The sequence below is a fragment of the Dreissena polymorpha genome, chromosome 11 (assembly GCF_020536995.1).
Source record: "Dreissena polymorpha isolate Duluth1 chromosome 11, UMN_Dpol_1.0, whole genome shotgun sequence".
Classification (NCBI taxonomy): Eukaryota; Metazoa; Mollusca; class Bivalvia; order Myida; family Dreissenidae; genus Dreissena; species Dreissena polymorpha.
Window position 1 is genome coordinate 27,044,485 of NC_068365.1, and position 72,089 is coordinate 27,116,573.

General features: G+C 37.6%; 1 long non-coding RNA gene across 1 annotated transcript; it reads left to right on the forward strand.

Annotated features, from left to right (window-relative positions):
* The first annotated feature begins 11,572 nt into the window (after positions 1 to 11,572).
* Positions 11,573 to 33,711, forward strand: LOC127849620 (uncharacterized). Its single transcript, XR_008034954.1, has 2 exons — positions 11,573 to 14,910; positions 32,235 to 33,711. It is a non-coding gene; the product is annotated as an uncharacterized LOC127849620 (long non-coding RNA).
* Positions 33,712 to 72,089: the final 38,378 nt, after the last annotated feature.

Genomic DNA, 72,089 nt, shown 5'->3' on the forward strand with positions numbered 1-72,089 from the left:
CGGAGGAATATTGTTTGGTGTTGTCTGTCCGTCCGTCTTTCCGTGCGTCCGGAGGCATATCTTGGAAGCGCTTTGGCGGATTTCATTGAAACTTGGTATGAGTATTTTATATGGATAAGAGGATGATGCATACCAAATGTTATTGTACACCATCTGTTGATAACGGAGTTATGGCCCTTTGTATCTTGAAAAATGCTTTTTTGAGTGTCAAATATAACACTTTTGTGTCCAGAAGCATATTGGCGGGGGATATCCTTTCAAAGAATTTGCTTGTTTTCACAGGAATAACAAAAGAGTTGCTGCTGTCTTCATTGAGTGTAGGAACGATAACATCAAGTGGAAATTGAGACATCAATGTCACTTAGCATGCTGAAATTACCCTTACGATCCTGTCAAGTGGTACATGTGTAGAAATCATTGGTTTCTCTATAGAAAGCCTTTTTTTCTCTACATGACATCTGAATTTGCATCTCCTGTAGTCCCCAATAAGGCCTCTGCCTCTTCCTCTTGCAGGTGACATGGTATCCACCATACATATTCAAATTTACTGGTGGGCAACATGGTTTGTGGGTACCCACATTCCTTGTGAAGAAACGGTTGCCAACACCTACATTCAAATCGCAGGCCAGAGTGCATTTCCTGAAAGTGTCTCTCCACTATAAATTTTTGGTTGGCCCATTTGGCGTTGGGACATAAGGCACAACAATAGCCCCAACCCATCAAGTTTCAAACAAGTACAAACAAGTTCATTTAAATGCATGAAAGCAGTTCCACAATATGCTTACGTCAATTTCCAAAGAAAAGTACAAGTACAATGCACCATAATTGTAAGATTTAACACTCTTTAAAGTCACTAACTCTTCTCTCAATTCTTCAATAATTCAACAAAAACAAATCTTGTTATATTCGTACATTCAACAGTATTATAGAAATCTGAAATGCAATTTTATAATTAGCCATTGTTCACAACTCCATCCCCCATATTTAATGTCCCTCAAGGACACCGGTTAGTTAGTACGGTAACGTAACAAGCAGTTGTAGTGTAAAACCAATAACTGTGTTCTCCTCATTTTAAGGACATCCCATTGTTTACCCATCCTTTGGTGTTATCATTCATCCCTAAACTCTTCTCGAGTGGTCAAGGCTTAAGGCTTTTCTTAGTTCTTAGAACACTAATAAACAAACAATACCATTCAAATTTCTATTATCTTGCATTACATTTAACCCTTTAACCAAACATCTTCAGAAACTTCGATCTCAAAGTATCCAGGAATACCCTTTCCCCTTCCTTTTGCTCAGCGTGAACCCCGTCACCTACCCAATGGCCCTCCTCTTTTCACATGACACCTGTAGGCACAGGTGCGGAATTTCTTTGCAACATATATTTATCTCATATACGCTTGCCATGTTGGCAAATGGGGCAGCGTCCAGAGTTGCATCTCTAAATTGCCACCACCTGCAAATGCCTACTACCACAACGTGAGGCATGCCCCGATCTCTTATTGTAAGACATAACTGGACAATGTTCCAGGCTATTTTATTCGGTCTCTCGGTTGTTGAAATGTCGTTCTCCCCCAAAACCACAACCACTATCTCCGGTGCCATATCTTCCAGTACTATGTTATGTGACCCGCAAGACCCGCATCCCTCCCTTCCCGAAAAATGATAACACCCGGGCACCTACAATCAGATTAAAGTTAAAATAAGTGGGCCAGCTGCCTCACTAGAATTTTTAAAACAGGATTCCTAGGAGTCCCATCGAAATTGCACAGGGCTTTAAATTCAGCAAACAAATTTCATTAAGAACGAATATAAAATATTACATAATATTATTGTTGGTTTCATAATTAAAATCCATATCAGACTATTCCTTATTTGAAAGTCCAGTTTTTATCTGTGGTCATGATTCAGTTGAACAAATTTGCATTGTAACTTTGATTAAACAGTTATGACAGGGTCAAAAACAAAAACCTGTGTTTAAAGTAGGATCAAGGGGTCACAAGGTTACAAGAAGTTGTAGTAAACAATAATAATAATAATTTATCGTAAAGAATACCAATACTCTGTAAAAATAACACATCCTTTTCATTTCAAAACTAAAGATCAGAGCTCACAGCCATGCAAAGCAAAATGTTATTTTTCAAAAATTTAAGTGAATTTCAAATGAAGTTATTTATATTTTAACATTTTAAACATAAGGTTTAATACTCATCAACACTTGTATGTTCAAATTCAGAATGTTTGAAAAAAAAGAAAAAATTGAGTTCAATACCTTTGCAATTTTCCACAGTTGGAAAATGTTTTCTCCAGATGTCATGGAACATGGATCTGCTCACTAATGGAAGTCCAGCACTGTGACCAACCTAGGGAGAAAGAATATTTTTACATCCAATATAAGCCGCAAATACCTTGTTCTGTGGCACTTTTAATTTCTTATTTACTTTATTGTGAAGAGTATTAAAATAATAAAATAATTACTTGCACATGTAAGCATATGTGGGGCAGTTAATCATTTCATAGGGTTCACTTTTTAAAGCCAGTATTATCCATTAATCACAGGGCTTTCATAAGCAGAAGTTTGGCAGTAAATACTTGCTAGTTGACATCCAAAAATTCAACCAAAGGAGTATCTTAACTTCCAAAATTTCATACTTAAAAATGTCCTAATGCAAGTTAAAAGACAAGTTTAATCTACTTTTCTAAATGTTTACTTATTTCAATGTAATCAATTATAATATAAAACCAGAATGAACAAGAACAGAATTCAATGGAACAATGCTTTATTTCAATTCTGCAATGCTCATGGCTAGTGTTGCCTACACTGTCTAACCTTCCAAATTTTACTACAACACTTCCAAAATCTGAAACCAGGAAGAACTTCCAGATTTTAAAACTTACGAAAGCCCTGTACCTCGGCCTCATACGGCTAAAGATTGTTTTTCTTGGTAAAGCAGGAGGGGAGGCTGTATTCTTGCCAGTCTGGAAGTCTATCCCTATAGAGGTTGAAATAGCTTCCCAAGCAATTTTGAGCACATACTGATGAATCCTTTGGTTTGCGACACCTCTGGATTGGTGAGCGAATACTACCCTTCTTGGTGTCCCAGAATCTGAAATAAAAAATGTTTTTGTCATCATTTGACATCTGAACTTTATCGTATCATGATTCTCTTAAATAAAGTAAACTGACAACATGATTAAAAGACAGTCTGTAGGCCCTGTAAATGGGTTAGAGCTTCCCCACAAAATGTCTATAACATCTCTGCTTTATTTACCACAGGATTAATGCAGGACCAAATACGGCATCCTTGATCCCCACCTCATTAACCTGTGTGCTAATTTAGTAAAAACTACATTGATCAATAGTGAAATTATAACCACTAAGATAAACACACTTGTTTAATAACTGTTGTTGAACAATCCTTTAAAATCCATTGTGATATTACAGTTTTCACAAACTCAATTTCATCATTATTGGCCTTTGACCTCTACTTTAACACAACTCTGAAATTAAGAGCTACAACCATGGTTGTTTTGACACAATTTGCTTATACTTTGGCTGGCCAGATTTAAAAATCTATCATTGTAACATGAAAATAGTTGCTGCCTGACTTTAAGAATGGACCAATTTTATACATAACTATCTAATAGTAAAAAATAGTAAAAAAAAAACAAAACCCTATGCCATCAAAATGACCTCCTGCGCCCAACCTTTAGAAGCATCAAAAATGCCTCTTCACAGGCACCAGTCCATGCAGACTATATGAACCTCTTGCATCCCTGATGGCATTTTTCAAGTATTTTCTCTGGTCTGCTTGATTAAGAGTCCAGTATTCTGCATGCATCTCCTCCACTTGATAGTGAAGAAGGTTGTGCACAACAAAGCACAACACTTGTGTGCTATAACACTGTATGTCAGTACACAACAAAGCACAACACTTGTGTGCTATAACACTGTATGTCAGTACACAACAAAGCACATCACTTGTGTGCTATAACACTGTATGTCAGTACCACTCTCGGCCTCCCTTGCTCTTTTTTCCACCTGAAAAAAATAATGTTACCTGCTTCAAGTAAGTATTGACAATTGTTAAAATCAAGTAAAAAAAGGAACAAATTATAGGATGCAATACATAATCATACTTAATTTACTAGTTTTATTAAATAATAAAGAAACTGTCTATTTATGGAAAAACTGTTAATATTGAAAATATAGTGGTATTTAAAAAAAAACATATAGCACTTTTTGAAGTACATAAAATCTATTCAAAATCAATTAAAGCACTACCTGAGTCGGGTTGCAGGAATCGGGTATTGTCCAGTGCTTCTTCCAAAGTTTTCTGTTACTTTCTTTTTCAACCACGAGGTATTTCTTAATGTGGTTCGGTATACATCGAAAAAGTTTTGAGCCTGCAATTACAGCAACTACTAACAACGACACTTGACTAATACACTCACATGAGCATTGACTGTAAACCTTGTCAGGATGGCACTGTCATCCTCGGCAGTACACTCTTCGAGGGAATCGCTTTTCCGCTATCGTCGTCGGCTGCAGACAACCGATCCTCCTGGGATTACCTACCCCACGCACAGGCTAAACCTCCAGGGCAAGACACTAAGTCACAGGCTCATACTTACGTCACAGGCTTACACTTTTATATCCTCCTGGAAATACTTACCTCAGGGCATCTATCTTCCTGGCAATACTTACCTCGGGGAACACGTCTGCACACGTCCGTGGACCGGGTAGCAAGAGAGCATGGTCATCCCATCAGGCATCTGCCTCGACAAGCGAACGGTCGGAAGGGACTAACCTAAGTGCTACTGCCGCATCCTCAGTCAAATCGTCCACATTGTGTGTATATCCCACGTAAGTATTGGGAAAAGAATTCAAGAAGCTACGTAAAACCTCCATGTCTCCTTGGAAACAATGTAAGTGGATACGCTGCTCTGGACTCACTACGCCGAGCATGATGGACAAGAGGGACATGTGTACCTCTTTTCCATGTATGTCCCCATCTGCCCCCCTACAGTGTATTACCAGAACATGGCATTCTTTAAGGAGACTGAGGACTCTTTAAGTAAGAGTGCTTGCCCCAGCCACTCTGCATAAGGCACTGAGTGGTCTAGCCCGACTTCCCCGAAACCAACTCCCTCTGGCCTTTCCAGTAACATACAGAATTTCTTAATGTCGCAGTCCGTATACTTCGAGGCTCCCTAAGGGTGCAAACCAATCGTTGAGAAACAACGGACGCCATATAGGGCCTCAAGTAGGGAGTTATCAGGATAAGACGAAGGGTCACAGAAATAAGTGACAACGGCTCTCAAATTAATCTCAATATCCACCAAGAGGGACATACAGGTCATACTGTTCCAGATGTTAATGTCCAGATTGACGTTAACCCTCCGTGACCACCTATCTTGGTGACAATGGCTGTCTACAGCCTCGGGCCACCTAGACTGCCTTTCTTCATGGGAAAGTGCATAAGTTGACCTAAAAAATTCTTGCTCACTAACTGGAAGAAGGGCCCACAAAAGGAGGAAATGACTTTATTGTTGCATGCAGCTAGGCTGGTCTGTCTTCTTGTTAGGATTGTTTCAATAATAATTATTCTGATGCTTATTTAGTAAAATGGGTAAAGTCAGTTTTCTAAGCAAGTTTTCAATAAAAACACTAAAGATGTCAGGTTATAATGTTTTATGTTTTTCCGAATGATTTACAGTATTTGAGAACGACATACAGTGATGGAACAGTTTAAAGAAAAATAGAACATTACGAAAGTCTAACTTCACATTCGTTATATGTACTGGTTTTGATCTCTAAAAACGTCTTACAGTTCTGTTGGATTCGACCATCCTTTTAATGCCTCGCCTGGTAGGTATGCGAGCATGTTGTCTGAAGAAAAATAGAAAATTACGAAAGTCTAACTTCACATTGGTTATATGTACTGATTTTGATCTCTGAAAACATGTGACAGTTCCGTTAGATTAGACCATCCATTAAATGCATCGCCGGGTAGGTAGATTCGGCCATCGTTTAAATGCATCGCCGGGTAGGTAGATTCGGCCATCGTTTAAATGCATCGCCGGGTAGGTATATTCGGCCATCGTTTAAATGCATCACCGGGTAGGTTGGTTCGGCATTCCTTGAAATGCATCGCAGGGTAGGTTGGTTCAGCAATCCTTAAAATGCATCACCGGGTAGGTAGATTCGGCCATCGTTTAAAAGCATCGCCGGGTAGGTATTTCTACCATCCTTTAAATGCATCGCCGGGTAGGTATATTCGGCCATCGTTTAAATGCATCACCGGGTAGGTTGGTTCGGCATTCCTTGAAATGCATCGCAGGGTAGGTAGATTCGGCCATCCTTTAAATGCATCGCCGGGTAGTTATGCGAGCTTGTTGTCTGAAGAAAAATAGAAAATTTACTTTTGGTAGTCTCCCTTCCTTTCAGAACCATGGCAGTCGTTTTAAAGTTATCATGGCTATCTAGAAAAGTATGAAGAGCCTCTCCTTGTTGGATTAACATATTTTTCATGTGTTGCCAGTGAAGTTGTTTTGAATTTTGCAGAATGACGTCCGCTTTACTACATATGGCTTACGACATCTGACTCTCGCAATTTATTAATTTAGATTTTTAGCTCGGCTGTTTTTGCTTGTCGTCTGCCGTCTGCCATCGGCGTCGTGCTAAAACCCTAACATTTTGTTAAGGTTTTGAACATTTGCTCTTAAATCAAAGTGCTTCAACCTAAAACTTTGAAACTTCATATTTAACTGCACCTAGATGAGTTCTACATCCCACACCCATTTTTGGGTCACTAGGTAAAAGGTCAAGGTCACTGTGACCTCTAAAAAAAAAAAATTTGACAAGCTTTCATATATTCAAAACTGCACCCGCAGCCGAGCGTGGCACCCGTTATGCGGTGCTCTTGTTTTAGACGTTATAAGCTCTACTTTTGTTTTTGTAGTATTTTTTAGCTCACCTGATTGCTCAGGTGAGCTTTTGTGACCGGTCTTTGTTTGTCTTCCGTCCGTCCATCCGTCGTCCACATTTGGCTTGTAAACACTCTAGAGGCCACATTTCATGTCCGATCTTCATGAAACTTGGTCAGAAGATTTGTCCCAATGATATCTCGATCAAGTTCGAAACTGGGTCATGCTGGGTCAAAAACTAGGTCACTAGGTAAAAAAAAAGAAAAACCTTGTAAACACTGTAGAAGTCACATTTCATGCCCAATCTTCATGTAACTTTGTCAAAATGTTTGCCTTAATGATATGTTGGTCGAGATCAAAGTGGTTCCGGTCCGTTGAAAAACATGGCCGCCAGTGGGCGGGGCAGTTTTCCTTATTTAGATTGAAAAACCTTATAAACACTCTAGAAGTCACAATCATCATGAAAGTTGGTTAAAACATTGGTTTTATTGATATCTCGGACGAATTCGAAAATGGTCCAGATCTGTGAAAAAAATGGCCGCCAGTGGGTGGGGCATTTTTCTCTATATGTATATAGTGAAAACATGTGAACACTCTAGAAGTCACATTTTTGGTCCAATTTTCATGAAATTTGGTCAGAACATTTGTTTCCTTGATATGAGAGTTGAGTTTGAAAATTGTTCCGGTCAGTTTAATAACATGGCTGCCAGGGGGGTGGGGCAGTTTTCCTTATTTGGCTATAGAGAAACCTTGTAAACACTCTAGAAGTCTTAATTTTTGCCCAATCATCATGAAAGTTGGTCAAAACATTGGTTTTATTGATATCGCGGACGAGTTCGAAAATGGTCCAGATAGGTGAAAAAACATGGCCGCCAGTGGGCGGGGCATTTTCCTCTATATGTACATAGTGAAAACATGTGAACACTCTAGAAGTCACATTTTTTGCCCAATTTTCATGAAATTTGGTCAGAACATTTGTTTCCTTGATATGAGAGTTGAGTTCGAAAATGGTTCCGGTCAGATGAATAACATGGCAGCCGGGGGGGGGGGGGGGGGGGGGGGGGGGGGGGGGCAGTTTTTAACCAGGTTTTCCGACCGAAGGAAAAAAAACTGGTTATTAGATTGGCGAATGCGGGAGGGCTGGCTGGCTGGCGGGCTGGCGGAATAAGCTTGTCCGGGCCATAACTATGTCGTCATTGTCAGATTTTAAAATCATTTGGCACATTTGTTCACCATCATTGGACGGTGTGTCGCGCGAAATAATTACGTCGATATCTCCAAGGTCAAGGTCACACTTTGAGTTCAAAGGTCAAAAATGGCCATAAATGAGCTTGTCCGAGCCATAACTATGTCGTTCATCGTCAGATTTTAAAATCATTTTGCACATTTGTTCACCATCATTGGACGGTGTGTCGCGCGAAATAATTACGTCGATATCTCCAAGGTCAAGGTCACACGAGTTCAAAGGTCAAAAATGGCCATAAATGAGCTTGTCCTGGCCATAACTATGTCATTCATTGTGAGATTTTAAAATCATTTGGCACATTTGTTCACCATCATGGGACGGTGTGTCCCACGAAAGAATCACGTCAATATCTCCAATGTCAAGGTCGCCACGACTAAAAATAGATTTAAAAAAAAAAAAAAAACTTACAAAGGGGGTTAATTTTTTTTGGTCATTTCAAAAGTTCAGTTTGAGTTTTCTCCCTTTATCAGATTTTTTTTTCACAATAAAAACCTGGTTTTGTGACAATTTTGTCCCTTGTCTTATATTCATATAGTAAAAAAAGCTTGTGAACACTCTAGAAGTCACAATTTTTGCCAAATCATCATGAAACTTGGTACAAATATTGGTTTTATATATATCACATAATTAATGCCATAATTATTGCCCTTAGATTGTCCAAATTTTCATTTTATTATACAAAATCCTTGTAAACACTCTAGAGGTCACAATTTTTATGTCCCCCACTATAGTAGTGGGGGACATATTGTTTTTGCCCTGTCCGTTGGTTGGTCTGTTGGTCTGTTGGTTGGTCTGTTTGCGCCAACTTTAACATTTTGCAATAACTTTTGCTATATTGAAGATAGCAACTTCATATTTGGCATGCATGTGTATCTCATGAAGCTGCACATTTTGAGTTGTGAAAGGTCAAGGTCATCCTTCAAGGTCAGAGGTCAAATATATGTGGCCAAAATCGCTCATTTTATGAATACTTTTGCAATATTGAAGAAAGCAACTTGATATTTGGCATGCATTTGTATCTCATGGAGCTGCACATTATGAGTGGTGAAAGGTCAAGGTCATCCTTCAAGGTCAGAGGTCAAATATATGTGGCCCAAATCACTTATTTTATAAATACTTTTGCAATATTGAAGATAGCAACTTGATATTTGGCATGCATGTGCATCTCATGGAGTTGCACATTTTGAGTGGTGCAAGGTCAAGGTCATCCTTCAAGGTCAGAGGTCAAATATATGTGGCCCAAATCGCTTATTTTATGAATACTTTTGCAATATTGAAGATAGCAACTTGATATTTGGCATGCATGTGTATCTCATGGAGCTGCACATTTTGAGTGGTGAAAGGTCAAGGTCATCCTTCACAAGGTCAAGGCCATCCTTCAAGGTCAAACGTCATATAGGGGGACATTGTGTTTCACAAACGCATCTTGTTTGTTTCAGATTTTATGAATCTTGGTAATAATATTTATTTTTGTAAGCAAAGTTTGATGTTTGGTAAGGGGGGGGGGGGTCAAATCAAAATATAGGTCACCAGGTCAAATCTTACAAAAACAAAAAGACTCCATATGCCAGAGTTTTGGTTCAATAATGACAAAAATTGACCAGGATGTTTGTCTGGACAATATCTAGGTCAAGTTTGACGTTTGGTAAAGATTGAATGAACCGACTCTTCTCAGGTGAGCGAACTAGGGCCATCTTGGCCCTCTTGTACACAAATTTCCTTGCATAAGATCGACCAAATCATGTATTTTTTGTTCAAAAAGTAAATTTGTTGCGGAGGGTGACTTTATGCTGATTTTGAGGGTGACTAGAATCTGCTTGAAGTCACACCCGAGTGATAATAATTGGCTTCATGTCATCCCTGAGTGACTACAATTGGCTTCATGTTACCAGTACAATACCTCATTATAACCATCTGTATCTAAAAGGCTAGTTTTGTTTTGTTTTTAGCTGACCTGAGCACAACGTGCTCATGGTGAGCTTTTGTGATCGCTTTTTTGTCCGTCGTCCGTTGTGCGGCGTTAACATTTGCCTTGTTAACTCTCTAGAGGCCACACTTATTGTCCAATCTTCATGAAATTAGGTCACAAGATTGGTTTCAATGATATCTTGGATGAGTCAAAAATGGTTATGTTTGCTTGAAAAACATGGCTGCCAAGGGGCGGCGCATTTTCCTTATATGGCTTTATATGGCTATAGTTAAATCTTGTTAACACTCTAGAGGCCACATTTATTGTCTGATCTTCATAAAACTTGGTCAGAAGATTCATCCTAATAATATCTTGGATGAGTTCAAAAATGGTTGCCAGGGGGCGGGGCATTTTTCCTTATATGGCTATAGTTAAACCTTGTTAACACTCTAGAGGCCACATTTATTTTCGAATTTTCATGAAACTTGCTCAGAAGATTTGTCCCACTGATATCTTGGATGACTTCAAAAGTGGTAAACTTTGCTTGAAAAACATGGCTGCCAAGGGGCGGGGAAGTTTTCCTTATATGGCTATAGTTAATTCTTGTTTACACTCTAGAGGCTACATTTATTGTCCAATCTTAATGAAACTTGGTCAGAAGATTCATCCCAATAATATCTTGGACGAGTTCGAAAATGATGCTGGTTGGTTTAAAAACATGGCCGCCGGGGGGCGAGGCATTTTTCCTTATATGGCTATATAGAGTAAAACCTTGTTAACACTCTAGAGGCCACATTTATTGTCCAATCTTGATGAAATAGTCAGATTTGTCTTAATGATATCTTTGATGAGTTCGAAAATGGTTACGTTTGCTTGAAAAACATGGCCGCCAAGGGGCGGGGCATTTTTCCTTATATGGCTATATAAGGCTATAGTAAAATCTTGTTTACACTCTAGAGGCCACATTTATAGTCCGATCTTCATGAAACTCGGTCAAAAGATTCATCCCAATAATATATTGGAGGAGTTAAAAAATGATGCCGGTTGGTTGAAAAACATGGCCACCACGAGGGCGGGGCTATTTTCCTTATATGGCTATAGTTAAACCTTGTTAACACTCTAGAGGTCACATTTATTTTCTGATCATCATGAAACTTGGTCAGAAGATATGTCCCCATGATATCTTGGATGAGTTTGAAAATGGATTTGGTTGCTTTAAAAACATGGCCACCAGGGGCAGGGTATTTTTTCTTATATGGCTATAGTAAAACCTTGTTAACACTCTAGAAGCCACATTTATTGTCCAATCTTCATGAAATTTGGTCAGAAGATTGGTCTCAATGATATCTTGGATGAGTTAAAAAAAAATATGTTTGCTAAAAAAAAAAGGCTTCCAAGGGGCGGGGCATTTTTCCTTATACATGTATGGCTATAGTAAAATCTTGTTAACACTCTAGAGGCCACATTTACTTCTGATCTTCTTTATCCCGATAATATCTTGGACGAGTTCAAAATTATGCCAGTTGGTTGAAAAACATGGCTGCCAGGGGGTGGGGCATATTTCCTGACATGGCAGTAGTAAAACCTTGTTAACACTCTAGAGGCCACATTTATTTTCCGATTTTCGTGAAACTTTGTTAGAATATTTGTCCCAATAATATCTTGTTATCTCAGATGAGCGACTTTGGACCTTTCAGGCACTCTTGTTTTTTCAGTGGCAACTTGGTGTACATGGGTTGGCTGGCATACAAAATGTATTGTTAAGTCAAGTGCAAAGGCATCATTATATCCCAGATTAAACTTGCGCTTGTTCCCTTTGTTTCCGTCTGTTTTAAGATATTGTTGTCCTGTTTCTCTCCTTGTATTACTTCTGTTGCCAGTTTCAGCACTGACACTGCTAATCAGGTTAACGATGTTGTCCCTTGTGTCATTGTGTTCCTTGCGAGTTATACCAACGATGTTGTCCCGTGTGTCATTGTGTTTCTTGTGAGTTATACCAACTTTTCCAATTTAAGATGTGATTGGGTGCTCAAGTCTTCATGGTAAGTTGTTTGCACCGTGATCGAATGGAATCTCTTCTCCTAGATGTAAATTTTGTGTTGCAAAAAGGCACTAGTTAGGTTTGTGGTGGAGAATAACATCACGGACCTCTGCATTTTTTGTACTCCCAATCCCATTGTTTACAAAACTACCCAACTGTTTTGAGAAAGTTGCATCAACACACAGCACTTTGGTTCTGCTCTTGAAAAAGAACAGATATGATCCTAGATGTCTTGGGTATTTCTTTTCGCGATGGAGAGCGTCTGCTTTGGAAATAAGTTCACCAGCCTACTCAAATAAAAACGGTCCTTTTGGTTTTTTATCGATCATATACACACCATTGCCAGTGTAATCATTTACTTCCTTAACCGTAAAGCCAGGTGGATCGTTTCCTTCCTACTGTAGTTCTTCCAGTCATTGTTATCATATGTTTGTGAAATAATTCTGGTTGGAGTAAACTTTATTCTCCTCATTTCCATCAACTCCCTCGTTCTGTTTAAAAACCAATTCGGTCGAGTCTCGCTTCTCTTCAGAACCAAAACTGGTGTCATCAAATGCTCGGCGTGTGCTACTATTTCCAGATATAGTCCACTATATCTACCGCCACTTAGCACCAAATCCTTTGACACGATTTCAAATACGTTTTTATTACTTATTTACAGATAGGTCTGCTGGGATTCGTTGATGTGTATTCTAAACATGCTGTTTAAAGTATGCCACAATGCACATTGTTCTCTTGTTTTAAATCGTGCGTAAAATGTAGGCTAGACACACTGATTTAAACGCTTTAAATCTGACCGTTTAAAAATGACATTGTTCTTATTAAGCAAAAGCCAAATTTAATCCCTGGAATACTACTAAACACAATAATTTAGTAGTATAACTCAATTTTAAGTTACATCCGATAGCAGTTCGTGCTCTCAACTTCATCCTTACTTGTTTTCATCGTTACCAACACCAGAAGTATTGTATGATATTAAACGTTTTAATATTGATTTCATTATCAACATCACTAATAGCTGACTTATTAATGGTTAAACTGTGAAACTATTATATCTAAATTGAGTAGAGAAATACCCAACAGAAAAATTAAACATGTTACTGAATAGCTAGCAACGAGGTGATTCTCCTTACTATAGGGATGTGTGCCTCATTGTCAACAGTGATGCTGGTGCTGCGGCTCACACACACTTGCCCAAACCTGTTTGCACGGCGACATCTTGATGTAATAATCTTCCTGGGAGTGAAGAGCGTCAGTTTATGCGTTCATTTATGTCTACCCAGATTATTGCTTGTTGGGAAAGCTGCCCTTAAATATTAAATTTTCCTCTTTATATTGTTTCATACATGAGTCCCTGTACACGTCGTTTCTGCCCAGGTGCAATACCAATTCCTTCAGAGGTGTGGAAAGCAACACATTTGCTTTGATTGACTTCTGGAATGTTGATCATGTCAGGCCGCCAATAACCCACCACACTTGTGGGAAGCCGCAGGTTCTCTATCCCCTATTATTTAGCTCTTGCTCCTGCCCGCTCTCTGACTGTTTAGGTGGTTAAGGTTATGATTTATGGCGAGTTTTATGGTTTACTGCTTAGCTCGGTCACAGTTAGCAATTGATAAACTTTGGATTTTCAAACATTCGTAATAAACGTAAATTTGTCTGAATTTGCACATTGATGAGATGACAAAGTAGGAAGTGTAAAACACATCTGAAAGTTCATCTAACTACCCAAATGTAACGAAACTGCCAAAAGCTGCCAATTTGAATGATGAGGAAAAGCATACGGGGGTAATATTACCATCCTTAAGTACTTGGATTCCTCCATACTTTCAACCGTCTGGCCTTCAAGAGTGAAATTTTTCAGTATTGGTGAACACTTTCTGCAGACTAAACATATGGTGCACTTTTCTGGATTTGAAGACAATCCCTAGAGCTTCTCCCATTCTCACAGTCTGGAGCAATTTGCGGTCCCAATCTGAACACATTTCTGTAGACTTGTCCACAATTTATTGAAATGAAATCTACAGTGTAATCTTTGCCAACCTTGTAATTTTTTAGCGAGGCTGTTTTCGGAGAAAGCCCGAGGTATTGTCATAGCCTGCTCGCCGTACGCCGGCGTCGTGCTAAAACCTTTACAATCGCTCTAAAATCAAAGTGCTTCCACCTACAACTTTGAAACTTCATATGTATATGCACCTTGATGAGTTCTACACACCACACCCATTTTGGGTCACTAGGTCAAAGGTCAAGGTCACTGTGACCTTCTAAAAAATCAAAAAAAAATCTGACAAGCTTTCACAGCCAAGCGTGGCACCCGTTATGCGGTGCTCTTGTCTTATTAACCTTTATCTTCTTAAAAAAACACATCAAAAAATTAATCAACTTATATTATTAAGATAGGAAAAGATTCTTGTTATGTAGCATAGTCAATGTTTTACATTATTAAAACACAAATATAAAGTATAATGCTAATTAATTAGTTTATCATACATGTATTTATTGTAGGCACCATAGTGTTGTAAACAAGAATGAACTATACTGGTTATGGGTTATCTCTTCCCTGGCTTGGCTGCTTCATCAAGAATGTAAGCTGTTGTACATCTTGTTACATAAAAAAGGTTTCTTTAAATACCAAATTATGTGTTTTATTTATTAAAATATTCTCATACTTTTAAAGGGAGACTATGAGACTATACGCGCAATTAAAGTTACTGTCTTAAGTGAAACAATTTCAAAGATAGTTCTGAAAGAGGGTATAAGCCTTTCAAAAACATCTTGGTCAAGGTGGAGAACAATGAAACACACCCTTCGTATACCTCTTAATCAAGAAACATTCTGTACACCATTATTTTATTCCCAGGAAGTGTCTGTAACAACATTGACTTATATGAACTGATAACTGAATATGATTTCTTGTGTACACGCAAACTGTCCAAAAATTGAATAACTATACTTTCAGTTGTAATAAAGGGATTTCTTTCCCAGACAATGTACAAAGAATACCATTTTCTCCATGAAGAGTCATATTGTTTAAGTGTTCCAAGTTTCCATGAGTTGATGATGATGTCAGACACTTGTCTTGGAATTCCTTGCTTCTGAGGCTTGTCCGGAGACAGCTGCAGCCCATTGTGGGATAAAGTCAGCAGGTCCTTGTGTGGTGGCAATCTAATTGGGAAATCAATTAAAATCTCCATTAATAAAGGAAACCAAACTTGTGTTTTCCAAAGAGGAAATACAAAAATTGCCTTTTGCACTCCATCATCTTTTAATTTATTTATCACTCGACAGATCAAAGAGAATGGTGGAAATATATAGGGATAATATGAGCTCCATGATATACTAAAAGCATTAACACTTGTAGCGCCTGGTTCTGGGAGTAGAGAATCTTGTAGTAAAATTAGAAGAAAACATGTAGAAGTCAATTTTTTGGTCCAATCATCATGAAGCAGCTCATACTTTTTTCCAAATAGTCCGGTTTTGATTGGCTCTCAGCTGAACGACCAAGGGCCTATGGCCCTGTTGCTTTTTTTTCGTGTTCCAGAATGTTTGAAGATTTTGCAAGAAGATGGCATATTTGTCCCCTACTGGTGAAACCGGAGGGGACTTATGGTTTGCACTCTGTGCGTCTGTCACACTTTTCTGGATCCTGGATAACTTTGAAAGTTCTTCATATATTTTTTCATGAAACTTAAAACATGGACAGATAGCCATATGGAGGTTATGCATGTCAATTCATTATGTTCCTACGTCAAGAATTCTGGTTGCTATGGCAACACACAAATAATAAAAACAATGGTGGAGTTTCACCGGTAGGGGACCATATTGCTTGGCAATCTCTTGTTAACAGATTGTACATTTTATGTCCATGCAATTTGTTGCAACTCAGCCAGAAACCATCAATAGGTATGTTAGAAGCCCTAGGTAAATCAAATTATAAATTGTCAACTATCTTCAATTAATCTAGCAATTTCTTGATTATACATAATATTTATAATTTATTAACAATTTAAAATGTCCATTTACTTACATCTACTTACAATAATCTAAAGAACACTGCTCCAATTATGCGCAAATATATCCCATTGAAGATCAAACCAATTTAAATGACTTGCCCTATTTTGTGCATAAACATTTATCAACCCTTAATGACTGATAACCTAGTTGTAGAATCACCTTTATACACTCTGTGTTTTATTCTGCTGTATAAACATAGATTCAGATGTTTATGAAAAATAAAAGAAGTACATGTCAAGTTAAAGTATTATGTCTTTGTTTTTACTGCATGAAATTATTCCAGCATTATGCATCTTTTCATACCCTGCATATAATCATGTCATGGAACATAATTATAAGCAGTTCAGCCAGTTTTAGTCAAGCTGTCACCCAGTATTTATGACCTTTTATGTCACTGTACAGATACCATCAGAAGCCGTAAAACTAACAGTCAAGCTATGTCTGAAGATTGTTATTGCAAAATGGCCGCAACTTGATGAAAATTATGGGACTGAAATCACTTGACAAATCAAATAGCCATGATTCAGACTGGAACAAAAACTAACAAAACTAATGTAAAGATTAGGGGCTGAAATTTTCTTGTATATTTGGGCCGTGCTCTGTGAAAAAGGGGTTTAATACATGTATGTAAAGTGTTGTCCCAGATCAGGGACAACACTTTCCTCTTTAATTGTATTTTTATGTCCCCCACTATAGTAGTGGGGGACATATTGTTTTTGCCCTGTCTGTTGGTTGGTTGGTCTGTTGGTTGGTTGGTTGGTTGGTTTGCGCCAACTTTAACATTTGCAATAACTTTTGCAATATTGAAGATAGCAACTTGATATTTGGCATGCATATGTATCTCATGGAGCTGCACATTTTGAGTGGTGAAAGGTCAAGGTCATCCTTCAAGGTCAAAGGTCAAATATATGGGTCAAAATCGCTCATTTAATGTACACTTTTGCAGTATTTCAATATTCAAGATAGCAACTTGATATTTGGCATGTATGTGTATCTCATGGAGCTGCACATTTTGAGTGGTGAAAGGTCAAGGTCATCCTTCAAGGTCAGATTTCAAATATATGTGGCCAAAATCGCTCATTTTATGAGTACTTTTGCAATATTGAAGATAGCAACTTGATATTTGGCATGCATGTGTATCTCATGGAGCTGCACATTTTGAGTGGTGAAAGGTCAAGGTCATCCTTCAAGGTCAGAGGTCAAATATATGTGGCCCAAATTGCTAATTTTATTAATACTTTTGCAATATTGAAGATAGCAACTTGATATTCGGCATGCATGTATATCTTATGGAGCTTCACATTTTGAGTGGTGAAAGGTCAAGGTCATCCTTCAAGGTCAAATATATGGGTCAAAATTGCTCATGTCACTTCTACAATATTGAAGCTAGCAATTTTATATTTGAAATGCATGTGTATCTCCTGGAGCTGCACATTTTGAGTGGTAAAGGGTCAAGGTCAAGGTCATCCTACAAGGTCAAACGTCATATAGGGGGACATTGTGTTTCACAAACACATCTTGTTTATTTTGTTTTGTAACATTTCTAACATCTTACGTTTCTTACAGTTATTGAAATCTCTGTAGTGGTAATACAGGTTTTCCAAGTTTTGACCAATTGACCTAGTTTTTCGTCTCCTGTGATCCAGACTCAAGCTTAACATAGTTATTGTCAAGATAAACATTCTTCCCTAGTTTCTTCAAGATAGTCATAAATGTGGCTTGTAGAGCGGTTACAAGGTTTTCTTTTATTTGACCTGGTGACCTAGTTATTTGAATTATGTGACCCAGGTTTGGACTTGTATATTGGTAAGAGAAACACATTCTGACCAAACTTTATTAAAATTGAGTCACAATAATTGCCTCTAGAGCAATATTTGTTTCTAACATTTGAGAATGAGACCTAGTTTTTGGACACAAATGACAAAAATTGCAACTCAGCTTACGGTAGATATTGTCAAGATAAAAATTCTGACCACTTCACAACAAGACAGGTTTTCTCAGATTTGAGCTGGTGATATAGTTTTTGGACAAACATGATGAACTAGACCCAGATATAAACTCAGACTAGATAATTTGAAGATAATCATGCTTACATAGTTTTTTCAAGATTTTGTTATACATTTTACCTCTAAGATTTGTAATAAGAGTGTTCTATAAAATATAAAAAAAATATCCTGGTGACACAGTTTTTGGACTCACTTGACCCAGATTTGAAATTGTCCAAGATACTGTCAAGATAAGCATTCTGACTAAGTTTCATCAACATTGTGTCATAAATGTTACCTCTGGAGTGTTGACAATGTTTTCTTGTTAGATTCAACCTTGTGACCTATTTTTTGGAAAACTTTTGTCTGCTGAATTTCTAAAACTCGCATTTTCTTCGTTTTATTTTCAAAGAATACCATCAGAATAGCAAACAGTTTGGATCCTGATGAGACTGTAGCGTCTCATCTGGATCCTAACTGTTTGCAAAGGCCTTCAAAATTCGGTTCCAGCACTGAAATACTTAAAAATGTCCTAATGCAAGTTAAAAGACAAGTTTAATCTACTTTTCTAAATGTTAACTTATTTCAATGTAATCAATTATAATATAAAACTAGAATGAACAAGAACAGAATTCAATGAAACAAATTCTTTTTTTCAATTCTGCAATGCTCATGGCTAGTGTTGCCTACACTGTCTAACCTTCCAAATTTTACTACAACACTTCCAAAATCTGAAACCAGGAAGAACTTCCAGATTTTAAAAATTAACGAAAGCCCTGTACCTCGGCCTCATAGGGCTAAAGATTGTTTTCTTGGTAAAGCAGGAGTGGAGGCTGAATTCTTGCCATTCTGGGAGTCTATCCCTATAGAGGTTGAAATAGCTTCGCAAGCAATTTTGAGCACATACTGATGAATCCTTTGGTTTGCGACACCTCTGGATTGGAGAGCGAATACTACCCTTCTTGGTGTCCCAGAATCTGAAATAAAAAATGTTTTTGTCATCATTTGACATCTGAACTTTATCGTATCATGATTCTGTTAAATAAAGTAACTGACAATATGATTAAAAGACAGTCTGTAGGCCCTGTAAATGGGTTAGAGCTTCCCCACAAAATGTCTATAACATCTCTGCTTTATTTACCACCGGATTAATGCAGGTCCAAATACGGCATCCTTGATCCACACCTCATTAACCTGTGTGCTAATTTAGTAAAAACTCCATTGATCAATAGTGAAATTATTACCACTATCTAAGATAAACACACTTGTTCAATAACTGTTGTTGAACAATCCTTTAAAATCCATTGTGATATAACAGTTTTCACAAACTCAATTTCATCATTATTGGCCTTTGACCTCTACTTTAACACAACTCTGAAATTAAGAGCTACAACCATGGTTGTTTTGACACAATTTGCTTATACTTTGGCCAGATTTCAAAATCTATCATTTCAACATGAAAATAGTTGCTGCCTGACTAAGAATGGACCAATTTTTTACATAACAATCTAATAGTAAAAAATAGTAACAAGAAATATCTTTAAAAAAGATATACGGCGTTGATTGTGGTCGATGTTTATGAACGATCAAAAGTTATCCCTATGAGATAAAAAGTAGCGGATGCCTTTTTTCTGCGCAGTTCTTAGCTACATCATAAGCAAATCAATTACGAGGTGTTGCGCCAGATTTCGTGGCTTACTTTGCTTTATGTGATATTATTACTCAGATATCTATATTTACAGAATAGAAAAACACAAGAAACATGAAAATAAACGAGTGCATATAGGTCAGCCGGCAATACTCGAATCTTATTTAATTGCATAATTATAGTATAGTGAATTATTGTGCTCAAGCTTAATAAACTGGTCTAAATGGATAAATATTTCTAATTAATTTTATCAAAATTGGTCCTTATCATGCAAATGTTGAAACCATATTAAAAATCGATGATTGACATACCACAATAATATCGCCGAATATCTTTATTTAGTATCTTTCTGATCAAAACAGACATCAAGTGCACAAAGTTTACGAGACGGCGTTTATATAAAGATTTCTGCAACTGACCGCAAACTGACCTTGATACCTTGCGGATTGGAATGCAATGCATTACAGTCACTATGTTATTGTCAGTAAGACCGGTGTAACACAATGATCGCAACCCCTTCTGCGAACTCCGGTGATGAACTGTATATAAACTCTGACTTTCACAAATGGCCGCGAATTGACCCGAAACCTCGCGAGTTGAAATGCAATGCAAGTAAGTACTAAATATGACAACATAGCCTTTAGTATAAACGCTTTTGTGATGGTAATTCTCTGAAAATAAAAGGTGAACGCACAAACTGTATTTATGTCGAAAATTGATTGTAAAACTGTTCTATATATTGAGCCTTTTCATTAGAGATAAAATTGTTTCATGCAGTAAAACAGTGTTACAAAGACGCGGATATGTTTCCAATGTTCTGGTGTTATACTCAAATCAGCCAATGGAATAAATGAGGTGTATTCATTCGTACCTAGCCGCGGGAAATTTTATTTGAGTATTATTGGACACTTACAAAGGTCAAGTCAAGGTGAAAAGCTGGCGTAATACAGCTTACGCCGAAAAAATAATAATACCCTATGCCATCAAAATTACCTCCTGCGCCCTACCTTTAGAAGCATCAAAAATGCCTCTTCACAGGCACCAGTCCATGCAGACTATAGGAACCTCTGGCATCCCTGATGGCATTTTTCAAGTATTTTCTCTGGTCTGCTTGATTAAGAGTCCAGTATTCTTCATGCATCTCCTCCACTTTATAGTGAAGAAGGTTGTGCACAACAAAGCACAACACTTGTGTGCTTTAACACTGTATGTCAGTACCACTCTGGGCCTCCCTTGCTCTTTTTTCCACCTGAAAAAAATAATGTTACCTGCTTCAAGTAAGTACTGACAATTGTTAAAATCAAGTAAAAAAAAGGAACAAATTATAGGATGCAATACATAATCATACTTAATTTACTAGTTTTATTAAATAATAAAGAAACTGTCTATTTATGGAAAAACTGTTAATATTGAAAATATAGTGGTATTTAAAAAAAACAACATATAGCACTTTTTGAAGTACATAAAATCTATTCAAAATCAATAAAAGCACTACCTGAGTCGGGTTGCAGGAATCGGGTATTGTCCAGTGCTTCTTCCAAAGTTTTCTGTTACTTTCTTTTTCAAGCACGAGGTATTTCTTTATGTGGCTTGAGGTATAAATCGAAAAAGTTTTGAGCCTGCAATTACAGCAACTACTAACAACGACACTTGACTAATACACTCACATGAGCATTGACTGTAAACCTTGTCAGGATGGCACTGTCATCCTCGGCAGTACACTCTTCGAGGGAAACGCTTGTCCGCTATAGTCGTCGGCTGCAGACGACTGATCCTCCTGGGAATACCTACCCCACGCACAGGCTAAACCTCCAGGGCAAGACACTAAGTCACAGGCTCATACTTACGTCACAGGCTTACACTTTTATATCCTCCTGGAAATACTTACCTCAGGGCATCTATCTTCCTGGCAATACTTACCTCAGGGAACACGTCTGCACACGTCCGCGGACTGGGTAGCAAGAGAGCATGGTCATCCCATCAGGCATCTGCCTCGACAAGCAAACGGTCGGAAGGGACTAACCTAAGTGCTACTGCCGCATCCTCAGTCAAATCGTCCACATTGTGTGTATATCCCACGTAAGTATTGGGAAAAGAATTCAAAATGCTACGTAAAACCTCCATGTCTCCTTGGAAACAATGTAAGTGGATATGCTGCTCTGGACTCACTACTCCGAGCATGATGGACAAGAGGGACATGTGTACCTCTTTTCCATGTATGTCCCCATCTGCCCCCCTACAGTGTAGGACCAGAACATGGCATTCTTTAAGGAGACTGAGGACTCTTTAAGTAAGAGTGCTTGCCCCTGCCACTCTGCATAAGGCACTGAGTGGACTAGCCCGACTTCCCCGAAACCAACTCCCTCTGGTCTTTCCAGTAACATACAGAATTTCTTAATGTCGCAGTCCGTATACTTCAAGGCTCCCTTAGGGTGCAAACCAATCGTTGAGAAACAACAGACGCCATATAGGGTCTCAAGTAGGGAGTTATCAGGATAAGACGAAGGGTGACAGAAATTAGTGACAACGGCTCTCAAATTAATCTCAATATCCACCAAGAGGGACATACAGTTCCAGATGTTTATGTCCAGGTTGACGTTAACCCTCCGTGACCACCTATCTAGGTGACAATGGCTGTCTACAGCCTCCGGCCACCTAGACTGCCTTTCTTCATGGGAAAGTGCATAAGTTGACCTAAAAAATTCTTGCTCACTAACTGGAAGAAGGGCCCACAAAAGGAGGAAATGACTTTATTGTTGCATGCAGCTAGGCTGGTCTGTCTTCTTGTTAGGATTGTTTCAATAATAATTATTCTGATGCTTATTTAGTAAAATGGGTAAAGTCAGTTTTCTAAGCAAGTTTTCAATAAAAACACTAAAGATGTCAGGTTATAATGTTTTATGTTTTTCCGAATGATTTACAGTATTTGAGAACGACATACAGTGATGGAACAGTTTAAAGAAAAATAGAACATTACGAAAGTCTAACTTCACATTCGTTATATGTACTGGTTTTGATCTCTGAAAACGTCTTACAGTTCTGTTGGATTCGACCATCCTTTTAATGCCTCGCCTGGTAGGTATGCGAGCATGTTGTCTGAAGAAAAATAGAAAATTACGAAAGTCTAACTTCACATTGGTTATATGTACTGATTTTGATCTCTGAAAACATGTGACAGTTCCGTTAGATTAGACCATCCTTTAAATGCATTGCCGGGTAGGTAGATTCGGCCATCGTTTAAATGCATCGCCGGGTAGGTAGATTCGGCCATCGTTTAAATGCATCGCCGGGTAGGTATATTCGGCCATCGTTTAAATGCATCACCGGGTAGGTTGGTTCGGCATTCCTTGAAATGCATCGCAGGGTAGGTTGGTTCAGCAATCCTTAAAATGCATCACCGGGTAGGTAGATTCGGCCATCGTTTAAAAGCATCGCCGGGTAGGTATTTCTACCATCCTTTAAATGCATCGCCGGGTAGGTATATTCGGCCATCGTTTAAATGCATCACCGGGTAGGTTGGTTCGGCATTCCTTGAAATGCATCGCAGGGTAGGTAGATTCGGCCATCCTTTAAATGCATCGCCGGGTAGTTATGCGAGCTTGTTGTCTGAAGAAAAATAGAAAATTACTTTTGGTAGTCTCCCTTCCTTTCAGAACCATGGCAGTCGTTTTAAAGTTATCATGGCTATCTAGAAAAGTATGAAGAGCCTCTCCTTGTTGGATTAACATATTTTTCATGTGTTGCCAGTGAAGTTGTTTTGAATTTTGCAGAATGACGTCCGCTTTACTACATATGGCTTACGACATCTGACTCTCGCAATTTATTAATTTAGATTTTTAGCTCGGCTGTTTTTGCTTGTCGTCTGCCGTCTGCCATCCGCGTCGTGCTAAAACCCTAACATTTTGTTAAGGTTTTGAACATTTGCTCTTAAATCAAAGTGCTTCAACCTAAAACTTTGAAACTTCATATTTAACTGCACCTAGATGAGTTCTACATCCCACAACCATTTTTGGGTCACTAGGTAAAAGGTCAAGGTCACTGTGACCTCTAAAAAAAAAAAAATTGACAAGCTTTCATATATTCAAAACTGCACCCGCAGCCGAGCGTGGCACCCGTTATGCGGTGCTCTTGTTTTAGACGTTATAAGCTCTACTTTTGTTTTTGTAGTATTTTTTAGCTCACCTGATTGCTCTTCCGTCCGTCCGTCCGTCCATCCGTCGTCCACATTTGGTTTGTAAACACTCTAGAGGCCACATTTCATGTCCGATCTTCATGAAACTTGGTCAGAAGATTTGTCCGAATGATATCTCGATCAAGTTCGAAACTGGGTCATGCTGGGTCAAAAACTAGGTCACTAGGTAAAAAAAAAGAAAAACCTTGTTAACACTGTAGAAGTCACATTTCATGCCCAATCTTCATGTAACTTTGTCAAAATGTTTGCCTTAATGATATGTTGGTCGAGATCAAAGTGGTTCCGGTCCGTTGAAAAACATGGCCGCCAGTGGGCGGGGCAGTTTTCCTTATTTGGATTGAGAAACCTTGTAAACACTCTAGAAGTCACAATCATCATGAAAGTTGGTCAAAACATAGGTTTTATTGATATCTCGGACGAATTCGAAAATGGTCCAGATCTGTGAAAAAACATGGCCGCCAGTGGGTGGGGCATTTTTCTCTATATGTATGTAGTGAAAACATGTGAACACTCTAGAAGTCACATTTTTGGCCCAATTTTCATGAAATTTGGTCAGAACATTTGTTTCCTTGATATGAGAGTTGAGTTTGAAAATTGTTCCTGTCAGTTTAATAACATGGCTGCCAGGGGGGTGGGGCAGTTTTCCTTATTTGGCTATAGAGAAACCTTGTAAACACTCTAGAAGTCTTAATTTTTGCCCAATCATCATGAAAGTTGGTCAAAACATTGGTTTTATTGATATCGCGGACGAGTTCGAAAATGGTCCAGATAGGTGAAAAAACATGGCCGCCAGTGGGCGGGGCATTTTCCTCTATATGTACATAGTGAAAACATGTGAACACTCTAAAAGTCACATTTTTTGCCCAATTTTCATGAAATTTGGTCAGAACATTTGTTTCCTTGATATGAGAGTTGAGTTCGAAAATTGTTCCGGTCAGATGAATAACATGGCAGCCGGGGGGGGGGGGGGGCAGTTTTCTTATATTCATATAGTAAAAAAAGCTTGTGAACACTCTAGAAGTCACAATTTTTGCCAAATCATCATGAAACTTGGTACAAATATTGGTTTTATATATATCACATAATTAATGCCATAATTATTGCCCTTAGATTGTCCAAATTTTCATTTTATTATACAAAATCCTTGTAAACACTCTAGAGGTCACAATTTTTATGTCCCCCACTATAGTAGTGGGGGACATATTGTTTTTGCCCTGTCCGTTGGTTGGTCTGTTGGTCTGTTGGTTGGTCTGTTTGCGCCAACTTTAACATTTTGCAATAACTTTTGCTATATTGAAGATAGCAACTTCATATTTGGCATGCATGTGTATCTCATGAAGCTGCACATTTTGAGTGGTGAAAGGTCAAGGTCAAGGTCATCCTTCAAGGTCAGAGGTCAAATATATGTGGCCAAAATCGCTCATTTCATGAATACTTTTGCAATATTGAAGAAAGCAACTTGATATTTGGCATGCATTTGTATCTCATGGAGCTGCACATTATGAGTCGTGAAAGGTCAAGGTCATCCTTCAAGGTCAGAGGTCAAATATATGTGGCCCAAATCGCTTATTTTATGAATACTTTTGCAATATTGAAGATAGCAACTTGATATTTGGCATGCATGTGTATCTCATGGAGCTGCACATTTTGAGTGGTGAAAGGTCAAGGTCATCCTTCACAAGGTCAAGGCCATCCTTCAAGGTCAAACGTCATATAGGGGGACATTGTGTTTCACAAACGCATCTTGTTTGTTTCAGATTTTATGAATCTTGGTAATAATATTTATTTTTGTAAGCAAAGTTTGATGTTTGGTAAGGGGGGGGGGTCAAATCAAAAAATAGGTCACCAGGTCAAATCTTACAAAAACAAAAAGACTCCATATGCCAGAGTTTTGGTTCAATAATGACGAAAATTGACCAGGATGTTTGTCTGGACAATATCTAGGTCAAGTTTGACGTTTGGTAAAGATTGAATGAACCGACTCCTCTCAGGTGAGCGAACTAGGGCCATCTTGGCCCTCTTGTACACAAATTTCCTTGCATAAGATCGACCAAATCATGTATTTTTTGTTCAAAAAGTAAATTTGTTGCGGAGGGTGACTTTATGCTGATTTTGAGGGTGACTAGAATCTGCTTGAAGTCACACCCGAGTGATAATAATTGGCTTCATGTCATCCCTGAGTGACTACAATTGGCTTCATGTTACCAGTACAATACCTCATTATAACCATCTGTATCTAAAAGGCTAGTTTTGTTTTGTTTTTAGCTGACCTGAGCACAACGTGCTCATGGTGAGCTTTTGTGATCGCTTTTTTGTCCGTCGTCCGTTGTGCGGCGTTAACATTTGCCTTGTTAACTCTCTAAAGGCCACACTTATTGTCCAATCTTCATGAAATTAGGTCACAAGATTGGTTTCAATGATATCTTGGATGAGTCAAAAATGGTTATGTTTGCTTGAAAAACATGGCTGCCAAGGGGCGGCGCATTTTCCTTATATGGCTTTATATGGCTATAGTTAAATCTTGTTAACACTCTAGAGGCCACATTTATTGTCTGATCTTCATAAAACTTGGTCAGAAGATTCATCCTAATAATATCTTGGATGAGTTCAAAAATGGTTGCCAGGGGGCGGGGCATTTTTCCTTATATGGCTATAGTTAAACCTTGTTAACACTCTAGAGGCCACATTTATTTTCGAATTTTCATGAAACTTGCTCAGAAGATTTGTCCCACTGATATCTTGGATGACTTCAAAAATGGTAAACTTTGCTTGAAAAACATGGCTGCCAAGGGGCGGGGAAGTTTTCCTTATATGGCTATAGTTAATTCTTGTTTACACTCTAGAGGCTACATTTATTGTCCAATCTTAATGAAACTTGGTCAGAAGATTCATCCCAATAATATCTTGGACGAGTTCGAAAATGATGCTGGTTGGTTTAAAAACATGGCCGCCGGGGGGCGAGGCATTTTTCCTTATATGGCTATATAGAGTAAAACCTTGTTAACACTCTAGAGGCCACATTTATTGTCCAATCTTGATGAAATAGTCAGAAGAATTGTCTTAATGATATCTTTGATGAGTTCGAAAATGGTTACGTTTGCTTGAAAAACATGGCCGCCAAGGGGCGGGGCATTTTTCCTTATATGGCTATATAAGGCTATAGTAAAATCTTGTTAACACTCTAGAGGCCACATATATAGTCCGATCTTCATGAAACTCGGTCAAAAGATTCATCCCAATAATATATTGGAGGAGTTAAAAAATGATGCCGGTTGGTTGAAAAACATGGCCACCACGAGGGCGGGGCTATTTTCCTTATATGGCTATAGTTAAACCTTGTTAACACTCTAGAGGTCACATTTATTTTCTGATCATCATGAAACTTGGTCAGAAGATATGTCCCCATGATATCTTGGATGAGTTCGAAAATGGATTTGGTTGCTTTAAAAACATGGCCACCAGGGGCAGGGTATTTTTCCTTATATGGCTATAGTAAAACCTTGTTAACACTCTAGAGGCCACATTTATTGTCCAATCTTCATGAAATTTGGTCAGAAGATTGGTCTCAATGATATCTTGGATGAGTTAAAAAAAATTATGTTTGCTTAAAAAAAAGGCTTCCAAGGGGCGGGGCATTTTTCCTTATACATGTATGGCTATAGTAAAATCTTGTTAACACTCTAGAGGCCACATTTACTTCCGATCTTTTTTAAACTTGTTCAGAAGATTTATCCCGATAATATCTTGGACGAGTTCAAAATTATGCCAGTTGGTTGAAAAACATGGCTGCCAGGGGATGGGGCATATTTCCTGACATGGCAGTAGTAAAACCTTGTTAACACTAGAGGCCACATTTATTTTCCTATTTTCGTGAAACTTTGTTAGAATATTTGTCCCAATAATATCTTGTTATCTCAGATGAGCGACTTTGGACCTTTCAGGCACTCTTGTTTTTTCAGTGGCAACTTGGTGTACATGGGTTGGCTGGCATACAAAATGTATTGTTAAGTCAAGTGCAAAGGCATCATTATATCCCAGATTAAACTTGCGCTTGTTCCCTTTGTTTCCGTCCGTTTTAAGATATTGTTGTCCTGTTTCTCTCCTTGTATTACTTCTGTTGCCAGTTTCAGCACTGACACTGCTAATCAGGTTAACGATGTTGTCCCTTGTGTCATTGTGTTCCTTGCGAGTTAAACCAACGATGTTGTCCCGTGTGTCATTGTGTTTCTTGTGAGTTATACCAACTTTTCCAATTTAAGATGTGATTGGGTGCTCAAGTCTACATGGTAAGTTGTTTGCACCGTGATCGAATGGAATCTCTTCTCCTAGATGTAAATTTTGTGTTGCAAAAATGCACTAGTTAGGTTTGTGGTGGAGAATAACATCACGGACCTCTGCATTTTTTGTACTCCCAATCCCATTGTTTACAAAACTACCCAACTGTTTTGAGAAAGTTGCATCAACACACAGCACTTTGGTTCTGCTCTTGAAAAAGAACAGATATGATCCTAGAAGTCTTGGGTATTTCTTTTCGCGATGGAGAGCGTCTGCCTTGGAAATAAGTTCACCAGCCTACTCAAATAAAAACGATCCTTTTGGTTTTTTATCGATCATATACACACCATTGCCAGTGTAATCATTTACTTCCTTAACCGTAAAGCCAGGTGGATCGTTTCCTTCCTACTGTAGTTCTTCCAGTCATTGTTACCATATGTTTGTGAAATAATTCTGGTTGGAGTAAACTTTATTCTCCTCATTTCCATCTACTCCCTCGTTCTGACTAAAAACCAATTCGGTCGAGTCTCGCTTCTCTTCAGAACCAAAACTGGTGTCATCAAATGCTCGGCGTGTGCTACTATTTCCAGATATAGTCCACTATATCTACCGCCACTTAGCACCAAATCCTTTGACACGATTTCAAATACGTTTTTATTACTTATTTACAGATAGGTCTGCTGGGATTCGTTGATGTTTATTCTAAACATGCTGTTTAAAGTATGCCACAATGCACATTGTTCTCTTGTTTTAAATCACGCGTAAAATGTTGGCTAGACACACTGATATAAACGCTTTAAATCTGACCGTTTAAAAATGACATTGTTCTTATTAAGCAAAAGCCAAATTTAATCCTTGAAATACTACTAAACACAATCATTTAGTAGTGTAACTCAATTTTAAGTAACATCCAATAGCAGTTCGTGCTCTCAACTTCATCCTTACTTGTTTTCATTGTTACCAACACCAGAAGTATTGTATGATATTAAACGTATTAATATTGATTTCATTATCAACATCACTAATAGCTGACTTATTAATGGTGGCTATAGTAAAATCTTGTTAACACTCTAGAGGCCACATTTACTGTCTGATCTTCATGAAACTTGGTCAGAAGATTTATCCCGATAATGTCTTGGACGAGTTCAAAAATGATGCCAGTTGGTTGAAAAACATGGCTGCCAGGGGGTGGGGCATATTTCCTTATATGGCTGTAGTAAAACCTTGTTAACACTCTAGAGGCCACATTTATTTTCCGATCTTCGTGAAACTTGGTCAGAATATTTGTCCCAATAATATCATGTTATCTCAGGTGAGCGACTTTGGACCTTTCAGGCACTCTTGTTTTTTCAGTGGCAACTTGGTGTACATGGGTTGGCTGGCATATTGTTAAGTCAAGCGCAAAGGAATCATTATATCCCAGATTAAACTTGCGCTTGTTCCCTTTATTTCCGTCTGTTTTAAGATATTGTTGTCCTGTTTCTCTCCTTGTATTACTGCTGGTGCCAGTTTCAGCACTGACACTGCTAATCAGGTTAACGATGTTGTCCCTTGTGTCATTGTGTTTTTTGCGAGTTATACCAAGGATGTTGTCCCTTGTGTCATTGTGTTTCTTGCGAGTTATACCAACTTTTCCAATTTAAGATGTGATTGGGTGCTCAAGTCTAAATGGTAAGTTGTTTGCACCGTGATCAAATGGAATCTCTTCTCCTAGATATAAATTTTGTTTTGCAAAAATGCACTAGTTAGGTTTGTGGTGGAGAATAACATCACGGACCTCTGCATTTTTTGTACTCCCAATCCCATTGTTTACAAAACTACCCAACTGTTTTGAGAAAGTTGCATCAACACACAACACTTTGGTTCTGCTCTTGAAAAAGAACAGATATGATCCTAGATGTCTTGGGTATTTCTTTTCGCGATGGAGAGCGTCTGCTTTGGAAATTACTGCACCAGCCTACTCAAATAAAAACGATCCTTTTGGTTTTTTATCGATCATATACACACCATTGCCAGTGTAAATATTTACTTTTTTAACCGTAAAGCCAGGTGGATCGTTTCCTTCCTACTGTAGTTCTTCCAGTCATTGTTATCATATGTTTGTGAAATAATTCTGGTTGGAGTAAACTTTGGAGAGCAGTTCGTGCTCTCAACTTCATCCTTACTTGTTTTCATAGTTAGCAACACCAGAAGTATTGTATGATATTAAACGTATTAATATTGATTTCATAATCAACATCACTAATAGCTTATTAATGGTTAAACTGTGAAACTATTATATCTAAATTGAGTAGAGAAATACTCAACAGAAAAATTAAACATGATACTGAATAGCTAGCAACAAGGTGATTCGCCTTACCATAGGGATGTTTGCATCAATGTGAACAGTGATGCTGGTGCTGCGGCTCACACACACTTGCCCAAACCTGTTTGCACGGCGACATCTTGATGTAATAATCTTCCTGGGAGTGAAGAGCGTCAGTTTATGCGTTCATTTATGTCTACCCAGATTATTGCTTGTTGGGAAAGCTGCCCTTAAATATTAAATTTCCCTCTTTATATTGTTTCATACATGAGTCCCTGTACACGTCATTTCTGCCCAGGTGCAATACCAATTCCTTTAGAGGTGTGGAAAGCAACACATTGGCTTTGATTGACTTCTGGAATGTTGATCATGTCAGGCCGCCAATAACCCACCACACTTGTGGGAAGCAGCAGGTTCTCCATCCCCTATTATTTAGCTCTTGCTCCTGCCCGCTCTCTGACTGTTTAGGTGGTTAAGGTTATGATGTATGGCGAGTTTTATGGTTTACTGCTTAGCTCGGTCACAGTTAGCAATTGATAAACTTTGGATTTTCAAATTAAACGTAAATTTGTCTGAATTTGCACATTGATGAGATGACAAAGGAGGAAGTGTAAAACACATCTGAAAGTTCATCTAACTACCCAAATGTAACGAAACTGCCAAAAGCTGCCTATTTGAATAATGTGGAAAAGCATACATGGTAATATTACCATCCTTAAGTACTTGGATTCCTCCTTACTTTCAACCGTCTGGCCTTCAATAGTGAACTTTTTCAGTATTGGTGAATACTTTCTGCAGACTAAACATATGGTGCACTTTTCTGGATTTGAAGACAATCCCTAGAGCTTCTCCCATTCTCACAGTCTGGAGCAATTTGCGGTCCCAATCTGAACACATTTCTGTAGACTTGTCCACAATTTATTGAAATGAAATCTACTGTGTAATCTTTGCCAACCTTGTAATTTTTTAGCGAGGCTGTTTTCGGAGAAAGCCCGAGGTATTGTAATAGCCTGCTCGCCGTACGCCGGCGTCGTGCTAAAACCTTTACATTTGCTCTAATATCAAAGTGCTTCCACCTACAACTTTGAAACTTCATATGTATATGCACCTTGATGAGTTCTACACACCACACCCATTTTGGGTCACAAGGTCAAAGGTCAAGGTCACTGTGACCTCTAAAAAAAATAATCTGACAAGCTTTCACAGCCAAGCGTGGCACCCGTTATGCGGTGCTCTTGTCTTATTAACCTTTATCTTCTTAAAAAAACACATCAAAAAATTAATCAACTTATATTATTAAGATGAGAAAAGATTCTTGTTATGTAGCATAGTCAAAGTTTTACATTATTAAAACACAAATATAAAGTATAATGCTAATTAATTAGTTTATCATACATGTATTTATTGAAGGCACCATAGTGTTGTAAACAAGGATGAACTATACTGGTTTTGGGTTATCTCTTCCCTGGCTTGGCTGCTTCATTAAGAATGTAAGCTGTTGTACATCTTGTTACATAAAAAAGGTTTCTTTAAATACCAAATTATGTGTTTTATTTATTAAAATATTCTCATACCTTTAAAGGGAGACTATGAGACTATACGCGCAATTAAAGTTACTGTCTTAAGTGAAACAATTTCAAAGATAGTTTTAAAAGAGGGTATAAGCCTTTCAAAAACAACTTGGTCAAGGTGGAGAACAATGAAACACACCCTTCATATACCTCTTAATCAAGACACATTCTGTACACCATTATTTTATTCCCAGGAAGTGTCTGTAACAACATTGACTTATATGAACTGATAACTGAATATGATTTTTTTTGTACACGCAAACTATTCAAAAATTGAATAACTATACTTTCAGTTGTAATAAAGGGATTTCTTTCCCAGACAATGTACAAAGAATACCACTTCCTCCTTGAAGAGTCATATTGTTTAAGTGTTCCAAGTTTCCATGAGTTGATGATGATGTCAGACACTTGTCTTGGAATTCCTTGCTTCTGAGGCTTGTCTGGAGACAGCTGCAGCCCATTGTGGGATAAAGTCAGCAGGTCCTTGTGTGGTGGCAATCTAATTGGGGAATCAATTAAAATCTCCATTAATAAAGGAAACCAAACTTGTGTTTTCCAAAGAGGAAATACAAAAATTGCCTTTTGCACTCCATCATCTTTTAATTTATTTATCACTCGACAGATCAAAGAGAATGGTGGAAATATATAGGGATAATATGAGCTCCATGATATACTAAAAGCATTAACACTTGTAGCGCCTGGTTCTGGGAGTAGAGAATCTTGTAGTAAAATTAGAAGAAAACATGTAGAAGTCAATTTTTTGGTCCAATCATCATGAAGCAGCTCATACTTTTTTCCAAATAGTCCGGTTTTGATTGGCTCTCAGCTGAACGACCAAGGGCCTATGGCCCTGTTGCTTTTTTTTCGTGTTCCAGAATGTTTGAAGATTTTGCAAGAAGATGGCATATTTGTCCCCTACTGGTGAAACCGGAGGGGACTTATGGTTTGCACTCTGTGCGTCTGTCACACTTTTCTGGATCCTGGATAACTTTGAAAGTTCTTCATATATTTTTTCATGAAACTTAAAACATGGACAGATAGCCATATGGAGGTTATGCATGTCAATTCATTATGTTCCTACGTCAAGAATTCTGGTTGCTATGGCAACACACAAATAATAAAAACAATGGTGGAGTTTCACCGGTAGGGGACCATATTGCTTGGCAATCTCTTGTTAACAGATTGTACATTTTATGTCCATGCAATTTGTTGCAACTCAGCCAGAAACCATCAATAGGTATGTTAGAAGCCCTAGGTAAATCAAATTATAAATTGTCAACTATCTTCAATTAATCTAGCAATTTCTTGATTATACATAATATTTATAATTTATTAACAATTTAAAATGTCCATTTACTTACATCTACTTACAATAATCTAAAGAACACTGCTCCAATTATGCGCAAATATATCCCATTGAAGATCAAACCAATTTAAATGACTTGCCCTATTTTGTGCATAAACATTTATCAACCCTTAATGACCGATAACCTAGTTGTAGAATCACCTTTATACACTCTGTGTTTTATTCTGCTGTATAAACATAGATTCAGATGTTTATGAAAAATAAAAGAAGTACATGTCAAGTAAAAGTATTATGTCTTTGTTTTTACTGCATGAATTTATTCCAGCATTATGCATCTTTTCATACCCTGCATATAATCATGTCATGGAACATAATTATAAGCAGTTCAGCCAGTTTTAGTCAAGCTGTCACCCAGTATTTATGACCTTTTATGTCACTGTACAGATACCATCAGAAGCCGTAAAACTAACAGTCAAGCTATGTCTGAAGATTGTTATTGCAAAATGGCCGCAACTTGATGAAAATTATGGGACTGAAATCACTTGACAAATCAAATAGCCATGATTCAGACTGGAACAAAAACTAACAAAACTAATGTAAAGATTAGGGGCTGAAATTTTCTTGTATATTTGGGCCGTGCTCTGTGAAAAAGGGGTTTAATACATGTATGTAAAGTGTTGTCCCAGATCAGGGACAACACTTTCCTCTTTAATTGTATTTTTATGTCCCCCACTATAGTAGTGGGGGACATATTGTTTTTGCCCTGTCTGTTGGTTGGTTGGTCTGTTGGTTGGTTGGTTGGTTGGTTTGCGCCAACTTTAACATTTGCAATAACTTTTGCAATATTGAAGATAGCAACTTGATATTTGGCATGCATATGTATCTCATGGAGCTGCACATTTTGAGTGGTGAAAGGTCAAGGTCATCCTTCAAGGTCAAAGGTCAAATATATGGGTCAAAATCGCTCATTTAATGTACACTTTTGCAGTATTTCAATATTCAAGATAGCAACTTGATATTTGGCATGTATGTGTATCTCATGGAGCTGCACATTTTGAGTGGTGAAAGGTCAAGGTCATCCTTCAAGGTCAGATGTCAAATATATGTGGCCAAAATCGCTCATTTTATGAGTACTTTTGCAATATTGAAGATAGCAACTTAATATTTGGCATGCATGTGTATCTCATGGAGCTGCACATTTTGATTGGTGAAAGGTCAAGGTCATCCTTCAAGGTCAGAGGTCAAATATATGTGGCCCAAATTGCTAATTTTATGAATACTTTTGCAATATTGAAGATAGCAACTTGATATTCGGCATGCATGTATATCTTATGGAGCTTCACATTTTGAGTGGTGAAAGGTCAAGGTCATCCTTCAAGGTCAAATATACGGGTCAAAATTGCTCATGTTATGTCACTTCTACAATATTGAAGCTAGCAATTTTATATTTGAAATGCATGTGTATCTCCTGGAGCTGCACATTTTGAGTGGTAAAGGGTCAAGGTCAAGGTCATCCTACAAGGTCAAACGTCATATAGGGGGACAATGTGTTTCACAAACACATCTTGTTTATTTTGTTTTGTAACATTTCTAACATCTTACGTTTCTTACAGTTATTGAAATCTCTGTAGTGGTAATACAGGTTTTCCAAGTTTTGACCAATTGACCTAGTTTTTCGTCTCCTGTGATCCAGACTCAAGCTTAACATAGTTATTGTCAAGATAAACATTCTTCCCTAGTTTCTTCAAGATAGTCATAAATGTGGCTTGTAGAGCGGTTACAAGGTTTTCTTTTATTTGACCTGGTGACCTAGTTATTTGAATTATGTGACCCAGGTTTGGACTTGTATATTGGTAAGAGAAACACATTCTGACCAAACTTTATTAAAATTGAGTCACAATAATTGCCTCTAGAGCGATATTTTTATTCTAACATTTGAGAATGAGACCTAGTTTTTGGACACAAATGACAAAAATTGCAACTCAGCTTACGGTAGATATTGTCAAGATAAAAATTCTGACCACTTCACAACAAGACAAGTTTTCTCAGATTTGAGCTGGTGACATAGTTTTTGGACAAACATGATGAACTAGACCCAGATATAAACTCAGACTAGATAATTTGAAGATAATCATGCTTACATAGTTTTTTCAAGATTTTGTTATACATTTTACCTCTAAGATTTGTAATAAGAGTGTTCTATAAAATATAAAAAAAATATCCTGGTGACACAGTTTTTGGACTCACTTGACCCAGATTTGAAATTGTCCAAGATACTGTCAAGATAAGCATTCTGACTAAGTTTCATCAACATTGTGTCATAAATGTTACCTCTGGAGTGTTGACAATGTTTTCTTGTTAGATTCAACCTTGTGACCTATTTTTTGGAAAACTTTTGTCTGCTGAATTTCTAAAACTCGCATTTTCTTCGTTTTATTTTCAAAGAATACCATCAGAATAGCAAACAGTTTGGATCCTGATGAGACTGTAGCGTCTCATCTGGATCCTAACTGTTTGCAAAGGCCTTCAAAATTCGGTTCCAGCACTGAAAGAGTTAAAAATGTCCTAATGCAAGTTAAAAGACAAGTTTAATCTACTTTTCTAAATGTTAACTTATTTCAATGTAATCAATTATAATATAAAACTAGAATGAACAAGAACAGAATTCAATGGAACAAATTCTTTTTTTCAATTCTGCAATGCTCATGGCTAGTGTTGCCTACACTGTCTAACCTTCCAAATTTTACTACAACACTTCCAAAATCTGAAACCAGGAAGAACTTCCAGATTTTAAAAATTAACGAAAGCCCTGTACCTCGGCCTCATAGGGCTAAAGATTGTTTTCTTGGTAAAGCAGGAGTGGAGGCTGAATTCTTGCCATTCTGGGAGTCTATCCCTATAGAGGTTTAAATAGCTTCGCAAGCAATTTTGAGCACATACTGATGAATCCTTTGGTTTGCGACACCTCTGGATTGGAGAGCGAATACTACCCTTCTTGGTGTCCCAGAATCTGAAATAAAAATGTTTTTGTCATCATTTGACATCTGAACTTTATCGTATCATGATTCTGTTAAATAAAGTAACTGACAATATGATTAAAAGACAGTCTGTAGGCCCTGTAAATGGGTTAGAGCTTCCCCACAAAATGTCTATAACATCTCTGCTTTATTTACCACCGGATTAATGCAGGTCCAAATACGGCATCCTTGATCCACACCTCATTAACCTGTGTGCTAATTTAGTAAAAACTCCATTGATCAATAGTGAAATTATTACCACTATCTAAGATAAACACACTTGTTCAATAACTGTTGTTGAACAATCCTTTAAAATCCATTGTGATATAACAGTTTTCACAAACTCAATTTCATCATTATTGGCCTTTGACCTCTACTTTAACACAACTCTGAAATTAAGAGCTACAACCATGGTTGTTTTGACACAATTTGCTTATACTTTGGCCAGATTTCAAAATCTATCATTTCAACATGAAAATAGTTGCTGCCTGACTTTAAGAATGGACCAATTTTTAACATAACAATCTAATAGTAAAAAATAGTAACAAGAAATATCTTTAAAAAAAGATATACGGCGTTGATTGTGGTCGATGTTTATGAACGATCAAAAGTTATCCCTATGAGATAAAAAGTAGCGGATGCCTTTTTTCTGCGCAGTTCTTAGCTACATCATAAGCAAATCAATTACGAGGTGTTGCGCCAGATTTCGTGGCTTATTTTGCTTTATGTGATATTATTACTCAGATATCTATATTTACAGAATAGAAAAACACAAGAAACATGAAAATAAACGAGTGCATATAGGTCAGCCGGCAATACTCGAATCTTATTTAATTGCATAATTATAGTATAGTGAATTATTGTGCTCAAGCTTAATAAACTGGTCTAAATGGATAAATATTTCTAATTAATTTTATCAAAATTGGTCCTTATCATGCAAATGTTGAAACCATATTAAAAATCGATGATTGACATACCACAATAATATCGCCGAATATCTTTATTTAGTATCTTTCTGATCAAAACAGACTTCAAGTGCACAAAGTTTACGAGACGGCGTTTATATAAAGATTTCTGCAACTGACCGCAAACTGACCTTGATACCTTGCGGATTGGAATGCAATGCATTAAAGTCACTATGTTATTGTCAGTAAGACCGGTGTAACACAATGATCGCAACCCCTTCTGCGAACTCCGGTGATGAACTGTATATAAACTCTGACTTTCACAAATGGCCGCGAATTGACCCGAAACCTCGCGAGTTGAAATGCAATGCAAGTAAGTACTAAATATGACAACATAGCCTTTAGTATAAACGCTTTTGTGATGGTAATTCTCTGAAAATAAAAGGTGAACGCACAAACTGTATTTATGTCGAAAATTGATTGTAAAACTGTTCTATATATTGAGCCTTTTCATTAGAGATAAAATTGTTTCATGCAGTAAAACAGTGTTACAAAGACGCGGATATGTTTCCAATGTTCTGGTGTTATACTCAAATCAGCCAATGGAATAAAAGTGTATTCATTCGTACCTAGCCGCGGGAAATTTTATTTGAGTATTATTGGACACTTACAAAGGTCAAGTCAAGGTGAAAAGCTGGCGTAATACAGCTTACGCCGAAAAAATAATAATACCCTATGCCATCAAAATTACCTCCTGCGCCCTACCTTTAGAAGCATCAAAAATGCCTCTTCACAGGCACCAGTCCATGCAGACTATAGGAACCTCTGGCATCCCTGATGGCATTTTTCAAGTATTTTCTCTGGTCTGCTTGATTAAGAGTCCAGTATTCTTCATGCATCTCCTCCACTTTATAGTGAAGAAGGTTGTGCACAACAAAGCACAACACTTGTGTGCTTTAACACTGTATGTCAGTACCACTCTGGGCCTCCCTTGCTCTTTTTTCCACCTGAAAAAAATAATGTTACCTGCTTCAAGTAAGTACTGACAATTGTTAAAATCAAGTAAAAAAAAGGAACAAATTATAGGATGCAATACATAATCATACTTAATTTACTAGTTATATTAAATAATAAAGAAACTGTCTATTTATGGAAAAACTGTTAATATTGAAAATATAGTGGTATTTTAAAAAAACAACATATAGCACTTTTTGAAGTACATAAAATCTATTCAAAATCAATAAAAGCACTACCTGAGTCGGGTTGCAGGAATCGGGTATTGTCCAGTGCTTCTTCCAAAGTTTTCTGTTACTTTCTTTTTCAAGCACGAGGTATTTCTTAATGTGGCTTGAGGTATAAATCGAAAAAGTTTTGAGCCTGCAATTACAGCAACTACTAACAACGACACTTGACTAATACACTCACATGAGCATTGACTGTAAACCTTGTCAGGATGGCACTGTCATCCTCGGCAGTACACTCTTCGAGGGAAACGCTTGTCCGCTATAGTCGTCGGCTGCAGACGACTGATCCTCCTGGGAATACCTACCCCACGCACAGGCTAAACCTCCAGGGCAAGACACTAAGTCACAGGCTCATACTTACGTCACAGGCTTACACTTTTATATCCTCCTGGAAATACTTACCTCAGGGCATCTATCTTCCTCGCAATACTTACCTCAGGGAACACGTCTGCACACGTCCGCGGACTGGGTAGCAAGAGAGCATGGTCATCCCATCAGGCATCTGCCTCGACAAGCAAACGGTCGGAAGGGACTAACCTAAGTGCTACTGCCGCATCCTCAGTCAAATCGTCCACATTGTGTGTATATCCCACGTAAGTATTGGGAAAAGAATTCAAAATGCTACGTAAAACCTCCATGTCTCCTTGAAAACAATGTAAGTGGATATGCTGCTCTGGACTCACTACTCCGAGCATGATGGACAAGAGGGACATGTGTACCTCTTTTCCATGTATGTCCCCATCTGCCCCCCTACAGTGTAGGACCAGAACATGGCGTTCTTTAAGGAGACTGAGGACTCTTAAGAGTGCTTGCCCCTGCCACTCTGCATAAGGCACTGAGTGGTCTAGCCCGACTTCCCCGAAACCAACTCCCTCTGGTCTTTCCAGTAACATACAGAATTTCTTAATGTCGCAGTCCGTATACTTCAAGGCTCCCTTAGGGTGCAAACCAATCGTTGAGAAACAACAGACGCCATATAGGGTCTCAAGTAGGGAGTTATCAGGATAAGACGAAGGGTGACAGAAATTAGTGACAACGGCTCTCAAATTAATCTCAATATCCACCAAGAGGGACATACAGTTCCAGATGTTTATGTCCAGGTTGACGTTAACCCTCCGTGACCACCTATCTAGGTGACAATGGCTGTCTACAGCCTCCGGCCACCTAGACTGCCTTTCTAAATGGGAAAGTGCATAAGTTGACCTAAAAAATTCTTGCTCACTAACTGGAAGAAGGGCCCACAAAAGGAGGAAATTACTTTATTGTTGCATGCAGCTAGGCTGGTCTGTCTTCTTGTTAGGATTGTTTCAATAATAATTATTCTGATGCTTATTTAGTAAAATGGGTAAAGTCAGTTTTCTAAGCAAGTTTTCAATAAAAACACTAAAGATGTCAGGTTATAATGTTTTATGTTTTTCCGAATGATTTACAGTATTTGAGAACGACATACAGTGATGGAACAGTTTAAAGAAAAATAGAACATTACGAAAGTCTAACTTCACATTCGTTATATGTACTGGTTTTGATCTCTGAAAACGTCTTACAGTTCTGTTGGATTCGACCATCCTTTTAATGCTTCGCCTGGTAGGTATGCGAGCATGTTGTCTGAAGAAAAATAGAAAATTACGAAAGTCTAATTTCACATTGGTTATATGTACTGATTTTGATCTCTGAAAACATGTGACAGTTCCGTTAGATTAGACCATCGTTTAAATGCATTGCCGGGTAGGTAGATTCGGCCATCGTTTAAATGCATCGCCGGGTAGGTAGATTCGGCCATCGTTTAAATGCATCGCCGGGTAGGTATATTCGGCCATCGTTTAAATGCATCACCGGGTGGGTTGGTTCGGCATTCCTTGAAATGCATCGCAGGGTAGGTTGGTTCAGCAATCCTTAAAATGCATCACCGGGTAGGTAGATTCGGCCATCGTTTAAAAGCATCGCCGGGTAGGTATTTCTACCATCCTTTAAATGCATCGCCGGGTAGGTATATTCGGCCATCGTTTAAATGCATCACCGGGTAGGTTGGTTCGGCATTCCTTGAAATGCATCGCAGGGTAGGTAGATTCGGCCATCCTTTAAATGCATCGCCGGGTAGTTATGCGAGCTTGTTGTCTGAAGAAAAATAGAAAATTACTCTTGGTAGTCTCTCTCCCTTTCAGAACCATGGCAGTCGTTTTAAAGTTATCATGGCTATCTAGAAAAGTATGAAGAGCCTCTCCTTGTTGGATTAACATATTTTTCATGTGTTGCCAGTGAAGTTGTTTTGAATTTTGCAGAATGACGTCCGCTTTACTACATATGGCTTACGACATCTGACTCTCGCAATTTATTAATTTAGATTTTTAGCTCGGCTGTTTTTGCTTGTCGTCTGCCGTCTGCCATCCGCGTCGTGCTAAAACCCTAACATTTTGTTAAAGTTTTGAACACTTGCTCTTAAATCAAAGTGCTTCAACCTAAAACTTTGAAACTTCATATTTAACTGCACCTAGATGAGTTCTACATCCCACACCCATTTTTGGGTCGCTAGGTAAAAGGTCAAGGTCACTGTGACCTCTAAAAAAAGATAATTTGACAAGCTTTCATATATTCAAAACTGCACCCGCAGCCGAGCGTGGCACCCGTTATGCGGTGCTCTTGTTTTAGACGTTATAAGCTCTACTTTTGTTTTTGTAGTATTTTTTAGCTCACCTGATTGCTCAGGTGAGCTTTTGTGACCGGTCTTTGTTTGTCTTCCGTCCGTCCATCCGTCGTCCACATTTGGTTTGTAAACACTCTAGAGGCCACATTTCATGTCCGATCTTCATGAAACTTGGTCAGAAGATTTGTCCCAATGATATATCGATCAAGTTCGAAACTGGGTCATGCTGGGTCAAAAACTAGGTCACTAGGTAAAAAAAAAGAAAAACCTTGTTAACACTGTAGAAGTCACATTTCATGCCCAATCTTCATGTAACTTTGTCAAAATGTTTGCCTTAATGATATGTTGGTCGAGATCAAAGTGGTTCCGGTCCGTTGAAAAACATGGCCGCCAGTGGGCGGGGCAGTTTTCCTTATTTGGATTGAGAAACCTTGTAAACACTCTAGAAGTCACAATCATCATGAAAGTTGGTCAAAACATTGGTTTTATTGATATCTCGGACGAATTCGAAAATGGTCCAGATCTGTGAAAAAACATGGCCGCCAGTGGGTGGGGCATTTTTCTCTATATGTATGTAGTGAAAACATGTGAACACTCTAGAAGTCACATTTTTGGCCCAATTTTCATGAAATTTGGTCAGAACATTTGTTTCCTTGATATGAGAGTTGAGTTTGAAAATTGTTCCTGTCAGTTTAATAACATGGCTGCCAGGGGGGTGGGGCAGTTTTCCTTATTTGGCTATAGAGAAACCTTGTAAACACTCTAGAAGTCTTAATTTTTGCCCAATCATCATGAAAGTTGGTCAAAACATTGGTTTTATTGATATCGCGGACGAGTTCGAAAATGGTCCAGATAGGTGAAAAAACATGGCCGCCAGTGGGCGGGGCATTTTCCTCTATATGTACATAGTGAAAACATGTGAACACTCTAGAAGTCACATTTTTTGCCCAATTTTCATGAAATTTGGTCAGAACATTTGTTTCCTTGATATGAGAGTTCGAAAATTGTTCCGGTCAGATGAATAACATGGCAGCCGGGGGGGGGGGGGGGCAGTTTTCTTATATTCATATAGTAAAAAAAGCTTGTGAACACTCTAGAAGTCACAATTTTTGCCAAATCATCATGAAACTTGGTACAAATATTGGTTTTATATATATCACATAATTAATGCCATAATTATTGCCCTTAGATTGTCCAAATTTTCATTTTATTATACAAAATCCTTGTAAACACTCTAGAGGTCACAATTTTTATGTCCCCCACTATAGTAGTGGGGGACGTATTGTTTTTGCCCTGTCCGTTGGTTGGTCTGTTGGTCTGTTGGTTGGTCTGTTTGCGCCAACTTTAACATTTTGCAATAACTTTTGCTATATTGAAGATAGCAACTTCATATTTGGCATGCATGTGTATCTCATGAAGCTGCACATTTTGAGTGGTGAAAGGTCAAGGTCAAGGTCATCCTTCAAGGTCAGAGGTCAAATATATGTGGCCAAAATCGCTCATTTTATGAATACTTTTGCAATATTGAAGAAAGCAACTTGATATTTGGCATGCATTTGTATCTCATGGAGCTGCACATTATGAGTCGTGAAAGGTCAAGGTCATCCTTCAAGGTCAGAGGTCAAATATATGTGGCCCAAATCGCTTATTTTATGAATACTTTTGCAATATTGAAGATAGCAACTTGATGTTTGGCATGCATGTGTATCTCATGGAGCTGCACATTTTGAGTGGTGAAAGGTCAAGGTCATCCTTCACAAGGTCAAGGCCATCCTTCAAGGTCAAACGTCATATAGGGGGACATTGTGTTTCACAAACGCATCTTGTTTGTTTCAGATTTTATGAATCTTGGTAATAATATTTATTTTTGTAAGCAAAGTTTGATGTTTGGTAAGGGGGGGGGGTCAAATCAAAATATAGGTCACCAGGTCAAATCTTACAAAAACAAAAAGACTCCATATGCCAGAGTTTTGGTTCAATAATGACGAAAATTGACCAGGATGTTTGTCTGGACAATATCTAGGTCAAGTTTGACGTTTGGTAAAGATTGAATGAACCGACTCCTCTCAGGTGAGCGAACTAGGGCCATCTTGGCCCTCTTGTACACAAATTTCCTTGCATAAGATCGACCAAATCATGTATTTTTTGTTCAAAAAGTAAATTTGTTGCGGATGGTGACTTTATGCTGATTTTGAGGGTGACTAGAATCTGCTTGAAGTCACACCCGAGTGATAATAATTGGCTTCATGTCATCCCTGAGTGACTACAATTGGCTTCATGTTACCAGTACAATACCTCATTATAAAATCTGTATCTAAAAGGCTAGTTTTGTTTTGTTTTTAGCTGACCTGAGCACAACGTGCTCATGGTGAGCTTTTGTGATCGCTTTTTTGTCCGTCGTCCGTTGTGCGGCGTTAACATTTGCCTTGTTAACTCGCTAGAGGCCACACTTATTGTCCAATCTTCATGAAATTAGGTCACAAGATTGGTTTCAATGATATCTTGGATGAGTCAAAAATGGTTATGTTTGCTTGAAAAACATGGCTGCCAAGGGGCGGCGCATTTTCCTTATATGGCTTTATATGGCTATAGTTAAATCTTGTTAACACTCTAGAGGCCACATTTATTGTCTGATCTTCATAAAACTTGGTCAGAAGATTCATCCTAATAATATCTTGGATGAGTTCAAAAATGGTTGCCAGGGGGCGGGGCATTTTTCCTTATATGGCTATAGTTAAACCTTGTTAACACTCTAGAGGCCACATTTATTTTCGAATTTTCATGAAACTTGCTCAGAAGATTTGTCCCACTGATATCTTGGATGACTTCAAAAATGGTAAACTTTGCTTGAAAAACATGGCTGCCAAGGGGCGGGGAAGTTTTCCTTATATGGCTATAGTTAATTCTTGTTTACACTCTAGAGGCTACATTTATTGTCCAATCTTAATGAAACTTGGTCAGAAGATTCATCCCAATAATATCTTGGACGAGTTCGAAAATGATGCTGGTTGGTTTAAAAACATGGCCGCCGGGGGGCGAGGCATTTTTCCTTATATGGCTATATAGAGTAAAACCTTGTTAACACTCTAGAGGCCACATTTATTGTCCAATCTTGATGAAATAGTCAGAAGAATTGTCTTAATGATATCTTTGATGAGTTCGAAAATGGTTACGTTTGCTTGAAAAACATGGCCGCCAAGGGGCGGGGCATTTTTCCTTATATGGCTATATAAGGCTATAGTAAAATCTTGTTAACACTCTAGAGGCCACATATATAGTCCGATCTTCATGAAACTCGGTCAAAAGATTCATCCCAATAATATATTGGAGGAGTTAAAAAATGATGCCGGTTGGTTGAAAAACATGGCCACCACGAGGGCGGGGCTATTTTCCTTATATGGCTATAGTTAAACCTTGTTAACACTCTAGAGGTCACATTTATTTTCTGATCATCATGAAACTTGGTCAGAAGATATGTCCCCATGATATCTTGGATGAGTTCGAAAATGGATTTGGTTGCTTTAAAAACATGGCCACCAGGGGCAGGGTATTTTTCCTTATATGGCTATAGTAAAACCTTGTTAACACTCTAGAGGCCACATTTATTGTCCAATCTTCATGAAATTTGGTCAGAAGATTGGTCTCAATGATATCTTGGATGAGTTAAAAAAAATTATGTTTGCTTAAAAAAAAGGCTTCCAAGGGGCGGGGCATTTTTCCTTATACATGTATGGCTATAGTAAAATCTTGTTAACACTCTAGAGGCCACATTTACTTCCGATCTTTTTTAAACTTGTTCAGAAGATTTATCCCGATAATATCTTGGACGAGTTCAAAATTATGCCAGTTGGTTGAAAAACATGGCTGCCAGGGGATGGGGCATATTTCCTGACATGGCAGTAGTAAAACCTTGTTAACACTAGAGGCCACATTTATTTTCCTATTTTCGTGAAACTTTGTTAGAATATTTGTCCCAATAATATCTTGTTATCTCAGATGAGCGACTTTGGACCTTTCAGGCACTCTTGTTTTTTCAGTGGCAACTTGGTGTACATGGGTTGGCTGGCATACAAAATGTATTGTTAAGTCAAGTGCAAAGGCATCATTATATCCCAGATTAAACTTGCGCTTGTTCCCTTTGTTTCCGTCCGTTTTAAGATATTGTTGTCCTGTTTCTCTCCTTGTATTACTTCTGTTGCCAGTTTCAGCACTGACACTGCTAATCAGGTTAACGATGTTGTCCCTTGTGTCATTGTGTTCCTTGCGAGTTATACCAACGATGTTGTCCCGTGTGTCATTGTGTTTCTTGTGAGTTATACCAACTTTTCCAAATTAAGATGTGATTGGGTGCTCAAGTCTACATGGTAAGTTGTTTGCACCGTGATCGAATGGAATCTCTTCTCCTAGATGTAAATTTTGTGTTGCAAAAATGCACTAGTTAGGTTTGTGGTGGAAAATAACATCACGGACCTCTGCATTTTTTGTACTCCCAATCCCATTGTTTACAAAACTACCCAACTGTTTTGAGAAAGTTGCATCAACACACAGCACTTAGGTTCTGCTCTTGAAAAAGAACAGATATGATCCTAGATGTCTTGGGTATTTCTTTTCGCGATGGAGAGCGTCTGCTTTGGAAATAAGTTCACCAGCCTACTCAAATAAAAACGATCCTTTTGGTTTTTTATCGATCATATACACACCATTGCCAGTGTAATCATTTACTTCCTTAACCGTAAAGCCAGGTGGATCGTTTCCTTCCTACTGTAGTTCTTCCAGTCATTGTTATCATATGTTTGTGAAATAATTCTGGTTGGAGTAAACTTTATTCTCCTCATTTCCATCTACTCCCTCGTTCTGACTAAAAACCAATTCGGTCGAGTCTCCCTTCTCTTCAGAACCAAAACTGGTGTCATCAAATGCTCGGCGTGTGCTACTATTTCCAGATATTGTCCACTATATCTACCGCCACTTAGCACCAAATCCTTTGACACGATTTCAAATACGTTTTTATTACTTATTTACAGATAGGTCTGCAGGTATTCGTTGATGTGTATATGAAACATGCTGTTTAAAGTATGCACATTGTTCTCTTGTTTTAAATCACGCGTAAAATGTAGGCTGGACACATTGATTTAAACGCTTTAAATCCAACCGTTTAAAAATGACATTGTTCTTATTAAGCAAAAGCCAAATTTAATCCTTGGAATACTACTAAACACAATCATTTAGTAGTATAACTCAATTTTAAGTAACATCCAATAGCAGTTCGTGCTCTCAACTTCATCCTTACTTGTTTTCATCGTTAGCAACACCAGAAGTATTGTATGATATTAAACGTATTAATATTGATTTCATTATTAACATCACTAATAGCTGACTTATTAATGGTTAAACTGTGAAACTATGATATCTAAATTGAGTAGAGAAATACTCAACAGAAAAATTAAACATGATACTGAATAGCTAGCAACGAGGTGATTCTCCTTACTATAGGGATGTTTGCCTCATTGTCAACAGTGATGCTGGTGCTGCGGCTCACACACACTTGCCCAAACCTGTTTGCACGGCGACATCTTGATGTAATAATCTTCCTGGGAGTGAAGAGCGTCAGTTTATGCGTTCATTTATGTCTACCCAGATTATTGCTTGTTGGGAAAGCTGCCCTTAAATATTAAATTTCCCTCTTTATATTGTTTCATACATGAGTCCCTGTACACGTCGTTTCTGCCCAGGTGCAATACCAGGTTCTCCATCCCATCCCCTATTATTTAGCTCTTGCTCCTGCCCGCTCTCTGACTGTTTAGGTGGTTAAGGTTATGATGTATGGCGAGTTTTATGGTTTACTGCTTAGCTCGGTCACAGTTAGCAATTGATAAACTTTGGATTTTCAAACATTCGTATTAAACGTAAATTTGTCTGAATTTGCACATTGATGAGATGACAAAGTAGGAAATGTTAAACACATCTGAAAGTTCATCTAACTACCCAAATGTAACGAAACTGCCAAAAGCTGCCTATTTGAATGATGAGGAAAAGCATACGGGGGTAATATTACCATCCTTAAGTACTTGGATTCCTCCTTACTTTCAACCGTCTGGCCTTCAAGAGTGAAATTTTTCAGTATTGGTGAACACTTTCTGCAGCCTAAACATATGGTGCACTTTTCTGGATTTGAAGACAATCCCTAGAGCTTCTCCCATTCTCACAGTCTGGAGCAATTTGCGGTCCCAATCTGAACACATTTCTGTAGACTTGTCCACAATTTATTGAAATGAAATCTACCGTGTAATCTTTGCCAACCTTGTAATTTTTTAGCGAGGCTGTTTTCGGAGAACGCCCGAGGTATTGTCATAGCCTGCTCGCCGTACGCCGGCGTCGTGCTAAAACCTTTACATTCGCTCTAAAATCAAAGTGCTTCCACCTACAACTTTGAAACTTCATATGTATATGCACATTGATGAGTTATACACACCACACCCATTTTGGGTCACTAGGTCAAAGGTCAAGGTCACTGTGACCTCTAAAAAAAAAAAATCTGACAAGCTTTCACAGCCAAGCGTGGCACCCGTTATGCGGTGCTCTTGTCTTATTAACCTTTATCTTCTTAAAAAAACACATCAAAAAATTAATCAACTTATATTATTAAGATGAGAAAAGATTCTTGTTATGTAGCATAGTCAATGTTTTACATTATTAAAACACAAATATAAAGTATAATGCTAACTAATTAGTTTATCATACATGTATTTATTGAAGGCACCATAGTGTTGTAAACAAGGATGAACTATACTGGTTATGGGTTATCTCTTCCCTGGCTTGGCTGCTTCATCAAGAATGTAAGCTGTTGTACATGTACATCTTGTAACATAAAAAAGGTTTCTTTAAATACCAAATTATGTGTTTCATTTATTAAAATATTCTCATACCATTAAAGCGAGACTTTGAGACTTTACGCGCAATTAAAGTTACTGTCTTAAGTGAAACAATTTCAAAGATCGTTTTGAAAGAGGGTATAAGCCTTTCGAAAACATCTTGGTCAAGGTGGAAAACAATCAAACACACCCTTCATATACCTCTTAATCAAGAAACATTCTGTACACCATTATTTTATTCCCAGGAAGTGTCTGTAACAACATTGAGTTATATGAACTGATAACTGAATATGATTTCTGTTGTACATGCAAACTGTCCAAAAATAGAATAACTATACTTTCAGTTTTAATAAAGGGATTCTTTCCCAGACAATGCACAAAGAATACCACTTCCTCCATGAAGAGTCATATTGTTTAAGTGTTTTAAGTTTCCATGAGTTGATGATGATATCAGACACTTGTCTTGGAATTCCTTGCGTCTGAGGCTTGTCCGGAGACAGCTGCAGCCCATTGTGGGATAAAGTCAGCAGGTCCTTGTGTGGTGGCAATCTAATTGGGAAATCAATTAAATCTCCATTAATAAAGGAAACCAAACTTGTGTTTTCCAAAGAGGAAATACAAGAATTGCCTTTTTTACTCCAACTTTTAATTTATTTATCACTCGACCGATCAAAGAGAATGGTGGAAATATATAGGGATAATATGAGCAAAATCTTGTAGTAAAATTAGAAAAAAACATGTAGAAGTCAATTTTTTGGTCCAATCATCATGAAGCAGCTCATACTTTTTCCGAATAGTCCGGTTTTGATAGGCTCTAAGCTGAACGACATAGGGCCTATGGCCCTCTTGCTTTTTTTCGTGTTCCAAAATGTTTGAAGATTTTGCAAGAAGATGGCATAATTGTTCCCTCCTGGTGAAACCGCAGGGGACTTATGGTTTGCACTCTGTGCGTCTTTCACACTTTTCTGGATCCTGGATAACTTTGAAAGTTCTTCATATATTTTTTCATGAAACTTAAAACATGGACAGAAGGCCATATGGAGGTTATGCATGTCAATTCATTATGTTCCTACGTCAAGAATTCTGGTTGCTATGGCAACACACAAATAATAAAAACAATGGTGGAGTTTCACCGGTAGGGGACCATATTGCTTGGCCATCTCTTGTTAACTCATTGTACATTTAATGTCCATGCAATTTCTTGCAACTCAGCCAGAAACCATTAATAGGTATGTTAGAAGCCCTAGGTAAATCAAATTATAAATTGTCAACTATCTTCAATTAATTTAGCAATGTCTTGATTATACATAATATTAATAATTTATTAACAATTTAAAATGTCCATTTACTTACATCTACTTACAATAATCTAAAGAATACTGCTCCAATTATGCGCAAATATATCCCATTGAAGATCAAACCAATTTAAATGACTTGCCTTATTTTGTGCATAAACATTTATCAACCCTTAATGACCGTTAACCTAGTTGTAGAATCACCTTTATAAATTCTGTATTTTATTGCTGCTGTATAAACATAGATTCAGATGTTTATGAAAAATAATAGAAGTACATGTAAAGTAAAAGTATTATGTCTTTGTTTTTACTGCATGAATTTATTCCAGCATTATGCATCTCTTCATACCCTGCATATAATCATGTCATGGAACATAATTATAAGCAGTTCAGCCAGTTTTAGTCAAGCTGTCACCCAGTATTTATGACCTTTTATCTCACTGTACAGATACCATCAGAAGCCGTAAAACTAACAGTCAAGCTATGTCTGAAGATGATTACTGCAAAATGGTCGCAACTTGGTGAAAATTACGGGACTGAAATCACTTGACAGATCAAATATCCATGATTCAGACTGGAACAAAAACTAACAAAACTAATGTAAAGATAAGTGGCTGATATTTTCTTGTATATTTGGGCTGTGCTCTGTGATAAAGGGGTTTAATACATGTATGTAAAGTGTTGTTCCAGATCAGGGACAACACTTTCCTCTTTAATTGTATTTTTTATTTAAAAAATCTCCTAAGCAAATATCCGGTTTAGGCGAAGTGTCCTCACTGCACAGGCTTATCTGGGACAACACTTTACACACTTGCATTAAACCCCCTTTTTACAGATCAGAGCTCATTTGTATTTACAGGGCATGATTATTTCAATAAGAAAATGGTTTGCATTCATTATAGCACTAACGCAATTTGTACCTATGTCATATAAATATCTTAGTAAAAAAAATATGCAAATTGTATATTTTACTTGCTGGATTTTTTATTTTGTTTTGTAACATTTCTAACATCTTACGTTTCTTACAGTTATTGAAATCTCTGTAGTGGTAATACAGGTTTTCCAAGTTTTGACCAATTGACCTAGTTTTTCGTCTCCTGTGATCCAGACTCAAGCTTAACATAGATATTGTCAAGATAAACATTCTGCCCTAGTTTCTTCAAGATAGTCATAAATGTGGCTTGTAGAGCGGTTACAAGGTTTTCTATTATTTGACCTGGTGACCTAGTTATTTGATAAATGTGACCCAGGTTTGGACTTGTTCTATATATTGTTAAGACAAACACATTCTGATCAAACTTTATTAAAATTGAGTCACAATAATTGCCTCTAGAGCGATATTTTTTTCTAAGATTTGAGAATGAGACCTAGTTTTTGGACACAAATGACAAAAATTGCAACTCAGCTTACGGTAGATATTGTCAAGATAAAAATTCTGACCACTTCACAACAAGACAGGTTTTCTCAGATTTGAGCTGGTGACATAGTTTTTGGACAAACATGATGCACAAGACCCAGATATAAACTCAGACTAGATCATTTGAAGATAATCATGCTTACATAGTTTTTTCAAGATTTTGTCATACATTTTACCTCTAAGAGTTGTAACAAGAGTGTTCTATAAAATAAAAAAATATCCTGGTGACACAGTTTTTGGACTCACTTGACCCAGATTTGAAATTTTCCAAGATACTGTCAAGATAAGCATTCTGACTAAGTTTCATCAAAATTGTTTCATAAATGTTACCTCTGGAGTGTTAACAATGTTTTCTTGTTAGATTCAACCTAACTTTGTGACCTATTGTTTGGAATCATATTACCCAAATTCGAACTTGGCCTAGATATTGTTTAGAGCATGATGGCCCACAGATAATGTTATTCTGATGTTTTGCACGGCTGAGTTTTACTGGATGGAATTCAATTTTATTTCCCTACAGATTTGAATGCATTAACTATTGCACTTCAGGGTAGAGCTAGCTCAAACTTTCACAGTTGAATGATCTTGATGGGTGGATGATGTTAAAGAAAGAAATTTTGGCTGCTACAACTTGTTGCAGAATTATGGAACTATTTTTGCACTCAAGAATATATACTCCCTTGACTGAAGCTAGGATGAAACATAAGGCTTATAGAGTGTGAACAAGCCTAAGATTGGTTAACTGGTGTTTAGACGCATGTGCTATTGATTTGAACTAGGCTGGATACTATCATAATGATAATTCTGACCAAGTTTCATCATGATTGAGTTATAAATGTGGCCTGTAGAGTAATTACAATGTTTTTGTTAGATTTAATCTGGTGACCTAGTTTAAGGAAGCACATGACGCAGATTCAAACTCGACCTAGATGTTGCCAAGATACAATTTTAGATAAAATGTCATTAAAATTGCTTTTTAAAAAGTGGATTCTAGAGTGTTAGCAAGCAAAAGGTTGACGGGGCTCGAGGGCAATGGGGCAACCACAAGAACCAATGTATGCTGAGCTTACAATTATCATAAGGAACTCCGAAAATACAGATACATGTTCCTGTTTCTTGTTCTCTGCACTTCCTCTCAATTTTCTTTATGCATTTACAAAGTTTTATTAAACTTTCTTCAATATTGACAGGGTTATGCTCCAAAAAGTTTTTTTTTAAACTCTAAAGAGTGTTTTTTGTAATAAATATGTAAATTTTTATCTGAAACCCTTCAATGCTTCCTGAGTTTTTCTCTGCACAAGACAATTAGATTACTATATGTATATGCCTGTTTTCAGTGCCGGGGGGGCATATAACTGTGATGTCAACTGGAAGACATAGTAATTAACAAAAGCAGCTCATAGTGGGTGCCAACGCTTGGCTGCGGATGCAGTTTTGCATAATTTAGAGCTTGTCAGAAGAATTTATTTTGTTTTTGAGAGGTCACAGTAACCTTGACATTTGACCTAGTGACCCAAAATTTGGTGTGGCATGTAGAACTCATCAAGGTGCAGCTACATATGAAGTTTCAAAGTTTTAGGTAGAAGCACTTTGATTTTAGAGCCAATGTTAAGGTTTTAGCACGACGGCGGACAACGAGCTGGTTATGACGATACATCAGGTTTTCTCAGAAAACAGCCGAGCTAAAAAATAAGCTGCAAACATTTGGTACAAGGTCAGACATTGAACACATCTGTGAAATAATTGTGGAGTCTTTCAGATTTATCCGACTACAAGATGTTAAAAACACACCAGTTTTTCCACATATTCAGATGATACAAATTAACTTTTATTAAGCTATAATTATGTATCTTGGTAGCCTTTCAAACCTATTAAAAAAAACAAGCAAATTCGTTGAATTGATATCCCCCGCCAATATGCTTCTGGACACAAAAATGTTATATTTGACACTCAAAAATGCATTTTTGTAAGATACAAATGGCCATAACTCCGTTATTAACAGACGGTGTAAAATGCCATTTGGCGTGCATCATCCTCTTATCCATATATATATACTCATACCAAGTTTCAATGAAATCTGCCAAAGCACTTCAAGGTATGGCTCCGGACGGACAGACAGAAAGACGGACGGATGGACAACGCCTATGGCGGGGGATAACAAGAAATATCTTTTTTTTTAAAGATTCTGCATATATCCTGACTTTTAAATAAAGGTAGAAAATTGACGTTTCTAAGTTATTAAATTAAAACCAAAGGTTGTATTGTTATTCTGTTTTTTATACCCCCTTTCGAAGAAAAGGGGGCATATAGTGATCGGACTGTCCGTCTGTCTGTCGGTCCGTCTTTCCGTCACACTTTGAGTTTAGGTTTCGAAAAATGCTCATAGCTTCTATCTCCCTTGAGATGTAACCTACATATTTGGTAGCCATGTGTATATGGACAAGGCCTTTCCATACGCACACATTTATTACCCCTGTGACCTTGACCTTGAACTTGGGGTCCGCGTTAAGGTTTCGAAATCTGCGTTTAGGTTTCGAAAAATGCTCATAACTTTTATGTCCCTTGCGATATAACCTACATATTTGGTATCCATGTGTATATGGACAAGGCATTTCCATATGCACACAATTTTTTACCCCTGTGACCTTGACCTTCTAAACAGCACTTCGTCAGAGTAATCCTCGTCGGATTAATCATCGCCAAAGTCGAACTTATCATCGATTTTTAAGCGGATCTCACTCATTTCTTGCTCTATTTGTGTAATTGTTTCTCGCAATTATTTGGACTTAGAAGGGATTATTTCCAAACCTAGATCATATTCTTTGCTATACTTGCCGAGTGCCAAATAATTCAATTTCCTCTTAATAACGCATCTTTGATTGACTGTCTCTCGGGATTAGCACATTCTACATTCACATCGGACCATGTTCCGAACGTTGTACTTAGTTTAGTATTAAATCTGATGAAGGCATGACCGTGCATCCCATTTGCACAAATTTCACTTCCATCATAGGTCAATGAAAAATTGTACGGAAACAAAGGTATCCAAGCGTGTGTGTAAATCTCAGTATACACAGATTCCACAAACACACTGATAGAGTACGTTTTCGGCTCAATTTGCAATCTAACTAATAGACTGGGTAAGTCGTAAGTGATAAACATTGATCCCGCTACAAAACCATCAACTACACTGTACACCGGTTTCGAAAACGCTTCTCTCTTGTTCGGCCATCTAAATAAACCTATGGATTTGCATTGTTGCTCATGTGCTTCTAAACTAAACTGTGGGTTTTTCATCCATTTGTTGAAAAATTGTAAATTTTCTTTGACATCGTCGTATAATGACAAATACTCATATAGTCAGGTTCACAATGTCAATAAATTATATTCCATTCAACATCATGGTAGATTAGCAAAACTATACATTTTTGGAAAGATTATTACATGGACAATCTGAAAATCAATGTTTACATTCGCGGTGATACCTGTATGGCCGCCATTTTGGATTTTCAAAATGAAAATTTAAAAAAAGCAAGAAGAAAAGCATATAGTATATTCGGTAGTGGTTACAAAGGGCAAGCGGGGCTAAATGTACTGTCCATTATTCATCTTTACAAATCTTATGTTCTTCCCGTGCTTTTATATGGATTGGAACTGTTATTACCTCCTGAACGCATTATAAACTGTCTCGAAGCATCCCAAAGAAAGTTTGTTAAAGAAATTCTTAGACTACCAGACAACACAGCCAATGCGGCAGTATATCTTCTATCCGGACTTTTACCGATCGAAGCACAAATTCACATACAGGCACTGACTTTCTTACATACTATATGCTCGCAAGATAAAAACAGTATTGAGTGGGCGCTACTTGTACGTCAGATTAGCTTTAAATCAGTTGACAGCTCATCCTGGTTCATACAAGTGCAGCATATAATGTGGAAGTACGAGTTGGGGACTGTTGCTGACTTAGCTGACAACACACCCACGAAGGGAAAATGGAAGACACGTGTACTCAAGGCGATTCATAGCTACTGGAGTGATCAAATAGACAATTTAACACCCTTATATTCCACATTGTTTTTCTTGAGACAAGATAAGTATGTGCCTGGTAAGATTCTCCCTTTGCTCTCATTGGAATATACGGCCAGAGAGTCAGAACGGTTAAAAACAAAGGTACGGTTACTCACATGGACTTACATGCTCCAAACAAAACGTCAGAACTTTAACCAGTATGATATAAACCCAACATGTCAGATGTGTGGTGAAGAAAATGAAACCGCAGAACATTTTGTGCTCAAGTGTAGTGCCCTGCATATTGTTAGACAGTCAATTATGGTAGACATAGAACGTCAGTTGGAGGCGATAACAGAGACTTCCTTTAATACTTTACCCGTAGACGAACAGCTCTACATACTCATCAACAGTTGGCCAACTTTAAAGACTTTCCTGAAAACCCATTTGTCTACAGAATTTCACGAGTTTGAGAAACATTGTGGACGGTTGTTGTACGGTCTGGACAGGACACGTCAGTTGCTCTTGGTGACCAATGCAAGCCAGCGACCACCCCGTACCAAACACAAAAAACTAAAGAAGGGCATAATTCTTAATTAAACTGGCAATAGTGTTTATTAGGTATTTTTATTCAAAGCAATACAATTCTAATGTATGTACAGAAGCACTCTCCGACCTTCCGTAAATGAACTTTCACTAAATGTTTTTTTTTTATCTAATTTAATATTTTAACAACTAATGAAAAATCGCGCGTACAGTTCTAAGTCGCATATATTCGCGATTAGTGGATAGACTTATATTCTAGTGAAAGGTGTGTGATTTAAGGAGTGAATAGTGTGAACGTGTAATATAGAGTGTTTATATTCGGTGGAGGATTATTCACTGTCTACAAACGATTGTTTGGTTCCTCTACAAAGGGGGTTCAAGAAGAACACAGAACAGAACAGAATGGCCGCCGTAAAAAAATATTTTACTATATTTCTTCCTCTAATAACCCTAAAAACTTTTAAAAATATACTAAACCTATGTTTTCAGGAACAAGGAATCCATTGGTTACATAATCAGACTTATGACTGTAACAGTTCTTTCTTTTTTCAGGAAATATGCATCCAGGGAGCAGCCATTGATACAAAAAAATGTTAATTTTTTATTTAATAAAAATGTTATTGATACAAAATCCTGTCTAATGCCTTCATCTACACAGGCAGTCATATCATTCACATCTACACAGGCAGTCAATAACCAAATATACATAGGCAGTAAATGGCATCAAACATACACGATTACAGAATATGCCATTTAAAGTTCGTCATCACTGTCATCACTGTCCTGTGTTTCGTATCCGACAATATAGACCGCATCGTTTTTACAGTCCGTTCCACACAAGCAAAGGTCGGTGCAAGTTAAGCCATTTCTTCTGCATGAGCACCGCTGGGTTTAGCGATTGGCTTTGCATTGACATCTGACTAACTCGACAATGACCTGTGGAGCTGGTAGAACCTTGGTGGTGATAGGGAGTATATGGCCTTTTTCGTCTTGATGGTAGCCATGTTTGAGTGGGTCAAACTGCTGTTGCCACATGACAGTGGCTTGGCACCAAACTCTACTCTGTACTCGCACACGTTCAATGTGCTCCTCAAGTGCACCAGTTGATGGAGGCAACCTGTTACTTTCTGCCAGATTTTTGCAAAACAGATGCCATCTTAGGTCAGGAATACTTGCAATCTGAATACCTTTTGGGCAATACGCTAAGCATACAAAGCTGGCCAATGTTTCTAATACCTCATGCGTAAGGTCACCATCTTCCGGTAGTTTCATCAGTGCACTGACTACGTCCCTTTCAGCCTTGATGTAGTGTTGAAACCACCTCGTTTTTCCCACTCCTGAGAATCGACCAATATTGTCTGCTCCAGTTAACGCGTGGAATATCGGTAATGCTGCTGCCTTTTCTCTTCCTAGCGCTCTCCAGATTGGCCCTACCTCCACGGTTCCTGATACCATCGTCATCGATGTGTTTTTGCAGAGCTTGTCATAGGCTGCAATAGCTAAAACCAGGACGTCTGTATCCGGGGTGAAGAAGACTAACTGTGCTTCAGGACAAAGTTGTGATGCTGCCGCTGCTAAGCTGATCATCAGTGTGTCAGCTTCCTCATGGTTGTTTGAGTCAAACTGCATGCTCCGATTGCTTCTAGTGTGGCCTGCTGCTGACGTGATGACTAACTTTGGAGAGTTTGCATTGTACTTGAGTGTTGCCTCAGCAAGGTACCCTGTTAGATCAGCTTTCGTCTTTTCATGAGATAGGAAGCGACCCATTGGTATATGTCTGATGCTTGTGTCATCCCCAATCTGGTATTGAACAGGGTCTTTGCCTTGTCGTCGTTTTTCTCTGGATAATCTCATCGGATCCTGCTGTCAAGGTCATGAGGCGGTCATTGAAATGCTGGTCGAGATGTTTGACTGTGATGATTGTCGCTAGTTTCGTTGTCATCTTCTGGACTAGCACCATTCCATCAACAACAGCGATTTTCCGACTCGTAGATGGTCCTTGAAATGGAGTTACTGCATCGACAATATCATCAGTCTGTTCTGTTGTTTCTGCTGCTTGAGCATCAGTAGGATTTTCATTCGTTTTGCTTAAGTTCTCGAGGCTATGGATCAGCTTTGACTTATCATTGCATGGAAGGATCGAGCCATCAGGTGCAAACAGTGCTCTGGGGTTAGAGTGAACTCATAGTTCCCAGTCGCATTCTTCTGATCGATGTCACGGTTTGATGTGGCTAGTACCATCAACCGACCGTACAGGTCTTTCGTTTCTTTCAGATCGACTGACTGGTCACGGATCTTGACTGTTTGCTTTAGGTTTCCTGACATGTACATTTTGTTATTCTGCTTCTTGACTGATGCCCACAAACTGACATCTCCATTAATGCGTTCTGCAACGAAATCCTTACAGAGCTTCTGGCCGGTATCATCGATATTCAGAATCTGTGGGACATACTCTTGTGGAACATATGCATGTGTGATGAAGTTGTAGAGCTGGTCACCTTTAGCAGCGAAAGGATTGCCATGACCAAGTATGGCAGCCTTTATACGGTCAACATTTTCATGCTCTTTCCTGACGGCACTTGGTTGTAAATGATGATGCTCTTGTGACTTGTCGGCAGCAACATCGAAATGCTCTTTGAATTCTCCTGAAAGACGTGCCATCTCTCGTGTGGCCAAGAAGAACCGCTGACGAGCATTGGCATTATTGGAAATGCCAATTAACCCAGAGTGGATCTTCATCATCCTGTTGAGTTGTTCACATGCGTTATATGCTCCAATAGAGACAAATGGGATGACACTCTTGGTGACAGATATGTTTCCGTCTTGAAGTTCACGCCAGGTTTGTGGATGACTTGTCTTCAACTCATGCATGTCTGCGATGTACCGTGGCCAGAGACGCTTGTATTTTATTCGATCCAAGGCGGAGAACAGCTTGCTTAGTGCCTCCCCTGCTTGAAGGTGGAGAACGAGATCTTAATTCCTGGATGCCTCGACAAAGTACAAGATGGTTTCAACTCGATGGATGTAGTTCATCAAGGACTTGAACATCGCGTTTGTAGATTTCTGTGCTTCCCACGTTTTCAGCTGTTTAATGACATCTTCGTTGGTGAGGGTGTGCAGAAGCTCGTCATTGGCTATAGTCACGGCTCCTGGATTTGTGCTTCTAACAACTGCTGTTTTTGCACAAGCTTTGTGGACCATATCTGCTGGTTTCAAGCAAATGGATTTAAGGTTGGGCTTCTCTGTGAAGAATTGTTCCAGGACAAGTTCATATAGAGCCATGTTAGTATGGATGTGTGCACGAAGGGTTCTCTTGTAGTGGGCGCACTTGAGGATCTGTCTGGTTGTGGCAGTATACATCAGCCTCAATCCATGCATCGTCTATCCCTGAGTTTTCTATGGAGGTTCCTAGAGCTCTCAGCGCAGCCATCACAGTATGTAACTCACCCAGTCTTGGGACAACTCCTCCTTTCAGATCAAGTCCTGCATCCAGCAACTGCACTGCCTTCTCGTACAAGGCCATGTCGAATGTAATCATCGTTGTGAATTCTTCACCAACGACCAGCGTCTTCAATTCTTACGCTTGCAGGATCACAGTCAGCATCGTAGACCACTCGTGTGCAACTTCTGGCAGCAGTGGTAGTGCACCAACTTGGGTTAGAGATTGGCCAACCGACACTAGCGATTTGATTCCTGTCCAACCTGGGAATTGGCTCCGTTCTCCATTCTCCTTTGCTCTAGAAAGAGCAGAAGCTATGACCCAACCTAGTGTGGTCAGTTCATATGATGCAGGAACACATGTGTTGTCGACCACAAACTTGTTCGCTCTCCTGTCTGGCCCAGGCTTTGGTTTGCTGCATGGCTTGATGGGAACATGATACGGAAGAACCGATAGGTTCTTTGCCTCACGAGGTTCCAGGCTGGGTGCGATGGTTTCTCCAGTAGCATTTGCCTTTTGATACACAGCTGTGATTGTCCCATGTGTGGTTCCTTTCCTATCAGCTGTGTCCTCTGCAAAGTCAGTGTTGTCAATAGCAAAGAACACTAACGACCTTTTCTTGAGGAACGGTGGTACATACAGGCCATTGAACTCTCTTGTATTTTCTACAACAGTATTGGCAGTTGATTTTTCCAGGACCAGGGCACGGCTATAAGGTACGCAATAGTCATGTGCGTGGAGGAGGTGCACCAACTTCTTGTTTCTGGTGTCATGGTGAACACTAAGTGCCAACCCTAGAACCTGTGGATTTTCTTGTACAGACTGTGTCCGGAAAGTGGCCAGTGCATGCTTGGGTTTGTGTTGTACCTGCCTTCGGGTCTTGAAAGCACACATTATGTTCTGACTTATGGTCAGTGCTGATCGGTCGACTGTCCTGCTCCTCATCTCTGTCTGTAGCTCTTCTGCGGGTCCTAGCAAAATCCATCGTATCAGGCTGTACAAATCATTTGGAACATCTTCTTTTGTGCTTGTTACTGTGACTGTATCGATCTGTTTCTTCTCCTCGGTGGAGTCTGTAATGCGTCTGCGTATTAGGTTAGCTGTTTTGTAGAGCATCTTTGTGTTATCCATTTCACTTGCATGGTCTTTCATCATAGACGTGTTGACCATATCTTCCTCGCAGGCTTCAAAACAATAAAGTACAGAAGGCTTCTGTCTGTTTTTCTGTCTCACAGACGTTACACTTGGCAATTCTGAGAGCACCTTGTCCTTCAGCCATTGTCGTGTCAACGTCGGTGTGTGCTTCTCTGCCTCATCACTACCTCCCAGCATCGAGATGTATGTTGTCTCAATGTCATCCATGGGAAAATACGCTTTGATTTGAGTTTCAATGTCCACAATATTGATCAACTCAATCAAGCATGCCATTTGCATTGGAAGGTCTGCCGTCGTGGGCCTGGCTTGGTTTCTGGCATCATCCCTGAGGACACGAAACACATGATTCGTCCAGCACAGCTTGTGGTATCTCACATCGATTGCATGGGTATAAGTTGGTGTGACTGCATTATTTAACCTTGTCATAAGCACTGGGTCTTGTGTAATTTGCATCGCATTCTTAAGTTCATTCCCAGCGTTTTCGGTTCGGACAGTGAAGAGACTCTGGCCGTCATCCACTTGACAGAAGAAACATCTATCTTTCGACAAAGGTGCTGTTGCATATCGTGTGAATGTCGTTGATGTGGTTGGTGTGTTTGCTTCCATTTCTGAGTTTGTTCTCTTATGGCCACGTTTTTTGACAGCATAATTTCCTGTGGACATGGAATGTTCAAAGCGTTCCCTGGCGCGCTGCAAGGATATCTCATTAGTGGCGCAAGAATAGCAGCTTCGATGCCACATTGCTTTAGCTTCGAGCATCGTTTGTTTTGTGCAGTCCTGGAGACGTCTTTGAAGTGTAACATATTCTCCATCCTGTACGCTGGCTCTGTCGGCCACTATGTCCACCTAATGTCAACCTTTCAAATCGTAGTAAATCAGAAGAAGGCATTACGGTGTAACGTGTACGCGTAATTTTATTTAACATGAGCTTTTAACACCGACTTTTACCTAACTATATCTAGTGTGCTAATCTTTGTCGATTTAACAAGCATATGTTCAAAAAGATATGGTGCAGTTTCTATTCACTGTTCTAAGTTTCAGCAAGTTTTTATGCATGCCTTTTTCGAACCTCTGTCTGTGTTGTTTTATTAACTTACATCCTACGTTACATAGGAGGACGGTATACTGTACGATCTGTATGAAAATTATTTGTGTACAGTATAAAATAAAAGATGTAATTTATTTCAGAACTTTTTAATTGCCAATTTAGAAAAAAAAACAATGCTAAATTAATCCAGAAAAGTATAACATCGGTTTACTATGTAACGCTCTGCACCACAACAGACGAACGCAAACTGTATTTTACGCTGTTTATTCTCCCACTTTAAACCAGATGCTTTACATCGAGGTCGTGTTATCGATTTATATCTACACAGCGAGCGAATCGAGAGATATTGAAAAATTGAATAGTGGTTGGATTTAAATTGATCAGGCGTGCAAAATTCAAAGTGTCATTACATAATTTCTACGGAACATTATCGAGAAATGAATTATCTACACAGGTATGTAAATATTATTGCAATCCGTTGATATTAAGTGTCTTATATCGGGGTTTGAATGTTGCGCACAAAATCCTTGCGCAACAATATAGACAAAGAACGAAAAATTCCCACCATTAATTTGGTCTTTCCCCCTTTGTACGCTCCAAATATTACCCATATAGACAATCCCAGAATCGATAATATGGGCGCAGCCATATTGGCTGTTACGTAACCCGCGATTGAAAACGGTACTGAAGAATTTGACAGATTACAACGTTATCATAGTGTACATCCGCTTTATTCCAATAAACAGTACTTTATGACTTCGCACATTAGGATTGAAAACAAGTGAAACATGAAACCAAGTGTCGATATGTATCACATCGTAAATCAATATAAATTAAATTAAAAATATACACGATCGATTCATAAAATATGTGTCTCTGCAACAATATTCAGTGACAACACGTAATGTTTAAGGCCGAGTTGGCATTTTTAAGCATACCTTTCAACATAATGCCTTTGTATAAAATTTTATTATTTCTTTATGGAATAAAATTATTCAAGCATAGTTATAAAGGTATAGAAATATCTAAAGTGTTAAGTAAACGTTGTGATTTTAGCGTAAATAGTGCCGGAGATATTATCAAAGATCTATCAATATATAAAGATTGGAAACATCCATTCAGACCATATTTTTGGATAGATCTTTGATATTAATTAGATAGATTTAAGATCGATGTAGACATGTAAATTGATATCTGCCTTTGTTTAAGCCTATATGTTTTCATATTAAATGTCGTACTTTCTATACTTTCCGGAGATATTCATTAAGAAACGTTGTAAAATTAAAGACTTCGGACGACTTCTTTAATTGATAATACATCTCTTTGTTTGTCTAAACAGTTACCATTTCGCTATTAATATTTCCCTTGTAAGTGTCATTTTAAAGGTATTATACAAATCTATAGCCGAAATGAAGTTTGTGATTTAAATGAACAAGTATCGGAGTTATTCGCTTGCAAAACTGTGTAAGATGTCAGGATATGTCATCCTTTTTTTTATTGAAAAGGACATATCAGCTTTTGTCTACAACTTTCTTATATTATTATTTAAATAACGTTTTACATGTTGCCTTAAATATTATTAAATTTTCTTAATAACATCTTAATTCAAGATTGAAATGTTCAACATGAAAAATAATGAGCCTTAAATAAACTTAAATAGTTCCAATTGTGTTCTCTAGATTTCCTAAACGTATGTCTTTATTAAATGTTCGTAAAACGGTCTAAATTTACGCTTAAAAAATAAAAACACGCACAAAATAAGTGATTTATTTTTCTTTAATTACGGATTATAAATGACAGCAACATACATCTCTTAAAAAAAAAAACATCAGCGATAAAGGCGCGAACGAATTCGCTCAATGGGAGATGATGTTCCAAGTGTGGATTAAAAGCGTTTATGGGTTTGCCCGTGACACCACATGTCTGCACATGTGATGATACCGAAATTTAGATAAGATATCACGCGTCACCTTTAAATAACATGTTAAATGACAATCAAGACCTTATTCATGCCAGGGACCTTCACAAATAGGTCCATGTCCATGCTGTGTGTTATTACTCTTAAACGAATGCAGATGAACCTTATTTCTACTAATTACGTAATTTATATTAATAAAAAAAAACACGAACTACTATGTGGTTGTCAGATCGATAACAGAAACTCTTTAAATCCTCAAATATATTTGATAAACCCGTTTCGCTTCCTTGTTTTGCGTAGGGACCTATACACACATATATAGGTCCATGTTTATTTCTTCAGTACCGTTTTGGAGGCGCGCGAGAGTATTCAGGGGCGGGTAATCCGGGAGGTATCGATTTCTGGGATTGTCTATAAAAAGTAGCTTAATATTTAAGAGCGTCAAAAATTTGGACTACGCCCAACTGAGACCATTCTATACATAGATGGTGACGTCACTACGTTATCAGTAAGACCGGTGTGACACAATGAAATGAGACCGTATTAGATTAAAATCGAGATGTTTCGTACACAATAAATCTGTTTCATGATAGAACACATTCATTGTGGAATACGACGTTTTGACATCTTATTTCTGTAAATACACTTTCAGGTAAGTTAATTTTGTTTATCTGTATTTTTATCAAATATACACCATAACCAGTGACCGGTAGTACTATTATTTAGCACGGTAAACTATTTGCATCACCCTATTTTCTGTTATTATGTACCTATACTGTTTGGAGTCAAATAAGTTTCTTTTTAAAAGCGTTATTGCAGCAAAACTATTGATTTAATTCTACCTCGACATTATTACATGTAAGCGTTTAAAAGCACAGGAATCCCCACCAATCTCATCATATTTTATGAACAGTGCAATACCTGACATTCCCCACCAATCGCATCCTATTTTATTAACAATGCAATATCTGACATTCACAACCCATCTCATCCCATTTTATGAACAGTGCAATATCTTACATTTCTTCAAACATTACAAATAATACATTATGACTCTCTAGACCAACTAGTTATCATTCTTTAGCATATACAGATGGCGAAAGTATACGCATTAGATGATTACCATAAGTGTGTTTACATTTAAGTGACGTGAAAAATTGCTATTCCTCCCCCAATTTTTTATACCAAATTGTTAAACGTAAGATTTGTGGAATTACACACATGGGGAAAAATCCTTATGCAATTATAAAAATATGTATTTTAATAAAAAGAAGTATGTTAAATATTGCATACATAATTGTTTAACCAAATTTGTTTGAAATCCTAACCCACTGTTAACCGTGCAGTAAAAAAACTAGATGAAAAGAGATATATCACGTTACATTCAATCGTATGCATCAACGGATGCACAGAAAAAAAAGATACGCTTTATCCTTTTATTCAATGCATGTAGGAGATTTTTCTTCTTGCAACATGACAAGCAATTAGTTGGGCCGCATTGTATTCTACGGTGGCATAGAGTTGACATTCACTCCTCTTTTTTTTTAAGTGCACTTCTCTTTTTCTCGTGGCCACGAGTTAGCTAAGTCGGAATCTCGAGATCACGAGATAGAAAAAAAGAGGAGTGCAAAACTAAATAAAAGAGGAGTGCAATTAAAAAAGAGCGTTGCAGTAAATAAAGGAAGGGTGCATTAAACAAAAGAGGAGAGAATTTCGAGATCTCGAGATCCCGACTTAGCTAACTCGTGGTCACGAGTTAGTCAGCCAATCAAATACTATCTTGTTCCCTCAAATTTTAATCAGCCAATGAAAACGCTCTAAAGGCAAGGCTCTGATATAACATAACATACTACTATTAGTACTACTATTACTACTACTACTGCTGCTGATATTGTTGTTGCTGCTTCTGCTACTACTACTACTACTACTACTACTACTACTACTACTACTACTACTACTACTACTACTACTACTACTTCTACTACTACTACTGCTACTACTACTACTACTACTACTACTACTACTACTACTACTACTACTACTACTACTACTACTACTACTACTATTACTACTACTACTTCTACTAGGACTACTACTACTACTACTACTTCGACAACTACTACTACTACTACTACTACTACTACTACTACTACTACTACTACTACTACTACCACTTCTACTACTACTACTACTACTACTACTACTACTACTACTACTACTACTACTACTACTACTACTAATGCAGTCTTGGACGTAACCCACTCGACCGTCGATCGAGTCGAGTGATTTTTGCGTCGGTCGAGTAAAAATTCCAAGCCAGTAGCCCGATCAGTCGAGTTCATTTTTTCGTGTCCGAACTTAGTAACATGTCCGAAAAAGATTCATATAGACGCTTATTCAAAACCAATCGGAACACCTCGGACAATTCCGCCATATCGGCGATCGTCTCTCGGGTGTATTTGGTGGAAGAATATGTCTAACGCCTCTAGGCGGAAGATATTACACCGAAAATATAGTTCGGGTTACACACGAACAAATTTGCACTAAATCAACCGATAATATAGATATATAATGACCAATATCTGTAAAGAGTAATATAATATAATATTTATTAATGATATTGTTTAAAATTAGATATTATTGCATGCAAAATATTCAAATTTTAATAAAATGTTAAGAAAGCAAAATAGTTGTTTATTGAAGTGAAAACATCAACATTATTCAAACTTAAGAGAATCAGTATTTCTTAAATTATATTCATTGCAACATTGCTGATGTTCGGCTCCAGGCGACAAACTTTGAGATTTAATCAATATGTTTATGTTCTATACCATAAACAATCGTACAACACTGTACAGTGGTACAGAGAAAACTCTTGGATGTAATTTAAGAAATAGTAAACTCCACATTGGTCCCAATGGCATTATAGTGACCAGCCAGGCAGTCACAAACTGTATATGGACTATAGCCATACAGCCCTCAGTGGGGCTATAATCAGTATTGAGACACCTGAAAGGTTTCATGGAATGGAATGAGTGGGGCTTGATTGAATTTGAAAAAACGATTATTTCTGTACATTTGATGATTGCAACCATACAGTACTTCTGGCAGATATTGTTTATATTTTATCCTAGGCATTTTAATTCCAGATGTTGTTATAATCCCGGCCAGGCAACTAGCTTTTCAAAGCCTTAAACAATCCAGTGCCATTAAAATTAGGGACAGCCTGTTACAATGTTCAGTTTGGTAATATTATTAAATTAAGGCATAACTTTGCCCTTGGAAATGAACTCAATTCAGAATGACCTCTCAAAATAAGACATACTGTATTGGAAATGTTAAAACTGAGCAGTGGTGTTGTAAAAATTTATATTATTTAACTTTTAAGAATCTTTAAGATACATATCACAGGCATGCCCATGGTTTTGGGTCAGTACTCTTTAGATGGGAAACAAAAACACTAAATATGGTTGACAGTGCCGGCAACAATTGTAAAAAGATATTTTCCATCCCTGACTGCCATTACTGACATGAAGTAATTTAACTGTAATATGTCTGGAAACAGTGTCAGTCACACTTTTCTAAATATTGATTTATTCATGCATATGTATATATATGTCATACAAGTACAGATCATACAATACATTCAATTTACAACATTTAATAATTGGAAAACAATTATTACAGGTTTTGGATCACAATGCATTGATATATCACATTTTGAATATCACAGTCAAAGTTAATCATTTAAATTCAGTTACAAGTAAATAGTAAGTGTATTTAGCAGAGATCTGAAATAACAAGTAGTTACAAGATGTTGAAATCAAGACATAATATATATACCACAGGATGTCCCATGAAAGGTTTGCAACTTATTTCCAATGGGGCCCTATAGATGGGTGGAAAATGTACAAAAATGGTGGCATTAATACACATACAAATATCATTAATTTAAACTTGAGACTATAGTCTTGAGATCAAATAGTAATTAGTATGTATTATTAGAGAGCATTAGTTACACAATGTATACTACTATCTTGTCATCACATTTAAATGTACATACAAATACTTTATTGATGACTTATTTGAACAACAGTAATATATATATATATATATATATAACAAACCAATCACATAAACATTAATTTAAACAATAAGACTACTAGTAACAAATAAAATCAGCATCTTCTTTCAATTTCAATCATATTGTCTGTGAGAGAAGTTTTCACTCTGTTTTCAAATTCATATTTATTATTTTGTAATGATTTTTACATCAGCAGGTAAACAGTTCCAGTCTTTGATCGTTTATAATTAAAAGTAGTGCTGGTAAAACCATTCACTTGAGGACATTGAGGTAAATCAAAGTTATCTTTACTATGTCTATTGTTATCACTATGTATATCAGACACTAAACTAATATTATTATACAAAAAAGGTCATGTTAGAAGGACATTTCTTGTTAACAATTTTATAAACATGGTTGAGTGTTATTTGCTTAACTCTGTTTTTAACATTTAACCAACCAATACTACTAAAATCTTTTAGTTCAAAGATGTTCTAGAGTCATATCCATGAATAAATTTAACAACTTTATTCTGTACAACTTGTAGTCTATTTTTTAACTGTTTACTTATACCATTGTACTATGAAGAGCTAGCATAGTAAAAATGGCATTGAACCAATGAGTTACATAACAATTTTCTTAATTCCATATTTGAACAGTGGTTTTGTCTATACAAAAACAGGGTGTAGCTGCTATTACCCACAGCAGGCAACTTTTTTTGAAACATGAAAAAATTAAAATTTCTTCAACTTCGAAAAATGCATTAAAATGTTGACCCTGAAGGTGGTGAGGTGTAAGAAATCTGCATTTCATATTGACATGATCCTCAGGCAATGGATTTCAAAGGACATATCATCCAATTATCAACTTTACTTCTTTCTATATAGACATGCAGACAGTATTATTGGAAAGAATTCCCATGGTTTGACTTGTGAATAAGTGAGTGTTACAATTTTAAATGTTTCTCTGCTCCATATTGTTTTAAAATTTAGTTCTTAGGTATACAGATAATACAGTAAAATTTAGTTCTCTGACATTTAGATAAAAAAGTAAAATATCAAAAAAAATACAGACCAAAGTCTTATATTTTCTTACCTTATTATTTGTCTAGATATGCTTTAAATCTCACCACAGGCGTTATGGGATTTAAACAATTTCCAGGGGGGTACCCCGCACACACACCCTGTTTTTATGTAACATATTCGGGCCTACAGCTCAAAAAATGCTAGCTACGCCCCTGAAGAATCTTATTCTTGAGTTCACCTTTTTAATAATTTTATTAACAATAGATTTTGCAGAAAGATCAGTGTCGCATATTGAACCAAGGTGTTCAACAGATGATTGAGAAACAATAGTGTGATCATTACATTATATATTAAAATTATGAAGTTTAGATTTCCTTTTGGAACCAAACACTATACATTCAGTTTTTCCAAGGTGTAAAGACAGTTTGTTATCCACTAACCATTTAATACAATTTTCAAGTTCTTTACAAAAAACACTACTGATGATACTAGGATCTTTGTGAAAAAAAAGGATGACACTTTCATCAGCATAGAGAATAAGTTTACATAAATACAATAATAAAAAATCACTAATATCCTATATCAGTGTTAAGGCATTATGAAATGGAAATGGGTGTGACAAGCAACAAGAACCCTACACATTTACATCACAAAACATATGATATCTACAATTACTGGATATAATATATATGTTGAAAGTTAATATAAAGAGGGCAATACAAAAGAATGTACAAAAGTAGTAATAAAGACAAAACAAGCAGTTTACAATGTTAAGATTTATGCTGTTGTTGGCAATAAGAGAACAATTACCATTCTTAACTTTGAAATTTGCAAGTGTAAATACATGTATGTAAATCAGAACACAAGAATTTATTTCCCGGTCACTTTGAGCTATATAAGTGCCCAACGTTTACACTCAGTGAATTTGTAAAACCAACTTATATGTGCTAACTGTTTGTCCGAAAACTTAAACATTTCTTATAACTTTTGCAATATTGAATATAGCAACTTGGCATACATGTGTATCTCATGGAGCTGCACATTTTGAGTACTGAAAGGTCAAGATTATCCTTAAAGGTCAAATATACGGCTTCAAAGCGGCGCAATAGGGGGCATTATGTTTCTGACAAACATATCTCTTGTTTTTACATGAAAAACCACAGACATTGTTGGAATTTGCTACAAATAAGGCATTGTGTATACATTTTTAAACTCAATTTTCCACACAATGAAACAACTTTTTAAAAAGGCACCAACAAATGTTCCTCCATCCCCTTTGCACGCTAAACAAAGAATCAGTTTTTAGCTCCACTGGCTTAATTTGTTCAAATTATGCCCCTGGGTCAAATTTGACCCTGCCCCGGGGGTTACAAAATTGAAAATTGCTTATTTAAGGCCTATTTTGTGAAAACTTTCAAAATCTTCTCGTCCATAACCATTGGGTCTAGGGCTATCAAAGTTGGTATGTAGAGACATCTAATAGTCCTCTACCAAATTTGTTCAAATTATGCCCCTGGGGTCAAATTTGACACTGCCCCGGGGGTCACAAAATTAACATATGCGTATATAGGGTCTATTATGTGAAAACTTTACAAATCTCGTCCATAACCATTGGGCATAGGGCTACCAAATACGGAACGTATTGGCATCTTATAGTCCTCTACCAAGTTTGTTCAAATTATGCCCCTGGGGTCAAGTTTGACCCTGTCCCGAGGGTCACAAAATTTAATATATGCTTAAAAAGTGCTTATTTTGTGAAAACTTTAAAAATCTTTTGTCCATATCTATTGGGCCTAGGGCTACCAAATTTGGTATGTAGTGACATCTTATAGTCCTCTACCAAGTTTGTTCAAATTATGCCCCTGGGTCAAGTTTGACCCTACCCCGAGGGTCACAAAATAGAACATATGCTTATATACGGCCTATTTTGTGAAAACTTTAAAAACTTTTTGTCCATAACTGTATGGCATAGGGCTACCAAATTTAGTATGAAGTGACATGTAATAGTTCTCTTCTTAGTTTGTTCAAATAACGCCCCTGGGTCAAATGTGAAACTTCCCCGGGGGTCACAAAATTGAATATAAGTTATAAAGTGCTTATTTTGTGAAAACTTCAAATATATTCTTGTCCATAGCCATTGGACCTAGGGCTACCAAATTTGGTATGTTATGACATCTTATAGTCCTCTACCAAGTTTGTTCAAATTATGCCCCTTGAGTCAAGTTTGACCCTGCGTCGAGGGTCACAACATTGAACATATGCTTATATATGGCCTATTTTGTGAAAACTTTAAAAACTTCTTGTCCATAACTGTATGGCATAGGGCTACCAAATTTGGAATGTAGTGACATGTAATAGTTCTCTTCTTAGTTTGTTCAAATAATGCCCCTGGGGTCAAATTTGAAACTGCTCCGGGGGTCACAAAATTGAATGCTTATAAAGTGCTTATTTTGTGAAAACTTCAAATATATTCTTGTCCATAACCATCCGGCCTAGGGCTATCAAATTTGGTATGTAGTGACATCTTATAGTCCTCTACCAAATTTGTTTGAATTTTATCCCTGGGGTCAAATCTGACCATGCCCCAGGGGTCACAAAGTTGAACATATGCTTATATAATACCTTTTTTGTGAAAACTTAAAAGAAAATTCTTGTCCATAACCATTAGGCCTAGGGCTACACAATTTGGTATGTAGTGACATTGTATAGTCCTCTACTTAGTGTTTTCAAATTATGCCCCAGGGGTAAAATTTGACCCTGCCCTGGGGGCCACAAAATCGATTATATGCTAATATAGTGCCTATTTTGTGAAAACTTTAAATATCTTCTTGTCCTTAACTATAAGGCATAGGGCTACCAAATTTGGTATGTAGTGACATCTTATAGTTGTCTACCTAGTTTGTTCAAATTTTGCCCCTTGGGTCAAATTTAACCCTGCCCGGGGGGTCACAAAACTGAACATACACTTATATGAGGCCTATTTTGTGAAAACTTTAAAAATCTTTTTGTTCATAACCATTGGGCCTAGGGCTTCCAAATTTGGTATGTAGTGGCATCTAATATACCTCTACCAAACTTTTTCAAATAATATCTCTGGGGTCAACTTTGACCCTGCCCGGGGGTCACAAAATTGAATAAACGCTTATAAAGCGCCTATTTTGTGAAATCTTAAAAAATCTTCTTGTCGAAAACCATTCGGACTATGGCTAACAAATTTGACCCTGACCCGCGGTCACAAAATTGAACATTATATACGCTTATATCTTGCTTATTTTGTGAAAACTGTTAACATATTCTTATCCTTAACTTTAGGACCTAGGGCTACCAACTTTTTTTATGTAGTGAGGTATAGTAGTCCTCTACAAAGTTTGCTCAAATTATGCGTCTGGGGTTAAATTTGGCCCAGCCCAGGGGTCACAAAAGTGTGCATGTGCTTAAATAGGGCCTATATTTAAGTATTTGCACATGCCGAGAATATTTATTTCAGCCTTTTTTCCAGCAGTGGAGCGATACAGGGCCATCGTGGCCCTCTTGTTTATAAGAATATGTCAAAATGGGCAAAAGTCAGGGACAAATACTGTCTAAATGCCCTTTTAACAACTCTGGTGACATGCGGCTGTAGTATATTTTCTCTGTAAATTTACAGCCAAACACAAAATGTCATCATCATAAATGTATACCGGGTAGCTTACATGTATATAAATATGATACGAGGTCTTATACAAATTAACCTTGATATTTATGAAAAACACCATCTCCCTGTAAAGTGTAAAGAGAGAAGGCATTTATTCACCAGTAACATTATGTTCAGTACTGGTAAATTGCAAGCAACGAACATGAAAAATTCAGTTCCCAATTTGAGTTTTTAAAAAGTTCAACTTTGCTTAGGTAATAATGCATCAATGTTGATTCTAAAGAAAAAGAGTAATCATTTAATGATTTATGCCTAAACTGTTCTGCTGTCCAGAAGCAAGGACGTCATACACAAGCTTTACAACATTTATAGTTTTAGTTACTAAACAATCTAAAATGAATGTCCATTCTAAGTTTGCTGTCTTATTCTTCCCTCCA